Below are 72,089 nucleotides of genomic sequence, written 5' to 3'. Positions count from 1 at the left end.
TCGGCTTTTCGGCTTGTGCCGATCTAGTCTATAAGAGGGTGTTAGTTACACACATGTTTGCGACGATATGCTGACGAGATCCACACACGAACCGCCTACAATTGGATTACTAACACGTTAATCTAACTATTCAAATACAAACTACGTATTAACCCCATACAATATTCGGCCAACCACACCTACAGATCATAGTAAGCTTATAAGAAATCAATAAACAACTCATTAACAATTTTTTTTGTCAATGTTTACCACATAATCAAAATTTCACTGTAAGCTATCTTCCTGAGCAAAAGTCACTAAATCATTTATAACTGGAGCTACGAAACTCCAAATCAAGTGCCGTTAGTTTTCCCTGAAAATAGACTCATATATATTCTATCCATAAAATTTTCAGAATTTTTGGTTTAGCCAATCATTACCAGATTTTTCTCAAAGTTTTCCTATGTTTCACTGTTTGGCTAATCTAACCACTCTTCATTATGAATCAAATTTCTCATTGTACAGAATTCAAAATATGTTCTCGTTTATTTCATTTGAAACTAGACTCATTAAGCTTTAATTACATAATTTATTCAGCTTCTAATTCATCTCCCACAATTTATGGTGATTTTCCAAAGTTACATTACTGCTGCTGTCCCAAGCAGATTTATTACCAAATTCACTCTTTCACACATAACTTGCATGCATGTTATTTAAACATGTATATCACCTATCAATCATCATATATCTATGAGTTTACTTAAGTATAATCTCCATTTCATCATTTTAAAGCACAACATGTTAGCCGATTCTTTTCCCTTAGCATCTAAGGCACATGCATGCTCATTTGTTTGGCTCAACTTCACCTATCTTCCATTTTTCATCAAAAAAACATGAAACAACAACCATTTCCTTCATTTTAATTCATGACCAAAAATATGCTTCAAGAGTTAAGGTAGAATTAAGAAGAACTCATGAACATCAAGACAGAAGCAAACTACCATGAACTTACCTTCAATTTTCTTCCCCAAGTGACCGAACATTCAAGAGCTTGCTCCTCTCCTTTCTCTTCTCTAACTTTCGGCTATGATGAACAAAGATGGACAAAACTTTGTTCTTTTCACCCCTTTTTCTTTTAATAAAATTTCATATTTCATCCATTTAATTCTTTAATACAAAAGACATGAAATGCTCATCATGGAACATTTACCTAACCCATTATCAATTTGTATCAATTTGTACCATAAATTATGGATATCAAGTGCACATTTTGTCTACAACAATATGATGACCAGCCACTACATGTAAAATGGGAGGTTTAACATGCAAATCCTCCTATTTTGCACTCCTATTTATTTGGCCACTACAAATTAGCCTATAGCATTTTCTAACATTTTCGCATAGGTTCTATTTCATAATTTCACTCCCTTTTTCTTATAGAACAAAAATTAACTAAAATTACCGGGTTCTATCCTAAGCTTGGGCCTTCTAGAGGCCCACAAACATATTTAAACCTATGCCAACATTCACAGAATTCCTGAAAATTGGGGCGTTACAACTGCAAGTTGGGTCTGTACCCTTCTTTCGCATAAGAATCCTACGAGCTAGGTCTATAACTTTGCCTTCCGATCGAGTCTTGGGTCAGAGGTTTGAATCTTTTCTAGGGTTTGGTTTCAGGATATTGATGTATAACAATCTATTCATCCCTCATAATGGGCCTTAGAGTGTCATAAAGTGGCACTCCTTAGGTCAATCATATCAACACTAAATTAAGCTTACTAGGTACGTTTGCGAGTGGTTCTCACGCGTGCACATTTGGTCATTGAAAATTAAGCCATTTTCGTCCGTTTGTATTTAGACAATTGATTTTCTTTGGTCACACAAATCGTCTAAGATGTGGAAGGGGAAGTTCCTCTTTAAAAGGGTGTCTCCCTGAACCATAAATGCTTCATCTTTAGTATTTTCTACAATCATAAATAGGTAATTTTCTAGAAACCTTGCTTTTTCTTTTACAGTTTCTTCTTTCTTCTTTTACTTGAGTTATGGTGAAGATGAGGGATATTGAAAATCGGATAGTTCAACCCCTTTTTGTCCCGAGAACGATCATCTCTAGTTTTAGTGTTTGAAAAACTCTACCCTTGTACCACCAAGTTAGAGGATCTGCGACGAATGTTGGTTGTCCGAGGGATAAAGCTTTTCAATTTCGTATACAAGTTCTCCATTCCAGAAGGGTCGCATCAGTTGTGTGAGACCACTGAAGACAGTTGAAGCTAGGTTCCACTTACTGCCCCTAGCTAGCTCTCGAGCTTCACCTGTTGGATAGTCTTGCAATATTTCATTGACTGCTCTTGGCGCAGCGAGGTTCCCCTGATCACAGTTTTTCAGCATCTATATTAGATGAAAAGCCATAATCGGGAGAACTCGTAGGGGTTCTACTATTTTTCTCATCGCAAGAGGGTGAAAACTATCATCGTGAACCACTACTCAAACCTTTATATAAATTGGAGGAAGTGTATTCCATTTCACAGCAAACTCGGTAATGACTTTAGGTTCCCAATAAGGTCGTCTTTGCTGAGTCAAGATATGTGATCGTTCCAACAGAGTCTCCCTTCATACGAAGTCGTGGCTCAGTTTCAAAGACTTCATATTGGGCCCTTCCTGGTCTTGGAGGATCTGATCACGATGAGGAATATCTTCTAATACTGTTTGGAGGGTTATAGCCCTAACGGGTGGAGACCTGGTGGCAGCGAGGAAGTTGTCCTTTTTGTTGGTGCATTTTTTGAGCAACGCACGTGGCCTCACTACTCCTATCATATGTTAGGCCTAATATTGACAGGTCAAGCAGAGTAAGTGGTAAATTTTTTCTATCGTTATTGTGATAAGAGGTTGCACTCGTTCGCTCTTTTGGAGTCTTCGCGTGTGGAAGGTGGTAGTTAATAGTTTAATTTTTTAGTTGCTCCTACTGATCATAAGGTTATTGTTGGTGTAGGGGTTGGTCAAATCTCTAAGGATACTTTAAGTAGGACGGATAGCAGTTTTCTCGAGCTTAACAAGGCTATGAATGTTGATTCACTAGTTATCGGAGCACACAAAAAGTGCAAGGCCACTGCGGAGGCTGTGTGCATTAGCTCTTCGAGTAAAGAACAGAGGGGTAGCAAAGGGTTAGAGCGGTGAAGTAAAAGAAGGTCAGATCCTGTTGGCACTATTTCCATCATCCCTAGGACTTCAAATCCTCGCAATTCTCCACAAGTGAACTCATCATCTATTCCTCTTATTAGCTCATCGATCACTGTTGACGAAGATACCCCACTAACTGTCTCTTAAGGCCCTCATTTTGTACCTGTTACTGTTGAAGCACCCATTGGTTTGATTGGTGTTCATATACTTAGCGATGAATCTTTTCTCATATTTACAATTATTACTGTCTGTAGCCAACATAGTTGGATTGAAGCATGGAGAAGCTCGTTAGAAGAAGCTCGCTGAGATTAAAGTGGAGTTGGCAAGGGCTATTGAGCAACGCGATAAAATGGTGGAGGAGAATAAGATTATTAATAAACAAAACGTGGATCTCAAGGAGTGTTTGTCCATCATAGAGGTTCAAGCTAAGGGGTTGAAGTAGGAGTTGATAGCTGAAAGGGAGATCAATGAAGCTTTCTAGGCTGAGCTGCATGGGGCTATAGAAAAGTACGCAGCCGAAAAGGAAAAGATTATACGGAAGTGCCTTGACGAACTGGACAGTACGCTTAGAGAACAGTGTTGGGTCCAGAAAGATTTAAGAAGAAGACAATTGAGAATGTTGTAAGTTCTATTTCTAAGTTTTAGGTGAGAGTGTTAAGTCCAATGTGCTAGTGGGGAAGACAATGTATTATAAATGTGTTGTAATTTGTTTCTCCTCTTTGTATTTTCTTTAACGAAATGAAATTTTACTTTGAAGAAATCTATCTTTTGCGAGCTTGTAAGACTAGTCACATAATTATATAATTATATGGGATTAAGGTAAAATCTTCAAAAATCATGAGCTGTGAATGTGAATCCGTGAGCTATTTTATACTTGGAAAAATTTTCTAAAGTAATATGCTGGGAATGTGACTCTACAAACTTTTTTTTTTTTGTATTGGGAAAATTTTAGAGGATTGTAGGCTGTAAGATTTTAACTTTGGGTAATTGTGCTTAGGGTCGCGGTTTTTCACCTTCTAGCTTTAATATGGTAGTCAGGAGCTTTGTTCTTGCTAACTACGTTGGAGGCTGTGGCTCTTCGTCTGCGAGATTTAGTGTGATAGTTGGAAGCTTTGCTATCGCTAAATATGTTAGAAGCTGTGACTCTTCGCCTCCGAGCCTTAGTGTAACTACTAGGAGCTTTGATCCCGCTAACTATGTTAGAGGCTGTGACTTTTCGCCTGCGAGCCTCAGTATGACAGTTGGGAGCTTTGCTCTCACTAACTATGTTGGAGGCTGTGGCTCTTTAAATGCGAGCCTTACTATGACAGCTTGAAGCTTTGCTCTCACTAATTGTGTTGGAGGCTGCGGTTCTTCACCTACGAGCCCTAGTGGAATAGTTGTGAGCTTTGCTTTCGCTAACTGTGTTGGAGGCTACAGCTCTTCGCCTGCAATCCTTAGTTTGACAGCTGGGAGCTTGGCTCTAACTAACTATGTTGGAGGCTGTGACTCTTCGCCTGCGAACCTTAGTGTGGCAGTTGGGAGCTTTGCTCTCCCTAATTGTGTTGAAGGCTGCGGCTCTTCACTTGCGAGCCATAGCATGATAGTTGGGAGCTTTGTTCTCGCTAACTGTGTTGGAGGCTACGGCTCTTAGCCTGCAAGCTTTAGTATGATAGCTGAGACCTTTACTCATGCTAACTGTGTTAGAGGCTGTGGCTCTTCACCTGCGAGCCTTAGTATGGCAAAAATGTTATTGGAAAAAAAATTATTCATAGGGTAAAGAGTAGTACATAGTATTTTGAGGTTTTGAACATTCTAAGTTTGTGGTACAATCGTGCCCTCCATTCTTGCTAGTTTATATCCTCCATAACCTATCTTTTTTAACACTTTATATGAACCTTCCCAATTTGGAGCCATTTTTCCTCGCTGGGAGGCAAGTAGGCTGGCTTCGGTGTTTCTTGAAACGAGGTCGCCCACTTGAAACTACTTGTTCCTAACTTTAGAGTTATAGTAGCGAGCTACTTTTTGGGTGCGTAGTGTGTTTCTAATTTCAGTTGTCTCTTTGAGTTCATCTATTAGATCGAGGTTGAGCCAGAGGGCTCCTTGATTAGCTTACTCCTTGAAGTGTTGTGCTCTGTGTGACCTCAAACCAATCTTTGAAGGGATTACAAATTCTCCGCCATAAACGAGAGAAAAAGCTGTTCCCCCCATCACTGAATGAGATGTAATTCGTAAGGCCCATAAAATTCTTGATATTTCTTTCAACCAAGCTCTTTAAGCTTTGCCCACTTTTTTCTTGAGGGCTATCAAGATTTTTTTATTTATAGCTTCTACTTGTCTATTGGTCTATAACGTTTTTACCCAACTTTGAGCTAGAGCTATTTGAAGTTCAGTGTATAACTGCTTGAATTTTCCTTAAAACTTTGTTTCGTTATCCGTAATAATTGTGCGAGGTATCCTAAGTCTGCAAACAATCAACTTCCATAGGAAAGACTCTACCTGCTTTTATATGATTGTTGCCAAAGCTTCAGCCTCGATCCACTTAGTGAAGTAATCTACTGCAACTACTATGAACATCTTTTGTGTTGTAACTATAAGGAACGGACCAAGGATATCGACTTCCCAAGTTGCAAATGGCCAAAGACCAGATATAATCTCGAGAGGCTCCGCTGGTTACTGCTAGATTTTGGCGTTCCCTTGGCAAGACTCGCATTTGCAAACTAAGCAATGGACATTTTCCTGCATGGTAAGCAAGTAGAATCCTTGTTTAAGGATTTTCTGTGCGAGTAGTCTACCTCCTAAGTCTTCTCCACAAATTCCTTCATAGATATTTCTCATAATGTATTTGGCCTCAAGTGTCGATAGACACCGCAATAGTAGGTGTGGCAACCCTTTTTTATATAGTACACCATCAACTAGGGTGTATGTTGCAGCCTTACGTTGTAGCTTTGAGAGCTCTTTTCTTTCCAGGCTTTCTTGTTCCCCCTGTAGTGTGTGAATTATAGGTGTCATTCATATATCCTTTTGGGCCATATAGAGTATTTAGGGTGTATCATAACTCAGGGCTTTCCTATGTTCGAGCAAGATTTTTCCTCTTCGTTCAATAGTTATGAAGGATGCTAATTTTGACAAGGCGTATGCACATATGTTGGCATTTCTTTGAAGTTATTTAACCTCAGATTTACTAGTAACGATTTTCAAACAAAAGATGATTTGTAGTACAAAATATGTGACACATGATACTTCACCATAAAATTCAAGAGTTGCTATCAAGTTATGCCTCATCATAAAATATGTTTGATTGAATTTTTAACTTTTTTCGATGTTCATACATCACATAAAATTCAAGAGTTGCTAGTATGTTATGCCTCATCATAAATATGTCTTATTAAACTTCTAAATTTCATCAATGTTCATACATCACATAATCTTTTCAAGGTATTTTGTTATTAAATATATGGGGTTATAACCCGCGTTATCTGTTATGTCTTTGGCATTCTTAAACGAGCACTCCACTATGAAGTCTGCTAATAACTAAACTTTTATTGTTGTTCGTGGGGTAAAGTCTACCCTAAATTCTATGAGCTCGATACTCCACTTTGTTACTCTTCCTGAGGTATCTACTTTGGATGGCACTTCTTTCATAGGCTGGTCAGTAACTACGAGGACTAGCTGGGCTTGAAAGTGTAGTCGTAATTTGTAAACTTTAATAATGAAAGCATAGATAAAATTTTCCATTCTCGTGTACCTTAGCTCGTTGTTTTGGAGTACCTTGCTGACATAGTATGCGGGGAATTGACAAACATTCTTTGATTTAACCAATACCGCTGCGATTGTCTCTTCCGAGGTGGCCAAGTAGAGGTAGAGTGTTTTTCCTATTTGAGATGACTTCAATAATGGAGGGGAAGTGAGATACTATTTCAATTTCTTGAAGGCCACTTGGCACTCTTCAGTCCACAACCCTACCTATGTGGTGTTGGATTTCTTTTATGGTTCATGAGGGAGGTATTTCAATGATGGCTTGAACCTTTTCTAGATTCACCTCTATTCCTCTTTCTGAGATCGTAAAGCTTAGGAACCTACCAATTCGCACACTAAATACACACTTTTCTGGGTTTAACTTCATTCCGTGAGCTCTTAGTGCCGCGAATGCCTCTGATAGGCTTCGGACGTACTCCCCAATGGATTCACCTTTCACAAGCATGTCGTCCACATATACCTCTAGGCCACGACCTATTTGATTTTTGAATATCCTATTCACCAACCTTTAGTAGGTCACGCCTTTGTTCTTGAGACCAAACAACATGACCCAATAGAAAAAGAGTCCATCTTCAGTGATGAATGTTGTTTTTTCTTGGTTGTCCAGGTCCAACAGGATTCGATTGTATCCGAAAAAAGTTTCCATCAAACTCATGAATTGGTGGCCTGCGGAGGCATCAACTAGATGATTGATTTAGGGTGAGGAAAAGTTGTCCTTAAGGGACACCTTGTTGAGGTTTGTGAAGTTGATTCACATCCTCCATTTATCACACGCATTATTTACCACTACTACATTTGAGATCTAATCTGGATATTTCACCTCCCTGATAAACCCTGCCAACATCAACTTGGCGACCTCCTGCCTTACTGTCTCAACTAACTGCGGTGCAGATTTCTTTCTTTTTTACTTTACCGGCCTTGTTTCAGGGAGCACATTCAAGTTGTGCACGATTATTTGTGGTTCTACACTTGCATGTCCGCCCTGTACCAGGCGAAGACATACGAGTTTTTTCTTAGGCACTTGATAAATGTTTTTTCGTCCTCCTTTAATGCTCATGAGATATTGACCACTCTCTATTCATTGTCACAGAAGAGCTGCAAAGTTCCAGTATGCTCCACAGCTTTGGGCTTTTGGTTCCTGTGTTCGTCCTTCACATCTAAACTGTCTAAAACTTAGCTTGTTAACTCAGCCTCTTGCGAACTTAGTCCCCTAGTTGTGGGTTTCATTGCTTGCTTGACAAATAGCATATGGCATTGCCTCGCTCTATACTAATTAGATTGTAGGAAACCAACCCCGATTTTTATCGAGAACTTAATTTTCATGTAAAAGGTCACAACTACCATCCTGGCCATTTTCATTATTGGTCTCCCGAAGATAGTGTTGTATGCATCAAGTGGTCCACTACATAAAATTGGACATACACTGTGGTCGTTTGTCCCCTAAAATGACTAGTAGGGTGATTGAGCTCTTTACCTTGACTAGATCATTTGCAAAACTTTACAGTGGGCTAGCTTTGGATAACGATTTATCTTTTAGTCGCATTTTTCCGTATGCTTTCCAAGATAGGACCTCCACCGCGCTCCCGCTGTCAACTAGTATTCTTTTCGCCTCAAAGCCAGTGACCATTGTCGGGACTACCATCGAGTCGTTTCTGTCTTTATCACAGACTAAATCTTCATCGTCGCTACTAAATTCAACATTCCACCTTTCTTGTCATCACGACCTCTTTTGAGTACTAACTAACACCACACTTCTCATATGTTCCCGTCTCTTTGTGTTCGCCTGCTCAATCATCGTCAGTACCCACGATCACATAGATGGTGTCTTGTAACAGCCCGGTTTTAGCTAAATCAGAATAGTAGTTTCAGAACCACAAATTTGAGGTTAAAAAAAATTATTTTAATAATATTTTTAGTGTTTACAGCATGTGAATATATATGCGTGAAAATTTCGTGAGCTAATTTTATCATTTAATAGCTCAATTTGAGAAAAAAACACTAAATCGTGTAAAATTTAAAAGTTGCATTCTATATGATAAAGGTATCTATTTGTTATGACTTATTAAATGAGAAGTCCTTATGTTGTAAATAGACTATTGATAGTGGGAATGGACATAAATGGGCATATAATTAATGTTTAAAATGTTTATGAACGAAGGTTAAATAAGTAATTTGTGATTTAAATTTTAATTAAAATAAAACAAAGGCATTTTATACTACGATCTTTTTCCCTTGGCGATTGTAAACAAGAAAAATAAGGGTTTGGAAGCTTTGAAGGTTCGGCCATTGTTATTCAAGCTTGTAAGTTCGTTTTAGCTCGGTTTTTAATGATTTTTTTGTTTTTGTAATCGTTGCTTTGAGTACTAGCTAGCCCGTACCCTAATTTCTAAATTTGTTGATGAATTTGTGAGTTGCCATTGTTTAATGTTTGAGTTTTTGAATGTTTGATGATGAATAATGAAAGCTTGGTTCTTAATAAACATGTTTTGTAAAGTGATTTTTGACAAAAATATCAATTAGGGATTAATTTGAGAAAAAGTGTAAACTGAGGGGTTAAACTGTGAAATAAATGAAATTTTTAGGCTACTAGGGGTCCTTAAGAAATTCGGCTAGGCTTGGGTGTAATTAAATTTTGTGTAATTTGTGCTTTTATGAAATAGGAACTAAATTGAATAAACATGAAACTTTAAGGGTTAAAGTGTAAAAATGCCCAAATATGTATTTGTGGATTAAATTGAATAAATATGTGAAAATAAGTTAATTTTGAATACATTTAGATTAAGAAAGGAAGAATTCGAATCTAGATCGGGGGAAAACTAAAGTTATCGACTAAACAATTCAGCTCGCTGTTTTAGTATCCGAGGTAAGTTCGTACGTGATAAACATTGTTACAAATATGTTTTTAATGCTTTAATAATGCATAAATTGTGTATATATGACTACGATTGCGTACGATGACAAATCATCAATGTTTGGCACTTAGTGTGTGTTTCAAGATAGCTTTGGCTATAAATAGCACTTAGTCTACGAATTGGAATAACTTCTGCGATACTGAGATAGCTTCAGTTTAATGTGGTGGCACTAAGTGTGCGATATCGTTATAGATTTGGCTAATCGTTCTGGCACTAAGTGTGCGAGTTCCTTGAGTATTGAAAGATTTCCAGATTGATTAACGTATTGAACAAAGAAGTGAAAATGTAATAATTAAATACAGGTGAGTGCAGATACGTATAATACCTTTGTGGTAGTTAATACTAAGTGTATGAAGCTTGATGGAATTGTATGAATATGATAAATGGTCATGGGATAGAATTGAGTAATGATATGAGATTTATGAACTGTTTAATTTATTAGTACAAACTTACTAAGCTATGAAGCTTACTGTGTTTTATTTGCCTATGTTTTATAGATCATCGAAGCTAGCTTGGATTCGGGGAACGTCAGGAAGCATCATCACACTATCGATCATCTTGTTGGTACTTTTGTAGCTTGTATATATGGTACATGGCATGTATAGGCCAGTGTCATTTTGAGTATGTTTTGAATTGTGAATTTAGCCATGAGATGTGGCTTGTAACTGGTGTTGTTTATGAAGTTGAATTTGGCTTGATTTATATGTTATCAACTGATAAATATGTGATGTATATATGTTGGCTTATTTTGGTATGTTGGCATTATTTGTTGTTATAGTTTAATGATGTATTTTGTGTTATGGAATAGATGTTATGTGATGAATTTTGGCATAATAATTTGATAGGTTTTGAATGTGGAATTGAGTAGTTGAATTGGTTGATGATAGAAGGCATGACATGAGTATGAATTGACATATTTTATGTTCTTTATAAATGTCTTGAAAAGGTATCATTTAGGTTGATTTGTATGCATGAGAAAAGGGTGGCAAATTGGATTTACAAATGGCCTATTTTTGTCCACACGGGCAGAGGCACAGGCGTATGTCTCGGTCGTGTGCGACACACGGCTATGTTACACGGCCATGTGTCCCTTGGGGTAACCCTACGAATTAAAGTCAGAATACCTTGTAGTTTTGACACGACCTAAACACACAGGAGCATCTATTGGTCGTGTGTGGCACACGAGCTGGCACATGGGAGTGTGTTCGGCCGTATGACCCAAGTTAGTAATCCCCTTAGATTTCACACGGGCTGGCACACGAGCGTGTCATCGGCCGTCTGGTGCAAGTCAGTATGTATGCCCTATTTTTACACGGCCTGCAACTCGGGCGTGTCTGGTAGCCGTGTGAGGCACACGACCTGTTCACACGGGCGTGTGACCTTTAAATGTTGAAATTTTTTTTATGTCTTCTAAAGTTTGTAAATGCTATTGGATTAGTCCCGAATCATTTCTAAGCATGTTTTAAGGACTCGTATGACTTTAGAAGAGACAATATGATTGAGATGAATGTATTTTGTTATTGAAATGTATTAATATATGTGAATGATGTGCATTGATCGGTAATGTCTCATAACCCTATTCCAGTGTTGGATACGGGTCAGGGGTGTTACATTTACTGGTATCAGAGCTACGAGTCGATTCTAAGACTAACGTAGCGAGTGAAAGTCTAGCTATACATGCATATATATAAGCTGCGATAGTGTGATGATTCCTGAGAGTTAAAATATGTTTTTTCATATAGAAAATGGATCCCAATCGAGCCGTAGCTGATGATGTTGAAAGTAATACACTCGCTCCAAATCAAGGTGCAGTGTAGTCTGATTCTAGACTCATATCTAATAGCCAAGAGGGAGAGGCTAAGCAAGCCTTCTTCCAAAGGATGAGTGAGTGTTTCACGGAATTCGTTTGAATGAATTCGGCTGCTCAACAACCTCCACCCCCACCTGTTCCTTAACAAAACCCTGCTATTCCTCAAGCTATAGATTTGACAGGATTGAATAACCTGTCAGTGGATAAGATACGCAAACATGGGGCTAAAGAGTTCTGGGCTACAGTTGATGATGATGCTGAGAGAGTTGAGTTCTAGCTTGAGAACACAACCAGATTATTCAATGAATTATCTTGTACTCCAGAAGAATGTATTAAATGTATGGTGTCTTTACTCAGAGACAATGCATACCATTGGTGGAAAACTTTAACATCGGTGGTTCCTAGAGAACGGGTTACTTGGGAATTCTTTCAAAATGAGCTCTATAAAAAGTATATAAGCCAGTGATTTCTCGATCAAAAACATAAAGAATTTCTAGAGTTGAAGTAGGGCCGAATGACTATCACTGAGTACGAAAGAGAATTCGTACAACTAAGTAAGTATTCCCGGGAATATGTGTCTACTAAAGAGATCATGTGTAAACGATTTGTAAATAGATTAAATGAAGACATAAAACTTCTAGTCAGGATTCTGGAAATCAAAGAATTCGTTGTTCTAGTTGAGAGGGCTTGTAAAGCCGAGGATCTCAGTAAAGAAAAGAGAAAGGCTGATTCTGAGGCAAGAGATTCGAGGAAGAGATCGATGAGTAAATCTTATCATTCCTCGTCAAAGAAATCTATTTTAACCACTCGACAGCTTCAGAGGGATATTAGAATAGAGATCATAGAAAGCAATACAGCGACCCTAAAGCTCAAGCCATATCGGTATCGAGTGTTGGTAACGTAAAAGATGTTAAGCCCGAGTGTCAACAATATGGAAGACGACATTATGGAGATTATTGGGGGAAAATAATAATAGAACTTGTTACAGTTGTGGTTCACAAGATCACTTTATTAAAGATTGTCCAAGGTTAGCTGAAAAAGATAATGCTCAGAACACGAGGCCGAGTAACACTGCAGCTAGAGGTAGACCACCCAAAAACACAGGCAACGTGAGTGGTGGTAGAGGTGTGACAACAGAAACTGCTACGAGATCTGATGCTAGAGCACCTGCACGAGCCTACGCTATTCGCACTCACGAATAAGCATCATCTCCAAATTTTATTACCGGTACTTTTACTCTCTATGATACTAAAGTTATTGCATTGATAGATCCAGGATCAATTCATTTGTATATATATGTGAATTTAGTTTCCAGTAAGACTTTTCTTGTAGAGTCTACTGAATTTGTAATTAGTGTATCGAACCCTTTAGACAAGTGTGTCTTAGTTGATAAAGTGTGCAAGAACTGTCCATTGATGATTCGAGATAATTGCTTTTCGGCTGATTTGATGTTGTTGCCAATTGATGAATTTGATATAATCCTGGGTATGGATTGGTTAACGTTACATAATGCTATTGTGAATTGCGAACAAAAGACGATTGGTTTGACGTGTCAGAATAATGAGATTATCCGAATTGATTCAGATGATCTAAATAGCTTGGCAGCAGTGATTTCATCGATGTTAGCTCAGAAATATGTGAGAATAACTCAAAAATATGTGAGAAAGGGTTGCAAAGCTTATTTTGCTTACGTGCTTGATACGAAAGTGACTGAAAAGAAGATTGAATCAGTTTCAGTTGTATGTGAGTATCCAGATGTGTTTCTTGAAGAGTTACTGGGTTTACCACCAATCCGAGCGGTTGAATTTGGCATTAAATTAATGTTGGGTATAACGCCGACATTGATAGCTCCGTACAGAATGGCACCGATAGAGTTAAAAGAATTAAAGGCTCTGTTGCAAGAATTAACCGATAAAAGATTTCCACGACCGAGTTTCTCGCCCTGTGGTGCTTCGATTTTGTTTGTGAAAAAGAAAGACGAAACTATGAGAATGTGCATCGATTATCAACAACTTAACAAAGTGACGAACAAGAATAAATATCCTCTGCCCAGAATAGATGATTTGTTTGATCAGTTAAAAGGGGCTACAGTGTTTTCAAAGATAGATTTGAGATTGAGTTATTATCAGTTGCGAGTTAGAGACTCTGATGTGCCGAAGACTGCATTCAGAACGAGGTAAGGACACTATGAATTCTTAGTTATGCCTTTTGGACTAACGAATGCTCCTGCAGTCTTTATGGATTTAATGAACCGGATTTTTAGACTGTATCTTGATCGATTTGTTGTTGTGTTCATAGATGATATTTTGATCTATTCGAAAGATGAAACTGAGCATGCCGAGCATTTGAGAGTTGTATTGCAAACTCTACGTGATAAGCAGTTATTTGCAAAGAGCAGTAAATGTGAATTCTGGTTGAGTGAAGTTGTTTTTCTGGGGTATATTGTGTCAGCATCGGGTATCCGAGTCGAACAAAGCAAATTTTTGCAATAATGGATTATAAGCCTCTGAGAAATGTATCTGAAGTCCGCAATTTTCTGGGACTAGCTGGTTACTATAGACGAGTTGTGAAAGGCTTTTCAATGATTGCGAATCCGTTGACGAGATTACTTCAGAAAGATGTTAAGTTTGAGTGGTCAAACAAGTGCTAGAAAAGTTTTAATCAGTTGAAAGCTTTATTGACCAAAGCCCCAGTGTTAGTACAGCCAGAATCGGGTAGAGAATTTGTAATTTATAGTGATGCATAGTTGAACGGCCTGGGTTGTGTTTTGGTGCAGGAAGGCAAAGTTATAGCTTATACCTCGAGACAGTTGAACCTGCATGAATTACCTGACGCACGATTTAGAGTTAACCAAGATTGTGTTTGCATTAAAACTTTGGCATCATTAGTTGTTTGGTAAGAAATGCCATGTTTATTTAGATCATAAGAGTTTAAAATATTTGATGACTCAGAAAGATTTGAATTTGAGACAGCGGAAATGGTTAGAATTGTTAAAATATTATGAATTAGTGATTGACTATCATTGTAGCTCCCCTTACCCGTGTCCGATGCCTGAACAGGGTACAAGGCATTACCAGACTTAATCGTTCACAAATATGCAAAAGCCAGGCTACAAAATTTCTTTTAATTTAAAAATTTTCATACACCTGCATAATGTCCCATACACGGGCCTACGAAGCCCTAAACATACATCGGGATTGATTCGAGACTAAACCGAGAACTTTGAGAAGTTTCAGGAAAACTTAGAAAACTTTCCCATGGAACAGGGTCACACGCCTGTGTGGACATAGGGACACGCCTGTGTGCCTTTGGCACGCCCGTGTCCTCAAGCCGTGTAACTCTCTGTTTATGACATCAGCATGCAAATCGAACCACACGGCCAGGCCACACGCCCGTGTCTCCAGGTCGTGTCCCTCACACGGCTGAGATACACAACCGTGTCTCAGCCCATGTAGTGAACACTTAGGCTATTTTCCAAGCCTTTATGTTACCCATAAACCCTTACAACCTTATGCATATTAAAACCATAAATCATGGCATCATTTTAGTGATTAAACAACCTTTATTAAGACATTTTCATAATATTAACATGTCCTCTTGCAAGCTATGCATCCACTCATGCAACCAAGTCTAGATTCCTTAATCCACATTCATAAGACTTGTCATTTTGACGATCACTTTTACCATTATACTATGGTTACCAACTTATCCATCAGACACTCATGTTCAACTATTATCACGTTGTTTTTATAACGTGCAAATACTACATGGCTATGACCACCTCAATTGGTCATAGAGCATACATCCAACACACATGTCATATTACCAACCAAGCATGGCAAACAAACATAATCGCATCATAAACATTAAACATGACATGAATAGTTAGGTTCACAAGCCATAATCAATATGAGCCACACCTCATGGCCATATACATATAACTCAATATAAGCCAATACATTTGGCCAAAGCATAATAACACATGTTAATAAACTAGATCCCTATACATGCCACTCAATTGAAATTTCTAATATATGCTTCATTTCCAAAGGTAGAGACTTGATAGTGTGATGTTGCCTCCAACGATCTCCAACCCCGAGCTAACCTGGCAAGCTAAAAGAAATGCAAAAAAAAAAAGGAGTAAGCTTCACGCATAGTAAGTCCATATGAAAATAATAAACAATATGCCAACATGCCTCTCAAGGTAATACAACCATAATTACACTTTTACTTGATTTCTGGTCATGTTGTTTTCTCGAGTCATAGTTACCCATTTATTTATATTTGGAGCTACAGAACTCCAAATTAAGATCTGATAATTTTCTCTGAAACTATACTCACATATCTTCTTACCATTAAATTTTTAAAATTTTTGATCTAGCCAATAAGTACAGTTTATTCCTTAAATTTACAACTTTTTCGCTCTCTGACAGTTCCAACCCCTCTTCACTAAAAATTAATTACCTCATAATAAGGGACTCGGATGATGTTCTTGTCTATTTCTCCTGAAAATAGACTCATTAAGAATTCTAAGAATATTAATTATAACCCATAAATATTTTTGTAAAATTTTTAATAAACTTCTCAAATCTGAACAGGGGATTTCAAAATCATTCTGACTCTGTCACACAACAATTTAGATATTTCATAGTATGAAACTCCTTTATTTACACTGTTTCTTCTATGTAAAACTAAACTCATTAAGCTTTAATTTCATAATTTATTTAGCCTCTAAATTAATTTTTACAATTTTTGGTGAATTTTCAAAGTCAGACTACTGTTGCTATCTAAAACTGTTTTAGTGTAAATTAATAATACTAAGTTTATCACACCTTATTAATTCATTTTCACCACATTGGTAAAAATACATGTTTATACATCATAAGTATAGGCCTATAATCATAAGGTCATCACAAAATCATTCTCACAGGTATGACTTACCTATTTACATCCTCAATAATTGTGTATCATAAACCGAAACCATTTCTCATGAGTTTGGCATACATACCTGTGTTACTCAACACGCTCATATACTTACTCATATTCATTCCTTATCAATCATACAACATGAATTAGATTCACATCTCATCAATTCGATATAAACCATACATCTCCCGTTGAACCATTTAGAATACTATAGAATATTCAATAGCCCCAAACATGGGATGAGATGCCGACGCCATGTCCCAGACATGGTATTTCATTGGCTAGCACATCAAAGTTGATGTCATATCCCAGACAGGTCTTACCCTAAATTTCATATATCGAGGCCGATGCCATGTCCCAAACAGGTCTTACACTGGCTCTCATCTATTGGTGTCGATGCCATATCCCAGACGGGTCTTGCACGCCATGTCCTAGACAAGTCTTACACTAGCTTGTATATCTCGAGGCCGATGCATGTCCCAGACATTTCTTACGCTAGCTCTTGTCTCAATGCTAATGCATGGCCTAGACATGTCTTACACTTGCTCTCATAATGTGGCCGATGTATGTCCCAAACATGTCTTACACTAGCACACATATCACCCAATGTCATGGCATGAATATCCAAATCTATTCCTAATGTTCAACCGGGAGTCTTTATTACATTAATTTCTCATCATGTGTACTCATATTCACAATCAAAACAATTTATGCAATATCAATTCAATCACACATCATAACAATATGGTTGCATTATTAACATACAACTTGTTTCAATGGAATGTCATATTCCATCAACATATAATAAAATACTATCATAGCGAAATAGATTTCAAGTATATTAACAATAATATGGATAACATGCTTATTTAGTCACACGGACTTACCTCGAATGCAATTCCGGCAAAGTACTCCATTTTAGTCCATAACCTCGTACTTTTCGATTTAAGCTCAAATCTCAATTTTCTTGATCTAACATGTTGAAATTCACTCATTTAATCATTACATTAATTAAAACATTCTATAATTCACAATTTGGCAAAATGACTGTTTTGCCCTAAGACTTTACAAAAATTATGATTTTGCCCTTAGCTCGTAAATCAATTTTTATCAAATTTTCTCACTACCCAAGCCTAGATGAATCCTTTTTATATTAGGAGCAGCCCACAATTCTCATTATTACTCATATTTATCACTCATTTTGCCATCATTACAAAATGGTCTATATTATATGTTTTCATGAAAATCTTTTCACAAAAGTTGTTTATTACACAACCAAGACTCATTTTCTTCCATTAAAATTCAGCAAAAAACATAAATCCTTCCATGGAAAATCCCTAGACTATCAACCATTTCACAAAATAGCCCCCCCATTAGCTAGATTAAGCTTTAGGGGTTCCAAAAACACAAAAAATTATTAAGAAAGACCACAAAGAAGACTTACTTGCAAGAGTTTAAGGTTGCTGAAAACTTTAAGCTTCCATGGTTGTTTTCTTGAAGAGAAATTGGTGGAGAAAAAAGGAGAGAGATGAGAAAATGACAGTTTTTCCTATTTGTTTTATTTTATTCAATTTTATCACCTAATTTCCACCAAATGTTGACTTTTCTATTTCTTTGTCTCCCATGGCCGGCCACCTCTCTCAAAAGGGTATATTTGCCCTTTAAAGACCTCCATAATATGATTCATAGTCAATTTACACCTTTAGCTAATAAAACAGGACTTCTGCATTTTATGCGATTTAGTCCTTTTTCACAATTAAGCTCACAAACGCTAAAATTAACTCACCAAACTTATCATGCACTCATATAATCATGCTATAACACATAAATTAACATTAAAAATAATTTCTATAGCCCCAGAATAGTGGTTTCGAAACCACTATTCTGACTATGTCCAAAATCGGGCTATTACAATCATTCGGGAAAGGCTAATATTGTGGCTGATGCTTTAAGTCTGAAATCTTTGTTTGTACTACGTGCGATGAATACTCAATTAACTCTTTCTAATGACAGCTCGATTGTAGCTGAGTTAAAAGCAAGACCAATGTTTTTACAACAGATTTGTAAAGCTCAAAAAGTTGATAATGAATTGTTAGCTAAAAGAGCTCAATGTGATTTGAATTCTGATTTAGAGTTTCAAGTTGATTCAGATGATTGTTTAAGATTCAAAGGCCAAATATGTCGAATGATTTTGAATGAAGAACATAGTAGTCATTTATCTGTTCATCCCAGAAGCACAAAAATGTATAGTGACTTGAAACAGCTCTATTGGTGGCATGGTATGAAACGTGACATTTCAGAATTTATTTCTAAATGTCTGATTTGTCAGCAAGTTAAAGCTGAGCATCAAGTGTCGTCTGGTTTATTGAAGCCGATTATAATCCTTGAGTGGAAATGGGATAGAGTGACTATTGAATGTGCTTTGGTTTTTCCATTATCTCCGAGTAAGAAAGATGCAATTTGGGTTGTTGTTGATCGATTGATGAAATCATCTCATTTCATTCCTGTACAAACAGACTATTCGCTTGACAAGCTTGCTGAGTTGTAAATTTCAGATGTCGTGAGATTACACAGAGTACCTATTTCTATTGTTTCGGATAGAGATCTGAGATTTACATCGAGATTTAGGAAGAAACTGCAAGATGCATGGTTGCGATTTTCGCGACAGGTAAGTTTTAAATATTTATAATTAATCGTTCTTGAAACTAGCTATTATCGTGATGCAGGCAAGTGTACCTATCGAACAGTAGTATAGTTTTAGCAAGACCAGGTTGTCTAACCCAAAGGAACTAAAAGTACTAGTAATGACTGTCTTTTTATTATCTAGCCCAAAAATAAGGTGGTTTGGTTTTAACTAACTAATTAACTAATCTAAGAATTCACAGAGAATGGAATTGGGGGATTACTTTTAGAAAATGATTGAATTAAGACAATACTTAAGAAAAAATTCACCTAGATTGTACTTGTCATTCTGGCTCCGAATCGAACTATTTATTCATTTAACTTGTTCCATAGAGATCCCTAAGTTATGTTATTATCCCTATTCAAGACTAATAATGTCTAATCCCTAGATTGAATAATTGAGACTTTTCTCTAATTAATACTCTAGGGTTGCATTAACTTGATCTATGGATCCCCCTATTAGGTTTCACCCTAATTCGGCAAAATCTTGTCACCCTATCTCTAGGCACACAATCAATTCTGCTTAATTATGACAAATGTACTCTTAGACAGGGTCTATTCCTCCTCTGAATAAGAGCTTATCTTGAATTAGTATCCTGGGATATCAAAACAAGAATTAAGAACACATAATTAAGAACAAGTTAAATATTTATCATATAATTCAGAAAATAATTATAAGATTCGTCTTAGGTTTCATTCCCCTTAGGTATTTAGGGGATTTAGTTCATAACTAAAAAGAAAAACATCTCAGAAGAGTAACGAATACAAAACATAAAGAAAACCCAAAACTCTTGAGGGAAGTTGAGGGGAGATCTTCAGTCTTGATGATGAAACCGGCTTCTGAGATGGATCAATCGGCTTCCTTCGAGTAATTCCTTCCTTCCTCTCCGTGCCTCCCTTTTTTCTCTTCCTTTAAGGCGTATTTATAGGCTTTAGAATGCCTAAAAACCCTCAAGATTAGCCTTTTCTGAATTGGACTCAACCTGGGCTAGGCAGGGACACGCCCGTGTGAATCGTGTTTCGAATCTGCCAAATTGACACGGCTTTGTGGTTGCCCGTGTGAGGAAGTCCAGGCCGTGTTGATTTTGTACTTTGGCCCATTTTCTTCGTTTTTGGCCCGTTTCTCGTTCCTTTCGCTCTACTATGCTCTCCTAAGTATAAAACATGAAATTAAGGCATTAGGAGCATTGAATTCACCAATTCTAAGGAAAAATCATCCATAAAATATGTTAAGCATAGGGTAAAAATATGTATAAATTACGCTTTATCAATGCACTGGGTACAAAGCTACATTTTAGTACTCATTTCATCCGTAGACGGATGGTCAATCCGAGTGAGTTTTTCAGATACTTGAGGATATGTTGAGATGTTGCATTCTTGAGTTTAAAGGTATGTGGGCAAAGTATCTGTCGTTGATTAAATTTGCCTATAACAATAGCTTTCAATCAAGTATTAAAATGGCACCGTACGAAGCTTTATACGATCGTAAATGTCGAACATCGTTATACTGGATGGAGTTAAGTGAGAATAAAATTCACGAGGTTGATTTAATTAGAGAAACTGAAGAGAAAGTAAAAGTAATTTCTTGATAGTCTGAAAGCAGCTTTGGATCATCAGAAATCTTATGCAGACTTGAAAAGAAAAGATATTAAGTTTCAGATCGGGGACAAAGCGTTTTTGAAAGCATCTCCATGGAAGAAAATACTTCGATTCGGTCGTAAAGGCAAATTGAGTCCGAGATTTATCAGACCATACGAGATTATCGAGCGAGTCGGACCAGTGGCTTATCTGCTAGCATTGTCGTCTGAGTTAGAAAAGATTCATAATGTTTTTCATGTATCGATGCTTCAATGATACAGATCTGATCCCTCGCATATTATTTCCCGAAAGAAGTTGAGATTCAACCAAATTTATAATGTAGTGAAGAATCATCCGAATTCTAGCTCGTGAGATCAAAGAGCTGAGAAATAAAATAATAATGTTAGTAAAAGTATTATGGCATCGAAACAGGGTAGAAGAAGCTACATGGGAACCCGAGAATGTTATGAGAAAGCAATATCCAAACCTATTCACTGGTAAGATTTTCAGAGACGAAAATCCCTCAGGGGGAGAGTTGTAACAGCCCGATTTTAGCTAAATCGAAACAGTGGTTTCGGAACCACAAATCTGAGGTCAAAAAAATTTATTTTAATAATATTTTTGGAGTTTACAACATGTGTATATATATGTGTGAAAATTTCGTGAGCTAATTTTATCATTTAATAGCTCAATCTGAGAAAAAGGACTAAATCGCGTAAAATTCAAAAGTTGCATTCTATATGATAAAGATATCTATTTGTCATGGCTTATTAAATGGGAGATCCTTATGTTGTAAATAGACCAATGATAGTGGGAATGGACATGAATGGGCATATAATTAATGTTTTAAATGTTTAGAAACAAAGGTTAAATAAGTAATTTGTGATTTAAATTTTAATTAAAATAAAAAAAGCCATTTCATGCTATCATCTTTTTCCCTAGGTTATTTTAAGAAATAAAAATAAGGGTTTTGAAGCTTTGAAGGTTCGACCATTGTTGTTCAAGCTTGTAAGTCTATTTTAGCTCGGTTTTTTATGATTTCCATGTTTTTGTAATCATTGCTTTGAGTACTAGCTAGCCCGTACCCTAATTTCTAAATTTTTTGATGAATTTGTGAGCTTTCATTGATGAATGTTTGAGTTTTTGAATGTTTGATGATGAATAATGAAAGCTTGGTGCTTGATATACATGTTTTGTAAAGTGATTTTTGACAAAAATGTCAATTAGGGATTAATTTAAGAAAGTGTAAATTAATGGGTTAAATTGTGAAATAAATGAAAGTTTTAGGCTGCTAGGGGTCATTAGGAAATTCGACTAGGCTTGGGTGTAATTAAATTTTGTGTAATTGGTGCTTTTATGAAATAGGGACTACATTGAATAAATGTGAAACTTTAAGGGTTAAAGTGAAAAAATACCCAAATATGTATTTGTGGATTAAATTGAATAAATATTTGATTGAATAAGTTAATTTTGAATACATTTAGATCAAGAAAGGTTCGGAACTAGATCGGGGAAAACTAAAGTTATCGACTAAACGATTCAACTCGCCGTTTTAGTATCCAAGGTAAGTTCGTACGTGATAGCATTGTTACAATTATGTTTTTAATGCTTTAATAATGCATAAATTGTATATATATGATTACAATTGCGTACGGCGACAAATCGACTATGTTTGGCACTTAGTGTGCGTTTCAAGATAGCTTCGGCTATAAATAGCACTTAGTGTGCATTTCAAGATAGCTTCGGCTATAAATAGCACTGGTTGGGGGGCCTAACTGTTGCGAGGTCATTTTTTTTGAGCTACCTATCTTTTCTTTGAAAGGTAGCTCACGACGCTCTTTTAATCTCCTCGGCGTCTGTAGACTTATGAGCCTGGTCGTATAGGTCTCCCAGACTTTGAGGTCTGTTATTTGTAAATGAGTACTGTACATGGTCATTTTTTACTCTCATGATAAAGACATCCATCACCCATTGGTCCTCTAAGTTCTTCGTGTCAAGGGTTGTTGCATGGAACCATTTTACATAGTCTTGAAAGTATTCGTCTTCCCATTATTTCACTGACATCAACCCCATAGGTATGTTAATGATCACTTGGTGGGCTTTGAACCTGCCCAAGAACATCTAACCCAATTGTGAGAAGTTGCGAACTAAACCTTGTGGGAGAGATAAGTACTAATATTTGGCATTCTTCTTCAACGTTATCAAGAAGGATTTGCACTTTCTGCACCCGATGACCACAACACATTCATATAATCATTATATTGCATCAAGTAAGCCCGTGGGACCTTCCTCCCCTCGAACATGTCCTTTGAGACCTTAAAATTATGTGGTAAACCTACTGTCGTAATTTTAGGGGCCAACGAGTTGTTGGATTAGAATAACCAATCCATGTCCTATGGCTCAGAATGTAACGTCCGTATGTCTCAGCGTAGTTCAATCATTTTGTTTTATAATTCTTTCAATTGTGTGCTCGGGGCTTCATATTATTTATTTACGTTATCCTAGGAACTAGAATTGTTCGCGTGCATTTTCCTTCGTAACTCTTCATTTTGTCTCATTAGTTCTTGTTGGAAGGCATGTTGTTCTACAAATCGCATTTCTTGAGCAGCCATTTGCTCTCTCATAAACTTCATTTCCACTTGATGGGCTAAAAATTATTGCGGTAGCGTTTCCTAGTTGAGAGAAAGTGGTACTCTCTGACTTGTGGATAGGTCCAGGTCCAAAGAAGAGGAATATCCCTAATGAACTGCATTGCTGAGGTTTTCTGGCTTGTTGGTGAACCATGCAGCAAATAAGTCTGTCTCCTCATGTTGGGCACTGAAGCCCAATACTCTGGCTTGTCCTGACAGGAGGGTTGAAAAGGGAAATTTTGATTGGGTGAGTCATTTGATTCGAATGTCGAAGAAAACTTTATCAAACCAAAAGGAATCTGATAATCGGAAGTAAGTTCTAAGCTCACCGTACCAATTGTTGAGTAATATTCTATTGCCTTCAGTATGACATTCTGTACAAACTCCAAGCTTGTTAGGCACGTGTCTATGGAGCATGCATTCCTTTCTACTCTTGGGGCTGGCGCTCTGGTGAGCTCCGTACCCGCTGGACACGTGTTTAGGTGGCTTGTGAAGCACATGGCACTTCCTACTAGTTCCTTGGGTATATACGAAATAAGACTGTGACCTTCCTTAGATCCCCGCGAGCTTGGTCTATACCCTTATCTCGCGAACTATTTTTGCGAGTTGTTCTTGCGTTCCTGCCTTATGAACTCATATGGGAATCTTGTGAGCTGGGTCTCGCAGCCTATAACTTTGCCTTACGATCAGGTCATAGGTTAGAGGTTTGGCTCTTTTCTAGGGTTCGGGTCTCAGGATATTGACGTATAACAGATTTTAAGAATCCATTTTCTTTTTATAAGGGCTAAAATCCTTCGCGCTCCCTAGATCCATTGAACCCAAAATCTTATAAAAACCAATGGTAGTTCTCTAAAAACAAGTCTCCATAGCAAGTGAGGAAAAAAGAGAATATTAGGTTGTAAAAGAAATTATGGTTCCATAGTTTCAAATATTTTCTTGTCTTCCATGTTCTGCTGTAATTAAATGTGTAAATGTCAACAAAAATTTTACACTTTTTCTTGTTAGCAAGGATTTAAATAGTGGTTAGGTAGCGGAATATCATCCGTTATATAGCGGTAGTGACGCTGTTTGAAGCCGATACTGTCGAAAATTGCAGTGTGAAGAGAAATCACACCAATAGCAGTGGATCGCAACTGCACTTTAATAGGTAACTACCAATTACGACAATAACGGGCCACTATTCTCATTATTCTTTCGTTATAATAAAATTTAAAAAAAATCCAAATCCTTTAAAAAATCAACAGAAATATAATAAAACAAAATTGGATATATTCTTCACCTGCAAAATCAGATAATTTTCAATAAATAAATAAAAAAGCAGTCCAAAAACAATAAAAAAATATGAATCAATTATTGACTTATCAGTATAAGAAATTTGTTCAAAAAATAGAAAAAATAGTTCAAACTCTAAACTTTCACTCTTAGATTTCATTGTCCAAACTCCAAATCAAACAAAATCACAACACAATCACAAAAATCTCTAAACAAAATCTTACTTGCACTTTTAGAAATTCATAATTTTCAAGTAAGTACCTAAATTTTTTTGTCTTGATTTTTGCTTCTTTTTGTTGTAACATGCAAAGATTGATGATGAGAATTTTTTTACAAAATCTTTGCAAATCATCTTTACATTTTTGGGTATTTTGGTAGGAATCAATAGTAGCCTAGGAAAAATTTAAAGAAATTGGAAAAAAAAATTGAGAAAGAAGGGACAGATCTTGCAAAGAACAGTGAACGAAACCTAAACCCCTAATTTTTTTTCCTCTTTCGTTTTTGGCTTTCGGCCTCACGATAGAAGAAGAAGAAGGGGGTTGGGGCCTGGAGGATTTAGGGAACTCTTTGTTTTAATTTTTATTTTTTTGGTTTTGGGTGACCAGATAATAATGGGTTATGGTGGGTTTCTATTGTTTTTTAAAAAATAATTTATGGATTATGCAATAAATTTAATTTTTCAATGTTAGTGATGTTTACTTTTTTTGTATTATATTGTTGATAATATAAGTAATGAATTGCTTATATTTCTAAATATAATTTTATGTTTCTTGTATATAGATAAAAATAAAGATGCCACCACGTGAAGAGTTCCCGACTAAAGGATTGAAGGGTGCACCACGTAATAATATAGGTTGACACTTTGGAACTCCTGTGCCAAATACAAAAAGAAATGTCGTATGTAAACTTTGTGGTAAAGTTGTGAAAAGAGGAATAACACAATTTAAAGAGCACATTGCTTATAAAACCGACAATGTTGCACCATGCCCTAATGTTACTAGTATGTGATACTTTATTATTATTTTTAAATGTTATTGTTAATTTATCAATAAAGGCTATACATAATTGATAATAATATAAAGTGTGAATTATTTTTATTTTATTAACAGGTATCATTGGAGAAAGTATGATGAATATACTGAAAGAAAGCAACATAAAAAAATAAACAAAAAGAGGAGAACAGATGAATTCTTATCCCAATTAAAAGGAGAAGGGGATCGAGGAATTCATTGTTGAGGTATCTGCTGCAAGGTAAGCAACTCGAGAAATTATCCAATCACAACAAGAGTGGCATAGAAGGCAAGAATTCAGACGAAGTACTAGTGGTTGGTGTAACATTTATGAAGAAGGGTGATATTCTCATAGATCAGCTGGAGAATATCATGGAAAAAAAAACAAGTAAATTCATCCCAAGTGATTTTGAGTTTACCTTAAGGGGAGTTATACTTGAATTGGCTCGAAGCAAAAGCTCAAAGCAACCAAAGATCAGTGGCTTTTTTTTAAAGACTTTATGCAGGAAGATCGATGAAACGATATCCAAAATTTTTAATATATGAACGACTTCCTTTTCAATTGGCAAACTCTCTATGGTTGTTTAACTTAATTCAAGTGTCAATATAAGTTGGACAAGGTGTAAAGCTCCCAAAACCTTATGAGGTTTCAGATGTGTATTTGGAGTTAGAGTATCAACGAGTTCGTGATTGGGTAAATGAACTAAAGACTCATTGAAAATTATTGGGTGTAACTCTAATGTATGATGGTTGGACCAACAAATTGAATCAAATGCACATCATTAGTTTCCTTGTTTATTGTAATAAAAGAACTGTTTTTTGGAAATTTGTGAATGACTCGAGTGTTCATAGTAGAGATATTGAATTCTATTACAGATTGTTAAATTCAATTGTAGAAGAAATTGGAGAAAGTTACATTGTCCAAATATTGACTGATATTGAGGCAACAATGAAAGCCGTTAAAAAAAATTAACGTTGAAAAGAAAGCATCTATAGTGGACCACATGTGCAGCTCATTGTTTAGATTTATGCCTTGAAGATATAGGGAAAAAGCCCTATAACAGCCCAATTTTCAGTGGTGTCGGAAATAATGGTTCAAGATCACTAAATTCGACAAGTGAGTTCATAAATTTTATTATTTAGTGTTTATGAGTCAATCGTGAATTTGGAAAAGCTATGAAATAGTGATTTGTGTTTAGAAATAATTATTAAATTATTTGAGTTCAAAAATAAGGTATCGAGACCTCAATTTTACAAACTGAGCCATAAATATTTTTATAAATATTTACGGAGTGTCATTGGTTTAGTATTAAAGTTTCGTTAGAAAATTTTGACGTTTTGATAGTTAATAAATTAAAAAGGACTAAATTGAAAAGGGTGCAAAATTTTTTAAAATGACTAAATAGCTTAAGTGATAAATAAAGAAGGACTTAAAGGGCAAATTAGCCCAAAATGGATGGCTGAAACTGTGTAAGCAAAAAAAAATTGGATGATTAAGGGGCAAAATGGGAAATAGAATAAAATTTAATTAGATAAAAATGGGACTTAAAAGAAATCTAGACATTTCTTCACACTTCTTCAGCTAAAAACACCATAGGAGGTCTCCAAGAAGCTGGTTTTTCATAGTTTTACTCTATATCAAGAACTCGAAGATAAACGTGGAAAAGAGAAATTAACAGATTAGTCCCTAAATTTCTACAACTTCTATAAACTACCCCAGGTAAGTTCATATGGTTCAACTTTCATGATTATTTTTTAATTTAGGAATGATATAATGTATTATCTCATATGTTTGTTATTGAATTATGATTATTGTAAAAATATGAAAATTGGATCGAAAGTTCAAATTAAGTGAAACGCAGGATTGAGTACGATCGTTCTGTGATATAAGATGAATTGACGGATAAGACCATGGTTGGACCATGGAAATATTTAAATGTAAGACCATAGCTGGGCTATGGCATTTTAGTGAAAAGACTATAACTAGGTTATGGCACCTTGAACGTAAGACCATGGTTGGACCATGGAAGTATATATATGTGTGTAAGACCATAGCAGGGCTATAGCATCCTGAAAATAAGGTCATAACTGGGTTATGGCACTACAAGTGTAAGACCATGACAGGGCCATGGCAATATATGTGTAAGACCATAGTTGGACTATGGCATCAAGAAAATGATGTGCTCAAATTCGTAAGTTGTTCTCTAATTTGACAAGTATTGGTAAGTGCCAAATGAAGTTAATATGGAAGAATTTTAGTAGTTATTGATATTGAGCTCAATCAAGTGAAGTCATCATTTGAAATTGTGAATGGTGGGAAATGTTAGTGAAAATGCTTATTTAATGAATTATTGTTATAGCATGTTCGGTAAGATTTATATTTAAGGCCTATGAACTTACTAAGCTTCATTAAGCTTACTTGTGTTATTGAATGTTCTTCGTAGATTTTCAAGAAGTTCGAAGGATCGGATCAACACATCAAGCCACACTATCCAGATTGTTCTGGTAGAATTTGTTATACATATTATGGTTTATATGGCATGTATAGGGTTTAATTAGAAAAGAGTTAAACTTGAAATATGGTTGTGGAATGATACATATATATATTTGTCTACATATATATTTACTAAAGTTTCTAGTAATCAATGAATGGAGTTATTATGGTAAGTTTATGCAAATGACTCTTGTGATGACATATTATGATTTAAACATGATTTTTGACTTGAATTGGTTACTTGATTGGGATATATTGGTATGAGAGAGTATGCAAGTTGATAGCATAAAGGGTGAGAAAAGTGGCCTTAAAATGGCCTATTTTCATCTACAAGAGCGTGTGTCTCAACCGTGTGTCACACACGGCTATTCATATGTGTAACAACCTGGTTTTAGCTAAATCAAAATAGTGGTTTCGAGACCACAAATCCAAGGTCATAAAATTATTTTAATATTATTTTTGGTGTTTACAGTATGTGCATTTATATGTGTGAAAATTTCGTGAGCTAATTTTATCGTTTAATAGCTCAATTTGATAAAAAGAACTAAATCGCAAAAAATGCAAAAGTTCACTCTATATGATAAAGGTGTCTATTTGTCATGGCTTATTAAATGGGAGGTCCTTATGTTGAAAATAGACCATTGATAGTGGAATTTGACATAAATGGCCTTGAATTATGTGATTTTTAATGTTTTAATTAAAGGTTAATAAAGTAAATTATATATTATGTGTAATAAAATAAAATAAAAATGTAAAACGGTTGTCATCTTCACTAGCTTCAACCGAATATTTAGAATAGAAACATCCATTGAAGTATTTTAGGGTTCGGCTCTTTAAATCTTTGATTAAGGTATGTATTTTAATCGATTTTTAATGATTTCTACGTTTTTGTGATCATTGTTTTGAGTTCTAGTTAGCCCATGCTTTAATTTTTGAAAGTGTTGATGATTTTCAAAGTTTCCATTGATGAATGCTTGAGCTTTGAGATGTTTGATAATGAAAAATGAAAGCTTGATGCTTGATATACATGTTTTATAGAGTGATTTTTGACAAAAATGTCAATTAGGGATTCATTTGAGAAAAGTGTAAATTGAGGGGTTAAATTGTGAAATAAATTAAAGTTTTGGGCTGCTAGAGGCCCCTAGGAAATTCGGCTAGGCTTGGGTGAAATTAAATTTTGTGTAAATTGTGTTTTTTGTGAAATAGGGACTAAATTGAATAAATGTGTAACTTTAGGGGGCTAAAATGTAAAAATGAAAAATATGTGTTTGTGGATTAAATTGAATGAATTGGTGATTAAATGGGTTAATTTTGAATACATATAGATCAAGAAAGAAAGAATTTGGATTTAGATCGAGGAAAATCGAATGTTATCGAGTAATCGATTCGATTTGTCCATTCTGAGTACAAGGTAAGTTCGTACGTGATAAATATTGTTACAATTATGTTTTTAATGATATGACAATGCATAAATTGTATATATTCGACTACGAATGCGTACGATGATAAATCGACTATGTTTGGCACTTAGTGTACGTTTCAAAATAACTTCGGCTATGAATAGCACTTAGTGTGCGAATTGGAATAGCTTTGGCTATATGAGGCACTAAGTGTGCAATACCGAGATAGCTTCGGTTTAATGTGATGGCACTAGTGCGAGATCGTTATAGCTTCGGCTAATCACTAATGCACTAAGTGTGCGAATTCTTAGAGCATTGAAAGAAGTGAGAATGAAATAAATAAATACAGGAAAGTTCAGGTATGTACAATACCTATGTGGTAGTTGATACTATGTGTATGAAGTTTGATGAATTTGTATATACATGTTAAATGGTGGTGGATTAGAATTGAATGATCATATAAGAACTACTAAGTGTTTAATAATTGATGTTTTGTATTATATAAACTGTTGAATATATTTGGTACGAACTTACTAAGCTATGAAGCTTACTGTGTGATATTTGTCTTTGTTTTATAGAGTATTGAAGCTAGCTCAGACATCGAGGATCATCGGGAACCATCATCACACTATCGAATCAACTTGTTGGTACTTTTGAAGCTTGTATGTATGGTATATGGTATGTATAGGCTAGTGCCATTTTGAATATGTTTTGAGTTGTGAATTTAGTCATGAGATATGGCTTGTAAATGTTGTTGTTTATGAAGTTGAATTTGGCTTGATTTATATGTTGTCAAGTGATAAGTATGTAAGGTATATAATGCCTTTTATGTTGGCTTATTCTGGCAAGTTGGCATTAGTTGTTGATATAGTTTAATTATGTGTTTTATGGAATAGATATTAATGTGATGAATTTTGGTATAATAATTTGATAGGTTTTGAATGTGGAATTAAGTAGTTGAATTGGTTGATGATAGATGGCATGACATGAGTATGAATTGGCATGTTTTTGATTGCTTAAAGATGTATTGAAATGGTGCTATTTTGGTTGCTTTGTGTACTTGAGAGTAGGGTGGCAAATTGGCTTTAATAATGGCCTATTTTTGTCCACACGGCAGAGACACGGGCGTGTGACTCAGTTATGTACAACACATGGTCATGTTAAATTGTCGTGTGTCCCCTGGGGTAGCCCTACAAATTTAAGTCAATTTCAAGCACGGCTTAGACACACGGGCGTGTCTGATGACCATGTGAGGCACACAGCCTTGGCATATGGGAGTGTGTGGCCATTTCGAAGGGCACATGGGCTAGACACACGGGTGTGTGGTTGGCCGTGTGACCCAAGTCAGTAACCCCTTCAGTTTTCCCACAGCCAAGGCACACAGGCGTGTCTCCGGCTGTGTGGTGCAAGTCAGTATGTATGCTCTGTTTTCACACAACATAGGACATGGGTGTGTCTAGTAGCCGTGTGTGGCATACGGCCTGCTTACACAGGCGTGTGACCTATGAATGTAAAATTTTTCTAAGTGTTCAGAAATTTTTATATGTGATCAGTTTAGTCCCGAACCACTCTTAAGCATGTTTGAAGGTCTCGTATAACTTTATAAGGGATAATGTGAATGTTTATGAATGGTTTTTGATAATGAATGTAAAAATGTATGTGAATGTGATGTATTATTCGGTAATGCCTCGTAACCTTATTCCAGCATTGGATATGGGTTAGGGGTGTTATAACATGGGCGTGTAATTTGGCCGTGTGTCTTATGCACCTTGAAATTTCAAAACAGAATGCCTAAGTTTTTGCAAATGGCCCAGCACATGGCCGTGTGACTTGGCCGTGTGACCCCTGCATTTTGCACTCGGCCTAACACACGTGCGTGTGGTTGGCCGTGTGTCACAAGTCAAAAAGTTACACGGGTAAGGACACGGGCTAAAACATGGTCATGTATCTCATATCGAGTGCCCACACAACTTAAGACACGGGTGTGTCTCCTCACACGACCGGCCATACGGGCGTGTGTTCCCTGCTCTCAAGAAAAATTTTGAGATTTTGGGAAAATTTTCTTTACTGTTCGATTTAGTCCCTATCCACTTCTAAAGTGTATACTAGACCTCGAAGGCCCATCTAAGGGAAAATATTAAAGTTTTATGATTGATTCTTAATTTGTATAATAAAGATAATGAAATATTTGCTAATCTGTAAAGTTCGGTAATACTCTATAACCTTGTTCTGGTGACGGATAAGGGTTAGGTATGTTACAAGTCTGGTGTAGCAAAAATGTTAGATGAGGCTAAGAAAGTGACTTACTCTATATACAATCACATTTGGACTGTTGATTTGATGAAGAAGCATACTCAAGGGAAGCAAATACTTCAACCCACTCTTACTCTATGTGCAACTCATTTCATTTAACTTGAAGAGATAACAAGGCAAAAGTAAGGTTTGAGAGAAATGTTTAATTCATATGTCTGTATTTTATAATTAGTTAATATAATTACTTAAATATAGTATTATTTAATGATTTTATTAGTTCCAAATAATTTAAATTATATTACTTTAAAAAAAATTATGAATATATAGGAATTTAAATAATCAAAATGGGGATTGCAAAAGTCAAGGCTTGCTTATGAAGCCAAAAAAATTATTTTGCGAAAAGATTTTTGGAAAAAATCCAATGACCTCATAAAAGTTTACGAGCCCCTAGTGAAAGTATTGAGACTTGTGGATGGTGATAAAAAAACCAACAATGAGTTTTATTTATGAGGCTGTTGATAGAGCTAAACGAGCAATTCAATAAGATTGGTGATATTTCATCGAGTACGAAAAGATTATTGACAATAAATGGAATTTTATGCATTTTGACCTGCATTTAGCTGGTAAGATAAAATGTTTTATTTAATTAAAAACTATTTTTTATATTTTATTATTTTCAGCTTTAGATTATTATTTGATGATATTCTTATAAATTATGCTTAGATTATTTTCTCAATCCTCAATTTCAATTTGGGGTGGAGCATTTTAAGAATGTACTAATAGAAACATTAGAAGGTACAAGATCAATAATTGAAAGATTAGAACCATCTTATGATACTCAAGTCAAAATGGTTAATAAGGTTAGATTCAGGTACTATTGTTTGTAACTTAGTTACATAATTTGGAATGGAATTATTTTTCCATTTTTACTGTATCTTTTATTTATGTAGCTGTTACTATTCAAAGATAAACACGAGATATTCGGTACTCCACAAGTACAAAAAGCTTGGAAGCAAATAAATCCGGGTAAATACTTTATTAAATTATTTAATTTAATTTAATTTAATTTATATTATTTAATTATATTATACATTTTAAAGTTATTTTGAAATTTAAATAATATTATGCAACTGAGTGGTGGATAATATATGGCACATGTGTTCCTAAGTTACAAAGATTAGCAATTAAAGTGTTTATTCAAACAACCTTTGCATTAAATTGCGAATGAAATTGGAGCACATTTAGTTATATTCACACCAAGGCAAGAAATAAGTTGAAGTATAAAAAACTTGAGAAACTAGTGTTTACCTACTATAATATGAGGCTTTAGATAAGGCATCAAAAAAGAATGAGCATTGATGATATAAACGCTAGTTTTAATCCTATCAACCTTGATCATATCTTTGAAGATGTTGATCCACTATCGAAATGGCTTTAAGAGAAAGAGAATCCATTGTTAAATGGTGAAAATGCCGGTGTGTTGCTTGTGGATACCTCTAATGATGAAATGAATGTTGATCAATCTCAACAACAAAATTGGTCTCATTCAAGTTCTAGTGCAACGCCAAGTCAAAGTGGCGATGGACCCAATAGTGGTGGTTTAAGTCCAATTGATGACAATGATGGACATAGTGGTGATAGAGGTGAAATTAGGTCTTCTATTCTGTATAGAGGAGAATATGAGGTTGGTACCACTAGTAAACGTTTCCGTGATAGATCAGAATTTGATGGAAATATGTTTCGTAAACCTAGGAGAGATAGAAGTGAACCTAGAGCTCCATCAAAAGGAAAAGGCAAAAAGCATACTTCTTTAGGTTCTTCATCTAGTAGGAGATCGAGTTCCAATAACCTTGGGTATAGTGATTCATCTACTAGCACTCAAGGTTTTTATCCACCGAATCAACCTTCATATTTTCAACCTGCACATGTTATCCATAACCATATGGTTATTATCCACCATTTTCTAATTATGGTGTGTCATATCAGCCTCAAATGCATCCTCCACCACCAATGTATCACCCACTTCTACCTCTCATGTATCCTTCTCCTCAAATATATCCTTCATATCAATTATATGAAAATCAAGGTGAAAATGTTACTTTTTTTGGATATTTTTTTGGACAAAGGCTACGAGAATCAAGTCAATAACGCTCTTAAAGTGAAAGTGAGTCAATAACGCTCTTAAAGTGAAAGTGAAGGTTCTGATCCTCCTCGTCATTCTAATAATTGGTGAAAACTAAATTGTACTATTATCATTGTTTGTAAGGTATGTTTTTTTTAAAGAAAACTTTTGTTAATATTTTTAATTTTAATGATATCGAAACATTTAAAATACATCTATAGACAAATGAATGGAGTATACTCTTATAAAAATAAAATTAAAAATTAAAGCATATTAAACTATATATAAAAGTAAAATGAGAGTGAGAATAAATGGTAAAAAATAAGAATAATTAATGAGAATTTATATATTTATCTATTCTTTTTTTCCCTTTTGTAGTATAGAATGCTTTGATATTTCCACTTTATCAAACTTATTAAATATGATGAATATTTAATATTTCATATTTTTTACTTTATTATTAATTAATATAATATTCTTAGATATTACTAATAAAGTAATAATATTTAGACATATGGATTAGCAAGTCAACAAAATTGATTAAAAATGTTAAGTACTATTATTTATTATTAATATTACATCATCAAATCTTAAAATCTATTTCGTCGACCAAAAGAAAAGAGGAGCAAGCAACCAGGTCACCCTTGTTTATTTAGTGCTTCTTCAAGAGCATGGATCTGAGCTCGGCCACGTCGATCTCATTGGGACAGTTCTCGGGTCTGTAGCATCCGGTAACAGGGTCGGGAACCCACGAAACCTTCTCTTTAGCTCCGCGAGACATCTCTTCCCCTGTTTTCTTGGCCACCGTAGCAGCGCTCCTTCCCGCTCCTCCTCTTATTCCACTCGACACAATTCCTTGTGATGCCGCCGCATATCCTCGTCTAAACAAAAATAAACATCATCAAATCTTTATTCGTTTGTCACTTCATTATATATACACGTAAAAAAAAAACAGAGCCATGGAAAGAAATAAAAAAGAACCTGGAGATAACGTTAGAGATTCCATCGACAACAAAAGTAGAGAAAAGCTTAGCGTTGGAGAGAGAGCGAGCCATTTCTCTTATCTTAATATTGATTTGTTCAATTCAAATTCAAACTCTGGATTGATAAAAACTTGAGCGCTGCTGTAGGAAAGCTTTTTTTATTTTTTTTATTGTTGAAGAGCAAATAAACTTTCTACAGGAGCGAAGAAGAAGAAGAAGAAGAAGAAGAAACTCTCGCTATCTCTCTAGAAAATGTTATGAAGAGGGGTTCTAACAGTGGCTCTGGTTGGGGTTTATATAGCCAAGAAAAAGTAAGAGGGAGACGCGTGAGAAGGCGCGAGGAAACAAAAACGAAAACAAAGACGCCGTCAACACGCAAGTAATGGTCCTCCTTTTTGCTGCCACCTGGCAATTCATTTTAATTCTATTTTGGCTTTACAATGATTGAGGGTTCATTTGGGTCAAATTTTATGGCGTGGGGATTTGCGGACATTTTCTTGAATCAAATGATATCATCCATTTGAGAAATTACCTTTGCCCATGCTGAAAGAACCAATGGGGATGCAACAGATAAATTGATATTTTACAACTTGTGCTGCATCATTCCCACTTGAAACAATTTGCAGCTGTCCAGTCATGAATCTCTCTTTGATCTCACTACCTACAGCTCTGTTGCCATTAGATGTGTATCGCTGGTAGGAAATTGTGAAATTTCTGGTTACTGATGTGGACCTTTTTTTGACTTTATATGGGTGATGATTCATGTTTGCCAAACTGAAAAGCACTTAGATTCTTTGAACAAATAAATGAGAAAACACGGCAGTTCAGATTCATTCTCAATTTAAGGACCTTTCAACTCCAAACCAAATTGAGTTCCTCAAAATCCCATACAAATCCAATTTACATCATTATTCTAAGAATAGTCATGCATCGGTTAGCACGTTATGTTTTGATCAGAAAAAGCTTAGATTAATATTATTAATGCTTAGATGGAGGCCAAAATTACAATTTCCCATTTACTTAAATAGTTGAGAGGGGTTACTAACTAATTAAATTTTCTTATTTGACACTCCATCCTAAATATTGTATAATCCGAAAATAACTATAATATATTTATTCTTATTTTATCCCGTTTTATTTCAATTTAAATTTTTACTAATCCTGTTGATCATAAGTTTGGTCTTCATCCACTTTCCCAAAAGAAACCCTCCATTTCAAACAAAATCTTCTTGAAATCCATCGGTCATTTGGACGTCCTATATTATTTATTTTCCCTAAATTATTGGCTAGTGCAACGCCACAAATAACTGGGGTTGCTTCGAGACATGACACCTTCTCAATGTCTTGGGAGTCGGACAGTTTCAGTGAATTCACCGCCTCTTTGCTTCCATCACTCTATTTTAAAAGCCTTTGAAGGCCCACCCAATATATAAAAGAATTTCAAGACACTTATAAAGCATCATCAATCAATCTCAACCACTAGATTTATGTAAGTTAATAATTAAACGGATCGTTTAAGAATTTTGTTCTTATTTTTTAATTATTTAACCGTTTAAAGTGTCATACTGTAATTAGCTAATTAGTATAATAAGCAGCCAGCCAAATTGCAACCTAATGTTGGGTTTAATGTTTCTTCACGCTTTGTGTTAACATGACAACCTCTGCTTTTGTTTATTGTATTAAAGTAAAATCTTCAAGTATTATTGATTTATTTGGACAAAATCAACCATTAATTAATTGGATTAGCAGCATTCTTTCCCACAAACGAATCTAAAACAGGATTTCATGTAAAAAGAGAAACCCTACTTTATAACAATTACATTCCACCGTCTTTCTTTTTAAGTAGTGTTTAAATATTCATTGAATCGCGAATTTTATACATTTTTTATTTTTATTTTTACTTTTTAATCATGGGTTACTTCCCATAATTTACTCATGCTCTACAAACGGATCACCTCGGCAAGTTGTGAAGCAAATTACGCTTTCATACTTTCAAACAATTGTCTTTCACTTTCTCTTCTAATATGTGTCCTTACTAATCAATGTTTCCATATAATCACGTTTAAACATAGCAACACCACAAATAATTATTAAGAAAATGCAAGTAAAAACAAGCATTTGATTAAGATCAATTGAAACTCCTAGTACAAATTCCTTGATTCGCATATGAGAAATCAAGCATTAAGTATTACACAAAGGACGGAGGAGCAAGCAAGCAGGTTAGCTTTGTTGAGCTAAAAATATAGAGACTAGTTTGTTTGTTTGTTTGTTTGTTTTTTTTTTTACTGCTTCTTCAAGAGGGTGGCTCTGAGCTCCGCCACGTCGATCTCGTTGGCACAGTTCTCGGGTCTGTAGCATCCGGTAACCGGGTCGGGAACCCATGAAACCTTCTCTTTAGCTCCACCAGACATCTCTTCCCCTGTTTTCTTGACTACAGCAGCAGCGCTCCTTCCTGCTCCTCCTCTTATTCCACTCGACACAATTCCTTGTGACGCCGCCGCATATCCTCGTCTAAACAATAAAACGATATATCATTAGACTTGAAGAAAGAAAAAAAAAACAGAGAAATGGAGATGAAAAGAAAAATAGAACTAATGGGTACCTGGAGATAACGTTAGAGATTCCATCGACAACGAAAGTAGAGAAAAGCTTAGCGTTTGCGAAAGAGAGAGCCATTTCTGTTTTCTCCTTTTTCTTTAAATTGAAATTTTGGATTGGTAAAAACTTGAACGCTACTGCAGAAAAAGCTTTTATTCTTTAGTAAAGAAAATAAACCTTCCGCAGCAGCTAATAAGAAACTCTCTCTTTCTCTCTAGAAAATGCTATGAAGATGGGTTCTAAGAGCGACTCTGCTTGAGTTTATATAGACGAGAAAAAGTGCCAGAGAGACCCTTGTGATGGCCGCGAGAAAACATAAACGAAGACGCCGTCCACAAGCCAACAATGGTCCTCTCTTTTCGTTAATACAAGTGCAAATACAAATATAAATGGATATTTTAGTAAACGTAACATTAAATAGTCAGTTTCAATGGTCATATAATAGAATTAAATTAGAATCATATATGATCGTCGGATGGTCAAAGATATTCATCGACTCAGGTGTGGTCTAAGTTCGAGTCGCGTTAATCGCGTTTGTTGTTCGAACTTTACATTATTATTGTAATTCATTAAAAAAAAACTTAAATGGCACGAATAAATTTAATTATTACTGTACAAAGAAACTTATATGATTTAATGCTATGTTTGGTAAAAGGTTCTGATTGTTTTTTTACACAAGTCTAAAACTACTCATAACTTCTCTCCAACTCATAAATAAAAGGATAATATATTTTAGCACACTTGAATCCACATCGATAACAATACCCATATCAATCTAATTAAAATTCAATTGGCTACCTCAATTATCTTCGACAAAAAAAAAATATTTTTGTTTATTTTTTAAGAAAATATTTTATAATAGAATTTTTATTCATCATTCTATTTTTAAATTTAAATTAATTATTATATATATCTAATTATCGTAATTATATTAAATAATAAATTTTTTTTGTATTATTATACTAATAATTAGAGGAGGGCGGAAATGTTTTGTAGTTACAATAATGGAGAAGTACGAGATTAGTTAGCCCTTCATTGACCCATATTTAGCCAAGGGTCAAAATTTATAGCGTGGAGGGGTTCATGATGCGACGGTTGAGCGTATGATATTTGAGTGCGGCGGACTTTTCTTCGATCAATATCAAAGCATGTGATGGGGGGGGGGGTTCAACGAGGAACATTCGACGTGGGTGCGATAGTCTTCTCTTGGTAGACGGATTTGTAGCCGTTGATAAGGGTTCTGTGATCAAATCAGAAATGTCCACGTTTAGAATAACCATAGTTGGAAAGAGGCGGCGGAGAGCATAAATTTCTTCTTGTTCTCGAAGTAATGTAACTGACCATCCACCCTCTCCAAGGGTCAATTCGCCAATCCGCTCCTTGGTCTTCAATGTTCCGATTCTCTACTGTTTTACCAAGTCTTATATTTTGTTATCTACCTAAAATAATAATGATGAGACCTAACTTCCATTGTTTATTAATGGTCTCCTAATCATCTTCATTCAACCTTACCTCCCACCCTATCAATTTCATAGTTAAGAGCTAAGGCCACCTGTGAGACTAAAACTCTCTTCCCTCTCAACCTCACCTGCTTATAATTTCGTGAGAATTACATGTTGCTTATACATCAAATTTATTTCTTATTTTAATATGAAGAAAGGATGTTGGTAAATCCACTAAATTCTCTAGAGTAAAAAATTAACATATAAACACAAAACATAAGAAAGATCGATAACACCTCTTTATAAAACATTTTTACTCTCAATTATCTTCTTCTTCTCTTTTCAAACTTTTATATTTAACTTAAATTCTGATACAACCACTTACAATTCTAAAATGAACTATCACAAATTCTTCTAACCTCACCTTTGTATCAACAAACCTTTAAACAATTTTTTAAAATTTTAATATTTAATTTAGTAAAGTAATATTATAGATTTAATGTTAGGATCGTCCCGATTAAGCAACGAACAAGCAAAAATAGTAGAAGAAATTGAGAAGATGAACACACAAATTTAACGTGGAAAAACCCCTCAAAAGAGGATAAAAAACCACGGGCAAAGATAAATTTACTATAATGGCAAAAGAATGAAGAGTACAAAAGATGGAGATAAAAACTAAACCCCGAAAACCCGAAAACAAAGAACCCTCAAACGTAAACACAAAATTCTCTGAATGTGTTATGAGTTCTAATCTAATGGGTGTCTCTTAATTCTAAGATTGTAAAGGAGCCTATTTATAGGCTAAATTAGTAAGTCAAATAAACTATACTAATAAATGCTAAATATATTATACTAATAAATACTAAATCTTCTAGAAAGAAAATATATTTTTGTTTAACTTGACTTGCAAACAATCTCTTAGAATTTGGGTCACATAATTCTAACATTTAACTTTGTCAGTGGTATTCTAAAATAATAATTAAGAAAAAAATAGTAGCGACTAGCATCCGCCTTAAGATAATGGTCACAGGCTGGAGTGTTTAGCTTTGGGCATACAAATATAGGGTGATGTTGAAAGAATCATATCTGCTTTCTCCCTTTCCAATCAATTTCCCGTGATGCCTCTCCTCTTTAGCTCTCTGCCTCTGTATTTCTCAATTTGTTGTTTTTAAATTGCAAGTGGTTACCTGCTCATCATTTATCTACTTTTTTTTTCCTCTTTCTCTATTTTCAGGATTTTTTTTCTAAATTAAGGTGCTAAATTAAAAAAAAAAGAAAAGAAAAGAAAGAGTTCTTCGAAATACTAAATAGCTTCTAATTAATGTTTCAAATCACAAAAAGGGGTAAGATTTTAAGTTTATTAATTTAAATAAAATATTCGGAGCAGCGGCGCTCGGTATAATAAATTAAAACGCAACATGTTAGGCTATGCATGAATATATGGCTTGGTGTCCCAACTCCCAAGCACAAACCTCACTTTTTTTTATATAAAATAGATAGAGTTCGATTTTTATGTTGATTAAATTATTAATAAATTTATATTTTGATCAATTATCTTTAAAAAATTATAAATAATTTATTAAATTATTTAAATTTTTTTATTTAAATTAGTAGACTATTAAGTTTTTTTTAAAGTTTTGTTAGCAAGTTTCAATTGGTAATTTGACATTCAGTATAGTGAATCAATACTCATCAATAAGTAGAATAACATATCTTGAATCTAAGTTAGTTTGACGTTTAGTGTTGAAGATTAGAAAAAAAACTGTTTGAATTTTAGTTCGTATATTCGTGATGTTTAAAATTATTTCATGAAAAAATTGAACCGCAAATGAAAAGAGTAAGAAGAGCTTTCGATTGGTACAAATAGTATGAATAGAAAAAACCATACAACATCTATTTTAACAGTCTAATAATTTGAATTAAAACTTTTAAATAATTCAATGATTTTTTCTAATTTTTTAAAATTAGTGACTAAAACGTAAATTTACTAATAATTTAATAATTTTAAATGTAATTTATCTAAAAAATTATTACTGAATATAATAATTGACTCGAAAAGTTAGAAATCTTGGCATACATTTTCTAGAATCATATATGGTGCCATTATATGCTATGGGTATGCCAAAATGTGTACAAGGCAATATGCAACATTTAAAAGAAAATAATAGTCAACTTATGTACTTTTCCTATCTTCTTCAAAATGTCAACATAAGTGCCCAAAGACTAATGAAACGAATAAAAGTATTTTAAATTATGAAAGTTGTTAGAGTAGTTTTTTGTTGTGCCTCAATTAAAGGAGGTAATCGGATATTTATATATATGGTTATTATTTATGAAATTGACGTTTTTAGTAGATTTTATGTATGTACGACGTGTATTGTTTTAGGCTGCCTATTGGACTTCGTGGCCCTCATATGTTAACTCTTTGAGTATATGTGAGCTGAGACAGCAAGCTCCCTTTACGAGCACCCCGTGACATGTACGAGTTGAGACTATGAGTTCTCCTTGCGAACTTTCGAGTTGTGAGTGAGCGACCTAAACCTTATCTGATTTTCAAATTAGTGATATAATTACATAGTCAAAGTTAAATTAAATTTAAAAACAAAGGGTATGATGTTGTTGGTGAGGGAAATTAGTTTCCTATGAACAAATGGCTAAAAAGCTACATAAACCATTAAAAAGGGGGCTCCTTTTGTCAAATAGGGTACTTTGCTTTGGCCCCCAAAAATTGTTGGGTAACGTAATCTTGTGATAACATTTTTTGTTTTATTTAAGGCCAATGAAACAGTGAGACCTCGTGTTGTTCGCAAGAGACGGGGTCGGCACTTAGTTGGGTTGGCTTTGAATTGAGTTTTATATACTTTTCTATTACACTCGTCAGCATAATATCTATCTAAATGATTGTGATTGTGATTACAGTTGTATTAAATAATAATTGACTTGTAAATTTATTCAAAAGATTTTTATATAAATTATATATTTGGAATATAAATATGTGTTTAAAAATATTTTATAATAGATAATAAAAAATATAATTTAGAATTAATTAATAATAACATATGAAATATATACATTATTAAAATTTTACAAATTAGATTAAATTGTGAGTAAAATAAAATTGAAATGCAAAAACACATCAAATTAATAATACTAAATGAATATAATTGTTTATCATTAATTTCTCATCAATCCTGAGCTAGCGTCATATTCATTTGTGACATTAACTCAATTAACGACATTATTCATATACAAAAATTTAAAACACATATCTACTTATTAAGGGTTTAGTACCAATAAAAGTTCATTTATGAAATTATTTAAGGAAATGGGCCGTTTCTAAAAGTAATAACGAGTATGGGCCAAAAACCCAAAAATGCGCTAACATAGACTCGTTTTCAGGGGATAATCCAGAAAAACGCTTCCACGCCAACGCTTTTTTCCTTGTGTTAGGCAAAAGCACTTTAACGTTGACGTGTTTTTAGCCCTGTTTCCCCCCAACGACCACCTACAACGACTTTTTAAAAATCAGACCATTGGGCCTCCAACGGTCAGGAAAAGAAAGTATAAACCCACAACTCATTTTTCGCACCAAATTCTATTATTCTTCCAATTTTCTCTCTAAATTTCTCAAAAAAGCTCTCAAAGCTTTTAAATTTTTAATTTTTGTCTGAATTGTTATTATTTTTATAATTTCTAAGAAATTTGATCGTGTTAGCAATGACCTAGTAATTAATTCGTCTCGATGATAAACATATCTCCGCTGACCAAATGAAAATGGTAAGGGTTAATTTTGTTTTTCAACCCCACTATTAGATTTTCCAGGAATCCCGGGATATTTTTTCAGAACCATCTTCTCAAAAATATTTTTTCAGAATCATAAGTACAAAAAAAGCGTCCAGCTGGAAGCTTTTTCTATACTATTACTAACCATTCATCCTACTTAAAGCATTTTTTCAAAAATAAAAACAAAATCCATCTTATTAAAATAATTTTTTCAAAACACATCACATCAAATTTATTTTTTCAGAACCCATCTTGTCAAAATTATTTTTTCTAGAACAATACTTAGCAATTAAAAAAGTTAAACCCTAAAACCCTAAACAATTAAAAACCTAATACTTTAATTTAAAAATTCCTAAACCCTAATCAAACTCAAGAACCTTAAACTTAGGCCCTAATTAGCAAATAACCCACTGAGGATTACATGGCCAAAAGCGCGTCCACGTCAAAGCGCTTGTGCTTGACACAAGGAAAAAAGCGCTGATGTGGAAGCGTTTTTCTGGGTTATCTCCTAAAAATGCGTCCATGTCAACGTATTTTTGTAGTTTTCGATCCATACCCGTTATTATTTTTAAAAATGGCCCATTTCTGTAAATAATTTAGGAAATAAGCCTTTATTGGTACTAAACACACTTATTAAAGTTTCAAATAAAAATTAAAAATTATCTCAGTTCAAATGGTAAATGAAAAAGTTTTATATGTATAGTGTCCATAGTTCAAATATCATTATGGATAATTTTTTATTGATTTATATAAAAAGACAAAAATACTCTCACAATCATATAATTTACTTTGGAAATAAGATAATTTTTTTAAATAATTCTCTAACTAAATTAAATTTTATTAATGAATAACACCAACTCAATAAAAAAAAATCATAGTGTTGCCAGCTACTCCACTTTGCCTTACCCAAATTTAATCCATTTTTATCAAAATCTCAAAACACTTGAATAGAGATTGCAATTGAATGACGTATTGATAATTGTCTTATCCACTTTAGTCCACTATTCTTACATGAATATCCAAATTTATCTTTATTTTTATTGATATCCACTACCTCTATAATCCTTTTACCATATTTAATTTTGTTTTGTAGTATTAATATATCAAATTAATTATTTTTCACATTGTTATATCATATTATAAGTTAAGCATGATCCAATATTTATTAGACCAAGGCATTCAACTTATTTAGCAGCTAATCAGAGAACACTTGACCTAACAACCACCTATCAATATTTGGTAATCTTGCCTAGAAGTATCCCCAACAATCAAGATTTTAGGGCCAACAAACTTACATATATAAACACGAGTTTGATTACGAAACTTCTCACCTTTTATCTTATTTCTAAATTTATATTTTATTGATATCAAATAGAATAATTACTTGTTAAAACATCAAAGTTAATTAGTTACTAATTTGAAAAAAAATATTACTTTACATTAATTACATATAATAAAATTATATTATACGTGACATTTATTTAAAATATTTTAATTATCATTTGAAAATTTTTCATCGTGATATTTGAATCAATAAATTAATGCATTTTAATTATACCCAAAAACGTTATTTTTAACGAATCATTGCAAATAATAGCATACTTTTTTTAAAAAATAATTAAATATTAGAATAAAAAATCATTTAGCTTGAAAGGAAAAAATAAAGCTTTTGATTTGATAATGAATTGATGTAAAATCTATGAAATTACTCAAAAAATTGACTTTCCAGACTTATTCCTACAGAGATTTGTGGATCCTAATTTGGGATGAGACTTGGACATGCTTATTATGTTGGTATCTTAATCTTAGAGATTAGTAGATGATTCTCGTATCTATCATTTTAATGGTTACTGTCAAAGCGAACCCTGCCCAAATACCCAAAGAGCATGGCCATTGGCCCTAATCGAGGAAAAGTGATCCATCTCAGCCCAATCTTATCTCAACCTTTCCGGATCTTCCCTGTCAACTCTTCTGCAACCGATTAGGGCAGTTTGACCCTAAAAAAAAAAAACCCAAGTTAAACCTCCGTTTTGCTCGTCTCACTCATTCATTGCTGCTTGATTGTGGTTAGAGCTTGAGCCAGGGGGAAACATGGCGGAGATTAGTCAGGATGAAGAAATTCCTCCCAATATGACATTATACATTAACAATCTCAACGAGAAGATCAAAATCGACCGTACTTATTTCAATTCTTTATTCAAATTAAAATGGATTTACATTGATTTTTTCTTCTTACTTTTTTTTTCCTTGAATGATGTTTGCAGAGTTGAAGAAATCGTTGCACGCTGTCTTTTCACAATTTGGGAAGATATTGGATGTGTTAGCATTTAAAACTCTGAAACATAAAGGTCAAGCTTGGGTTATTTTCGAGGATGTTACCTCCGCTACCAATGCTCTTGGGCGAATGCAGGGCTTTCCTTTTTACGACAAGGAAATGGTATACGCAGTATTTTTTTTTTCGAATTTTTTCTACCTCTGCATATTCGACAATTTTGTTTCTTCTGGGTTTTCAATTGATTTCTTTGTTCAGATTCTTCTTTTATATTTGACTATATTGGTTTGTTAGCCTTTTGTTGTTAGTGGAAAATGCATCAAATGACTGGGTTTCTTTTACTATGTCGAAAGTAAAAAAAAAATAAAAAATCAGAAGTATATGAAGTATTTATGGACACCAAAGTGGATTTTCTTTGTATTCCGGTGATTCATGTTAACTGTGTTCTCTGCTTCCATAAAGCATTAAAACCTTTGCTACTGTGAATAATGTATGTAACGTGCAATTATTTGCAGAGAATACAATATGCAAAGACTAAATCTGACATAATAGCAAAAGCAGATGGCTCTTTTGTCCCCCGAGAGAAGCGAAAGAGGCATGACGAAAAGGGTACTTTCCACTTTTTCTTTCACCTTTGGTTAGAAACGCTAACAATTGAGCAAGTAATATCGGTGTTGTTGCATGCCATTGTCTATGTATGTGCATGCAATTAGTATTGCTACAAATGTTGTTAATAATAGATTCTTTACTTCTACTTGGATTTATAGCCTTGAGTTTTTTAGACCTGCCTTCTAATTTTGCATGGCTTACTATTGAGATGTTGCTGATCAATTTGACATGCCCATTTAGATGCATTATAAATTGCCTTAATGTCAAAATAAATCTCCCTCCTTCAGCTCCTTCCTCTTCTGACTTTTATTTTCTTTTGCCCCACCAATTAAGTCATTAGTTTTGCCGGCATTGTTACCTTTGGTGCACATTAAGGTGTTGATGGGGAAGTAAAACTCAGCACTGAAATGTACTGTTTTTTCAGATTAAGCCTGTTTATAACCCCTATTTCTTTAACTTGTTGATAGCTCTGATCTGTGACATACAGTTTTAACTTTTTGTGTAGTGCTCTTTCTTTCACTTCTGTAGAGATTTGTATCTTGTCTAAATGTAGGAGGGAAAAAACGGAAAGAACAACTTGATCCTAATCAAGCTGCAGCAGGTTTGAATCCATCTTATGCGGGTGCTTACGGTGCAACACCTCCTGTAAGTTATATGAAATATAGTACCTTAGTATGTGATTTAAAATGTTTTTGCTCAATCTATGCTATCCAGTTGAAATTAAACTTGCTTAGTATTGCAACCATATCCTTGATATGTACTGCTCGGAAGGTTATATGTTTTAGCCTTTGCAACATTTATAACTTCAGAGCTGCTGAAATTCAGTTGTTGCAAACTTCCTGCTGGTCGAAAGGGTTGGAGAGAGTTGTTTTTATATGATCTACATGGTACTTTATTTTATGCTTTATGGTGTTGAAGTTGCATATTTGTTTGCTTTCATGGATATTGAATGCTAATTGAACCTGGCCATTCAGTATTATGAGACTCGTGGTGGCCAACTTGGATGTTTGAGATTGGATACTACAGAATTTTAATTGAATGAAAAATGGTCCTTTACTTGATGGCTTTCCTTGAACAATAATATTATTACATAATTCTCCTGAAGAAGTAGGTTGAACATTTATATGTTCCTCACCATTTGCTGCAGCTATCACAAATACCCTACCTGGGTGCTAGACCTATAGTTCCAGAAGCACCTGCACCACCAAATAACATTCTATTTGTTCAGAATCTTCCTCATGATGCAACCGCGATGATGCTGCAAATGCTCTTCAACCAGTACCCTGGTTTGAAGGACGTTCGAATGGTGGAAGCAAAACCAGGTATTGCCTTTGTGGAGTATGAAAACGAGATGCAATCAACGGTTGCAATGCAGGCACTACAAGGTTTCAAGATACAGCAAAACCAGATGCTGATTACTTATGCAAAGAAGTAGATTGAAAGACCAAAAGAGTTCTTTCCCGTTCCTACCCACACGGCAACTAGACCTTGTGTATGGGTGGTAGATTAGCTGAAATCAAATCTAATAGCTGTTTTGTGATATATTCTTTTTTAACTAGATCTTCAGAGCTGTGTTGTAGATTATAGTTCAAATGTTTATTGATGCTTATCTATTTATGATCTGTTAGTTCATCTTCAAAGATATGGTAGGTTTTTGGGTTGCTTCACTCTGGGATCCAGTGGTTAACCAGATATCCCCCCTTAGTGAAATTTGGACCCAAATGCGAACCCACGGTGCAATTGGGCCAACAAGGTGCCCAACCAACCGGAGTTCCAGTAAAATCTAAATGGGGTTTCTTTATCATAAGGTTTTGTGGGGGCTGAAGCTGGTGAGGTGATGTCTACTTTATATAATAGGGAAGCATAGCATTATCAACCTAGCGAGCCCCCCTTCTCTGTCTATGAAAGAAAGCAGTCTTTTCTCTTACTATTATCTATTTCATTAATATATGAAGAATTAATTGCATCCTCAAATTATAAATTTTGATTTTTAAAATTTAAAATATTTAAATTACATCTCCAAACTATTGAAGCTATATGTTTTTTGGTTTTTCAATGTGTCCACGGGAATGAGTCCAATGATTATTTTTTTATGTTCCTTAGGTTTATTAATAAAGTCTTTCCATTACTAAAATTGTTAATTTAATTGTTAAATGAGATGTTAAAATTTATGTGGCATAATTTAAAATGAAAATATTAAAGAAAACTTAGCATTGTAACAATGAATGTTGTCAATATCTTAGTTTTGAAGTTTTTGAATCTTTTATAAAAAATTTATTGTTCACTCTTTTTTTTTTGATTTTATTTTATTTTTGGTTTTAACTTTTAAAATGTTTTACTTTTCTTTAGAATTTTTATTTTAAATTATGTCACATAAAAATTGACATGTTATTTAATTGTTTTAATAATAAGACCTTATTGATATGACACACATAGTTTAAGAATCAACCAATTTTAAATGAAGGTTATAATTTGAAAATGTTTAGTTCAATTAACACTTAAACTATTTTTTTATATTCATGTAAAAAAGTGTCTATATTTATATGTTAATAAAAAAATCTTTATATATAAAAAAAAGTTAAAAAAATTAGGTTAACATATGCCATAAGCTTGTGTAACTGTTAAGTTCTTGAGGTTAAATTCAAGTAAATTATAATGTTATTTTTTTAATTACATGGCTACCAACTAACTAATTTTTTATATTTTAAAATGTTATACTAAAAAATTTAACAAAAAAAAAGTTAATAATGTTAATAGTTATACTTGATTTTTAGAATTAAAAGTACAGACTAAACTTTTAGAAATCAAAGTACATGGATTAAATTTCAAATTTTCCAAAAGTATAATTATCAATGGCAGAGTTTGACCAAAAATTACATAGTTAGGGCATCGAATATTAGTCACCCGAATCAAATTTCACCGTACTCAAAGGCTTGGACGTTTGCATCCAACACGGCAGCACGCAAAGCCTACGTGCTCTCCTGCATTGTTCCCTTGTGCTTTTCGCACCCAGAGGTTCTTCATCAAGGATAAAATCAACATTTGAAAGAAAAAATAAAAGGAAGGGGGTTGGTAAATGGTAATACCCCTAGGCCCAGAAAAAGAGGTGGATACGTGGTGGCGGGACGAGATTCTTGGTGGCAAAGCCAAAGGCTAGCAATGTTAGGGTAGTACTAGTATGGGTGGGAATGGGGATGGATAGGTGTTAGAGTACCTGTGCCTTGGATCCTGCAAAGTGATTGGGACTGGTAGTGGAGGAATGGCTAGCTTTATTTAAATAAGGTCGACAACACCCGCTTGATCTTCGCTACATACACATCTTTGCTTTGAAATTTCTTTGCTTTGCGTACGATTCCACCATGATTGCATGGCATATGGCATGGCTTTTTTCCCTTTCTTTTCTGACTACCTACATCTAGGTTTTGTTTTAATTTCCTCCACTACTCCCCCAACCAACACTCTTCAATTTCTCACTTTCACTCAATATTGCTATCACCTTATCTTCCCCAACCCATTGCCATTGCCATCATTTTCTCTCTCTGTTGCACTTATAAATGCTTCATAGTTTCCTCATTCATCTCATATTCATTGAAAACATTTTAGTAGATGAGTAGCTCCTTGTTGGAGAAGTAGGGCACGTGCAAAAGTGTAGTTTCTCCTTATCTTTCACTTTGCACGTGTTCCCCTTCTCCACCATGGGTTTCTCGTCCTTACTTCTTTTGTAATTTCGCTCGTTCACTTATAATAAGTTGTGGAATAACATCATTATTCTCTATTTCTTAGTATCACTTTGTTGATAAAAAAAATATATTTTAAAAAATATATTAATTGATTATAGTTTTATTTATGCATGATAGTAATTGATTATGATAGTAATTATTAGAATTATAACTTTTGAAGAAAATTAAATGCCTAAAAATATTGTTTAGTCTAGTTGCAACCCCAAAGATGAAGTCAATTTTTTTGTTAGAATTAAATTATATATGTTTTATAATAGTAAAAATGTAATAGCTATTAATAATATAAGGATTAACTCATATTTTATGAGTAAAATTAGTTATTTAAAATTTTATAAATTATAAAAGAATTAAATGGAAAATTTTCCATTTGGCCCCGCCTTCGCCACTGGTTGCAACAGTGAGGTGAACCGCGGCCGTTAAACTGTCCCCTGGCTTTCGTCCCGCGCTTTTTGGAGGCTAACTTATATAATTCGGCAAAGTGTAACAGTCATGGATTCTCATTGATTGTTTTCCCATTTTTTGCGAAAACGACTAAAGAGAAGGCGAAGATGCTGCACGAAATTTTATTAGCACTAGTTGGCTGTACCGGAGATCTCATAATCGGCGAGCGAAAACACCATAAATCTCTCGGCATTCCCTTATATCCCGATGCCCCCATCTCTGATCAATGCTGCTTCAAGCTTGCTTCCGATATCTCCTTTATTGACCGCAGCGAAAGGTGAAACCTTCCGTTTTCAATGTCTTAAATACTGAAACCTTTTTTTTAATACGACTGCTATTGTTTCAGGGATCTTATCGAGAGGTTAATTGCGTTAGGGTTCTACTATAGAGAGCTCGATCACTTTACAGCGAAATCCCGAAATTTAAGCTGGATAAGGTCCGGTGATGTTTCACCTTCGAATAGAGCGTCCGAGTTGTCGAATCATAAAACCGAGGAGCCAAGCATTTATCGCAGAGCCTTTGCTAATGGTCTGGTAGAGGTTCTCTCTGTTTATAGTTCTGTTGTTCTTCAAATCGAGGAGAAATTGTTGTCGGAGACCATGCCTATTTTAGCAATTGCCATTCAGGGCCTCAACAAGGTTCTTTCACTGGCATCCTTTATCTTCTCTTTGTCCTTTTCTCAGTTTACAAGCTTTTTTTTTTATTGGTCGCAGTTACTTTGTTTTTTTTCTGCCTTTATACGAGCTTGTTCTAGAGATTGAGCGTGATGATTTACGTGGGGGAAAGCTTCTTAACCTTTTACACAAACGCTTCCACTGTGGGGTGCCTGAATTACAGGCTTGCATTCAAAGGTATTCACTTTTCTTTTGTTTGATTGCTTCTTCTTTTTTATTTAGAAAAAGTTGGCCAATAATTAGTCTCCATTTTTTATATGAAAATGTCAATACTATCCTTTTTGTAATTTTATGCGTCTCTAGTGAAAATTTTTTAGGGTAATTAGAAGGTAGATTTATTACATTCTTCAATATACCGAGACAATTAATGGAGGCTGAAGCAATGAATATGGTCCACATTTTTTATGCTTACTTTTTCAGTGTTAATGAAAATGCATGTGAACGACTGGGAAATGTTTACGCTTGGTTTACAAGGGAGCTGGCTTGAAATGCGGTTATAGTATATTGATTGTTTAAAATATGTTAGGCTCCTTATAATCAACTTGCTAAACTAATTTCCTTAACCATAGGCTTCTTTGGAATGGTCATCAAGTGTTGTATAACCAACTTGCGTCATGGATGGTTTATGGTACTCTTCAAGACCATCATGGAGAATTTTTCATTAGAAGGTAAGACCAAAAGAGTTCCTTCGTCCCTTCATGGTTTAAAAAATATATATTTTTCTTTTTAGATATTACAAAAATTTGATGATTGTGTATGGTTCTTAAACGTCCTTTTTTAAAGTTAAAATGTCTTCTAATTCTTTAATCCTATGATCTTGCATAGACTTTCTCTTTGGTTTGTGTATCTTTACACTTTTGAAACTGGTTTGATAAACATAATGCTTTCAGGCAGGAAGCTCAAAATATGGAGCATGGCTCATCTATCCCGGATACATCTGAAAAGTTGGCACGCTTGTCAGCTGATGATACATCTTCAATGGATTGGCACTTGGGTTTTCATATATTCCTGGTATTTTGGAGTTGTCTCTTGCATTGTCTTTATTCTTTTTTGGGTCACATTTTTGCAAACTTTTCTTCCTTGTTTTAGCTAAATTGATTTTCTTTTATTCAGCTAAAATGAATTTTAAACTAGTTGGAAGGGGGAAAAATAATCCGAGGGTTTGTGGTCAATTAACAAACTTGCATCACTTATGTATCTGGAGTTAGAAAGTTGGAGAAGGCCATTTTCTTTATTAGAGAAACATGAATAATTGCAGAATGAGATCTGAAAGCCTGATACAACCCCATTTGAGCTTTTATTTATTGTTGGTAGGAGACTTTGCTCACTTTATTTGGATTTATTGCTGAAGGTGTTAGTTTCCGTAGATGAATAGGATGCCACTGGTTTTTTCCATAAGCAATTTATTAGGAAATAAGGATTTGCGGTTTGGTTTTCTTGTTAGCTTAAATATGCATGTCAGAAAACCAGTGACCTATTTTTTGTTGCTGCAAACCCATGGCTTAAATGGAAGGAAGCCTGGAAATCAATCTCTAGATAAAAGAATTTGATAGAGGCTTCTTTTGAAATCTTATTTTTGTTGCTGTTTTAAGCTATTTGTTCACTTAATGTTGTTCCGTAGGATATGCTCCCCGAGTATATCCATATGCATGCTGCAGAGTCTTTTCTTTTTGCTGGTAAAGCCATCAGGATTCTCCGGAATCCAAGCCCTGGCTTCAAGTTTCAAGATGCTCTAGTAAGCAGCAGACAGGAAAAGGCTCTCAAAATGTTCATGAATCTGCTGCGCATCATCCCTTCCACAAGAAGCCTATCAGTGGAAGATTAACTGGAGAAGAATTGCTTCCGCAATCTGAGGCTGATAAGATTGAAACTATGCTTCAAGATCTAAAGGTTTTCTTCCTCAATTACGTAGTATCCTATCTACTTTAGTGCCTTTAAATGGTAGAAAGCCATTTATCAGTTGTGGGTCGATTATATGTAGGAATCATTGGACTTTCACAAGAGATCATTTGAATGCTCAGTTGACTCCATCTGGGCTATTGCAGCTAGTCATCTTTGACAGGTGATATATGTCAATTTTCTTAAATGATATACTTGAAGCCTGTTTTTACTGAATTGCTTCCTACAGCTGGTGGTTGTACGTGCTGACTTGAATGGCCACCTGAAGGCTCTAAAAGACTATTTTCTTTTGGCGAAAGGAGACTTTTTCCAGGTAAATAATGTACTGTATCAACGGCCTTTGCCAGAAAACAAAAGGGGGCAGGGAGGAAGGAGAGGAAACTGGAAAACTTCCTTTAGTTTCTCTATTCTAGTATTTTTCACCTTTTCAACAAGATAAAATGATTTTATTTCTTTGCAATATATAACATGCATTTTATTCATTTTTGTTATCATTTTAGTGTTTTCTTGAGGAGAGCCAACAGTTAATGCGCTTACCACCTCATCAGTCAACTGCTGAAATTGATATTATGGTTCCATTTCAGATGGTATGAGATACTAATAACTTGTTTGAAACCAATATAGACATAATAATAAATACAATTATACTTTTTGTTTGTATGAATTCCTTGGCTTGCATTTCAGGCAGCCATAAAGACTATTAGTCAGGAAGACAAATACTTTTCTGGAGTATCTTTGCGGTAAAGAATCTGCTTGTTTTGCCGCCAGTTAGTGCCATTTCTAGAAATTGCAAGACATATGTTCCTAATTGTATTTTCCATCAAACAGGATGCCTTCATTTGGAATCACAGTGAAATCCTCCCAAGTAGATTTGTCCAAGACAAAAACAAATGCCGATGGAAGTTCAGAGACATCACTTGATGGTTGGGATGGTATTGCACTTGAATATTCTGTTGATTGGCCCTTACAGCTGTTCTTTACGAAAGAAGTTCTCTCCAAGTAAGATTCATCTGCTTCACAGATGCCTTGTGTCTGTCTGATTACTAAATTTCCTTAACGTAGGAAGCAGTCTTTTGAAATAAGAACTTATAAACATATAATTAATTGATGGGCTAAACTTGTATGGTTGAAAAAGCTACATATATTTGTTTATCCTAATTGTACACCAGGTACCGGACAATTTTCCAATACTTGCTAAGGCTCAAACGAACACAATTGGAATTGGAGAAATCATGGGCATCTGTTATGCACGAGGGTCACGCAGATTTTGCCAGACACCATAATGATCGAATGAACCACTCAACCTCTCAGCCACGACGGCAACATTTTAGACCAATGTGGCATGTTAGAGAGCACATGGCATTTTTAATCAGAAATCTTCAATTCTATATCCAGGTCCTTGATTCTATAAAGTTCAAATCATGTGTCTGCAAAACTCTTCCTGAGATTTTCTTTCAAAGAAAGAAATGGCTTTTGTTTATGTGCTAGGCATAGTTAATGAATTGTCCATTTTTGGGCTTTGATATGTGATACATCCTTCCTTTTTTTACGGTTGTTTTATCTCTTTGACTATGAGCTCAGCTACAGTTATATAGGTCGTTGATATAGTTGATTCTTTGATGTTAGTTTGTGATGTGTCCTTATTGTATTGGCCAATATTTTGGTGCTAGTTTCTGACAAATTTCAAATTGAAGAGTTGGGAATATCATCTGATATAGTCTTTGATGATGTCTTCTGTGTTGTATCGTAGGTGGAGCCTTAACCTTCACTCTCACAAATCACTTTAAACACCAGTATCATGGATCCTAGTGGAAAAAAGTTCACTGAGTGATTACGTGGCACGGGAAATCAATTATCACCACTTTGGAAAGAGTCTATATAGTTAGACCAGACAAAATTTGATCCTTTTGAGTGTTGTAAAAATGCTCGTGAATGAGATTTAGAGTTAAATACCTAATATTTAATATCAGTTTGGTTGTTCTCACTTGTTCAATGCAGATGTCTTCTTTTCTAATAATTTCACAACTCCTTAATAACAGAGAGTTTATCTTTTCTGTTTTAGGTAGATGTGATAGAATCTCAGTGGGATTTTTTGCAATCTCATATTCAAAATTCTAATGACTTCACTGAACTTGTGACCTTCCATCAAGAGTAAGTGGTATGAGTTCGTTATACTGGATTCCTTTTGCATATAAATTTTATCTGCTAAATTACATAGAATGACAAACAAACTAAATATCGAATCATTATTGCTAGTTACTATAGGTGAATTTCATAGAAATCTTGTCAAAGAATATTTTTGGCCCTTTAGGTCACCATAAAATGTTTCAGAGAAACCATTCCTTATTATCGCATAGATTTATTCTTGGTCTTCTTTTAATTCCCTTGGTTTGTTTTGTTGTACATTGATGATTTGCTGAAGGCTTAAATGTTCTTACATCATTACAGGTATTTATCAGCCTTAATTTCTCAATCTTTCTTGGACATTGGCTTTGTGTCAAGGTTATTAGGCAGCATCATGACGCTTTGCCTTCAGTTTTGCTGGACTATTGAGAACCAAGAAAGTAGTCAAAATACATGTGAACTAGAACGGATAACAGAGGTATCCAAACCTGGCAGTGTTTATTTTCATTTTGTAGGTAGCATTAGCAACACAAGAAAAAACATTATGAATGATTGAATATGATGGCGTGTGCCTTTAAAATTTAAACTTTAAGTCTGCAGATGACGGTTCACTATCGGAATGTAAGCTTTAGTTGGTCTCTGACAATTTTGCCTTGCATTTCAAGACTATACCTAGTATTGGTCAAATCTCCCTTTGGAAGACTATGTGAAGTGTAAAGAAGCAATTCGGTTGGTTTGCTGCCTGTTACTGATAACGGGGCCAGACCTCCATCTCTGTATACTGGAAAAGTTGTTTTACTCCTAATTTTCAGCGTTCAAATTTACTTCTATTCTCATAAGAATTCATGTAACTAGTTCATTGCAAGACATTGTTGTAACTTTTGGTTTTTCAGGAATTTAATAAGAAATCCAACTCCTTGTATACCATACTGCACAGTAGCAGGCTTGCTGGGAGTCAGCGAGCTCCGTTTCTAAGGCGTTTCCTTTTGCGTTTGAATTTTAATTCCTCTTTGAGGTAATTTCTGTGTTTGAGATGTTCAGAGTTTTAGCTCCTAGGCTAACACGTATTGTTACATTCTGCACAATCTTTTTGTATAAGCAGGCAACTGCAAGAAGGGTGTTGAATGTTGTTAGACCACGCCCATCGCAATAGCATTTGATCAGATGTTCATGTGGAAGGAGTTTAATGGTTCATGATTTCTACAGTACTTTGATCACTACTTGAATAGATTAATTATGTTACTCTACATTATCCTATGACTAAGCTAACTCCGTCTGCTTTCTACTGCCTTTTCCTCTTATGATTTCTTTTAGGGCATAACTAATTTATCAAATTAACATCATCAAGATTTAATAAATATAAATATATAAGGGTTAGTATGCTTTTCTAATAATTTAATTTATTATGGGTTAATATTTGATACACTGCTCTTTTTTATCCCACAAACAATCTTAAAAATTATCATGTCTCTCTTTTTAAAATATTTATTTATTTTAATATTTTACTAAATTTATATAAGATATTTGGAGTCTAAAAACTCCACTAGGATCTTCCTTTTTATTATATCCTAGAAAATACTTTTTATCACTCCAACCTTAAACTCTACTAACAATCTATCAAATATTTTTGTAATATATAAACTACAATTTATATTTACTTGATTAGCTAATACGCACTGTTTTCATATTTATGTTTACAGAATTGATATATATTTAACCTCTAATATTTTCCCCCTTAGTATACTTCACATTGAATCATTTTATTTTAAATTAAGGTAATGAATACTTATACCGCAGTACCGGTTTATTTTGATGCAATACTTTTGAAAATTATTAAATATATGTATAAAAATATATTTATAAATATCAAATGAATAAAATAAAAGAAATTTAAAATATACAATATTAATCAATCATATAAAATATTCTTCAATAAAACATTATAAATAAAAAAAATTATTATTCAACAAAACCAAGATCAACAAAGAAAAATGCAACATTATTCACAACAAATTCATCCATACTAAACGCATAAGAAAGTTTCATAAAAATATACATATAAGTTGTTTATATTTAATTTTAAAGTTGATAAATTTGAACCCTAAAACTTAAAATTTTTTAGTTTTTTATTATCTATTATATAAAAGGTTAGTAATTTTATTTTTAATATTATTCATGTATCTGTAAAACCCTAAAACCGCCCTAGACGTTATGGCTGAATTCAGAAGTGTCACAAGATAGGGTTTTGAAAACGAAGTAGTCTCGTTAGAACATTCATGTTTTTACTTGAAAGCACCATCTAATTAGTCCAATAGCCAAAACTTATTACAGCAGAAGCCTTAAAATAGTTATATTTTAAAAATGCAGTTGTGTTTTAGAAAAACCTTTGTTTGTATATCAATTGTCACTTTTAGAGAAAAGCGTTTTGCTTAAGCATGCAATATCAACGTATAAATCCAAAACCAACAGTTATAAAACCATAAAGTCCAGATTTACAAACTCTCAAATATAACCCAAAATCACAAATAAACCATAAATAATAAAGTTTTAATAGTTTACGGTCGAGTGGCCACCACTGAGTCTTTGCCGCACCGAATCAAGCAAAACGCTTGCATGCTTAAGCAAAACAGACATAAATTTACATTCCATCAATTTTGGGTAAGTTACCTAAACATATACACTTATTCAACAAGTTAGTCACATAATTACATATAAATAATAAGTAGACATAGATGAGCTCATCACATTACAAGCTTCCATTAATTTCACCTTTCCATACTTCAAGAGTCATTTTCGTTGAAATATTGAAATCTCGACGGATGTTCGAGTAATATACACATGTGCAAAAGTACCCATTAGGGTACATAAGAGAAAGACACACTCTTGAGTCGTACATTTTATAGTAGGATTACCAGTCCAGGCTAAATCCTACCCGTAGCATATGCTTTAGAGAGCTTAATATGGATTACCCGTCCGAGCTAAATCCAATTTACAATCTAAGCTCAAGAGGGCTTACATTAGAATTACCCGTCCGGGCTAAATTCTATCTGCAACATATGTACTATTATTCTTAACCCATCGAAATTCAACATTCAACCGGAACATGATAATTTGTCCATATTACACAACTTAAGACTATGTCATTATGTATATATCATCTCACACATATCAACACAATCATACAATTCAATTCAAGCATATTAACATACATTTTTAAGTTACATGAGTTTACCTTGAAAATGATTCGTATTTGAATGTCAACTAATCCAAAACCTTTTGCTTTCCTCGATCTAGTTCTATAGTTGGTCTTTCCGGATCTATATGAAAAAATTTAACTATTAATCTATCACTTTTCATTTGCATTTTCATTTTATTACATCCTAGGTAAAATTACCATTTTGTCCCTATCCTTTTCCAATCTTCTAATTTCATCCCTAGGCCCGAAAAATGAAATTCATGCAATTTACTCCCTATTCCAAGCCTAACCGAAATTTCAAGTTAAAATTTACAACACTTATTTTCTATAAATTTTAGAATTTTCATGGGTTTTACCACTTTTTCAATTTAGTCCCTAATTTAAGTTTTCATCAAAAAATGCTTTGTAAAAGTTGTTTATCTATGAATAACTTTTCATTTTCTACCATAAATTTCTAATTTTCAGAATATTCATCCATGATCCAAATTTCATGCCTTAATAACTTTTCAAATAAATCCCCTAAATACAATGATTAGGCTATCTCGATTCTAAAAATATAGAAATTACTAAAAACGGGACTTGATTTCATACCTTATGGAGCTCGAAAAGTTTTCTTCCTCTCTCCTAGGGTTTCCATAGAAAAATTGGGGAAGATGATATCAAATTAGATAATTTTTTTCTTTTTAATTAATTATCATCTAATAATTTTATTGATATCCAATTTAGTCCCTACCCTTTTCTAATTTTTCCATGGATGAGTCATTAAAATATCTACTAACTACTTTTGAATGGTTTAATTACCATATAAGGACCTTAAGTTTTGAATTCCATAGCTATTTGATACCTATAGCTACTAGAACTCAACTTTTGCATTTTATGCAATTTAGTCCTTTCATTAATTAAACACACAATCGGTAAAATTTTTGTACCAAAATTTTCATGTGACCTTCCTATCATAATGGCAACCATAAAATAAAATAAAATAAAATAAAATAAAATATTATTTTTGGCTCGGATTTGTGGTCCCGAAATTACTGTTCCGATCTCATTGAAAATGGGCTATTACAACTCTCCCCTTAGAAATTTTCGTCCTTGAAAATTCTTACTAGAAAAGAGGTTAGGATATTGTTTCCTTATGGCATCCTCAGGCTCCCAGGTAGCTTCCTCTAATTCATGACGTTGTCAGAGAACTTTTACCAATGCCACATTTTTATTTCTTAGCTCTTTCGTCTCATATGCCAGTATTTTAATCGGTTCCTCATTGTAAGTCATATCAGGCTGAATCTCAACTTCTGTTGGAGTAATAATGTGTGAAGGATTCGATTGATATTGTCATAGCATCGGCACATGAAACACATTATGAATTCTATTAAGCTCCGGTGATAATGTTAACCGATATGCAACATGCCCGATTCTTTCAATGATCTCATATGGCCTGATGAACCGTGGACTCAGTTTTCCTTTATGGCCAAATCAGAGAACTTTTTTCCATGATGACACTTTCAATAATATTTTATCACCAACCTGAAATTCTATCTCTTTCCGCTTTAAATCGACATAAGACTTTTGACGGTCTGCGGCCGCTTTCAAACTGTCTCTAATTATCTTCACCTTTTCTTCGATTTCTCGAATCAAGTCAATTCTGTGTATCTTTTTCTCACTTAACTCTATCCAATACAATGGAGTTCTACATTTACGACTATATAGAGCCTCATACGGCGCCATTCTAATACTGGACTGATAACTGTTATTGTAAGCAAATTCAATCAAAGACAAGTATTTTTCCCAGTTACCTCCAAATTCAAGTATACAACACCGAAGCATGTCTTCTAAAATCTACATCACACGTTCAGATTGTCCATCTGTTTGAGGATGGAATGCAGTACTAAAGTGTAAACGAGTGCCCAGAGCTTCCTGCAACTTACTCTAAAATCGAGATGTAAACCGGGGATCTCTATCTGAACAATGGAGATTGGCATTCCGTGTAGCCTTACAATCTTAGAGACATATAATTCAACCAATCTATCCAATGAAAAATCCATACTTACCGGGATAAAGCGTGTAGACTTCATTAAACAATCAAAAATTACCCAGATGACATCTTTCTTTTTCAGTGATAAAGGTAATCCCGTTACAAAGTCCATGGTAGCTCTTTCCCATCTCCATTCCGGTATTGTACTTGGCTGCAATAATCCCGAAGGTACTTGGTGTTTAGCCTTCACTTGTTGACATATCAAACACTTCGATACAAATTTAGAAATATCCCGTTTCATTCCCGGCCACCAGTACATCTTTTTCAGATCGCCATACATTTTATTACTACCAGGATGGATAGACATGTTACCATTATGAGCTTCATTCAAAATCTTCTGTACTAGTTCTAAGCTATCATTGAAAACCATTTGACAAATCTCTGATAATATCTTGCTAGTCTTAGAGAACTTCTGAATTCTAAAACATTTTTCGGTGGCTTCCAACTTACAATAGCTGAAATTTTGTTTGAATCCACCCAAATACCCTCTGCAGATGCAACATGTCCAAGGTAACTTGTAACACCCCTAACCCATATCCGTCGTCAAAATAGGGTTTTTGAGCATTACGAAACTTTCAAAACATTTTTCAGACAAATTATGTAAATTACTATTCATTTATCGAGATCATTCATAACATCCATTGATTGGGCCCTCGAGGCCCAATACGAGCATTAGAATCGAGTTTGGACTTAATCGGGAACATTAAGAATTTTTAGTGACTTTTCAAAATTTTTCCAAGGTGCAGGGCTCACACTCTCGTGTGGTCCAAGGGACACACCCGTGTGACCCTGGGACACGGCCATGTGACCCTGGGACACACCCGTACTAAAGGCTGTGTTCGACCTCGTGTAACTCTCTGACTTGCACACACGGCCATGCCACACGCTCGTGTGCTGGGCCTTGTGGTTAATTAATTCAATTCAAAATTAGGTGCAGGTTTCACACGGCCAAGACACTCGCCCATGTTCTAGGCCGTGTGACACACACGGCTGAGGCACATGCCCATGTCTTTATTTGTGTGCTCAATTCTGAGTATTCCATTTCTCAAAATTAAGGTGCAGGGGACACACGGCCTAACCATATGCCCATGTTACTAGGCCGTGTGTTATACACAGTCTAGACACTTGCCCGTGTATCTGCCCATATGGAAAAAATAAAGCCATTTCTATCTTCATTTCTCACCCAGAATTTCACCTAAGGCCTACACTTGAAACATACATCCATTACCAACCAATCCAAGCATTCAACTTGAGCAAATTTCATCATTTACAAGGCATATCACTACAAGCATACATGATCACAACATTGATCACATATTCTTAACATAACACATGTGTATATATATATCATAATGATCTACTTAGTCATACCAAAATGAACCATTACTAGCCATTCTAATGGCTAGGTTACAAAATAATATTTCAAGCCACTACTGGCGAAGTTATCCTATACATGCCATTATACCAAAATGATTTTTACTAAGTATTCCCAAAATGACTAGTTGATAGTGTGATGATGCTCCAGTGATCTCCAACCTTCACGAGCTTCTGAGCACTATAAAACAAGGGAAAATAAAATAGAGTAAGCATTACATGCTTAGTAAGTTTGTATAACGGAAACTAAACTTACCAATCCCGTTTATTAAATCTAAACATACAATAACAAGTTTTCCATCCATTTAGCTAAATTGCCTAAACACATACATTCAATCAATCATGTTAGTTACAAAGTTTACATATACATCAAGTAAAAATAGATGAGCTCATCATGCAATACGCTTTCAAGTCATTATCATTTCATCTCATAATTCTTATGCCATGTCTAGAGTTATATGTTCGTTGAATCATTGAATTCCGATGGATGCTTAAGTAGTACACTCAAAGTGTACGATTCAATAATCCGTCAATTTCTTATTCAAGGGTACCCATTAGGGCACTTAACCAAGAAACACTCTCTCAAGCCACATATCGTATAATAGGATTACCAGTCCAGGTTAAATCCTTTATATAATGTAAGCTCAAAAGAGCTCGATTAGGATTATTAGTCCACTCTAAACCCTGATCATAATGTATGCTCAAGGGGTATTATATCGGGATTACCTATCTAGACTAAATCCTTTCTATAACAAGGTCATTGGGATTACTCGTTCGAGCTAAATCCCGTCTGTAACAAATGTAGGACCCTATTAGTTTTGGGAAAGCGCATATAATCATCGAAATTCAATATTCAATCGGGACTTAACCCTTTATCACCATTTCAAGCATGTATCAAATTCTCCATCATAGCATACAAGTAAAGCACATCAACATAACTCACATTACATACAAACACAACATTCAATTAACATAATTTCATACTCGATTAAATTACATGAACTTACCTCAACACTTGTTCGCGTAAAAGTCTACTAATCTTAAACCTTTTCTTTTCCTCGATCTAACCTTGAATTAGTGTTTTCTGGATTTATATAAATGAATTTAACCATCATTTTAACACATTTCATATTTAAATGGACTCAATTTACGTCCTAGGCAAAATTACCATTTTGCCCATAACTTTTCCATAAATTTTAATGTTGTCCCTAGGCTCGGAAAATGAATCTTATGCAAATTACTCCCTATTCCAAGCCTAACCAAAGCTCCATTACAAATTTTATAGCACATGTATTCATAAAATTTTAGAATTTTTCATTAAATTTTACAAATTTTCATTTTAGTCCCTAAATCATATTTTTATTAAAATCACTTTGTAAAAGTTGTTTATCTATAAAAAATCTTTCATTTTCTATCATGAATTTCTAATTTCCAGCATATACATCCATGAACCATTTTCATACATTGATAACTTTCAAATTAATGCCTCAAATAGAGAGATTAAGCTATCCCGGTTTCAAAAATATCAAAATTACTAAAGACATGACAAGGAAACTTACCCAGTTAGGCCTTGAAAGTTTCTTTTCTCTCTCCTAGGGTTTCCATAGGATTTTAGGTTGAAGATGATGAAAAATAAGATAATATATTTTCTTTTCATCTTTTAATTAATTAAGTATTTTGCTATTTCCAATTTAGTCCTCCCCTTTTTCTATATTTCCATGGATGAGTCACCAAGAAAAATCTACATACTTTTCTTAATAGTCTAATTATCATATAAGGACCTCTAGTTTTGATTTCCATTGCTGTTTGATCCTTATAGCTACTAGAATTCAACTTTTGCATTTTATGCGATTTAGTCCTTCTCGTAATTAAATACTTAATCGATAAAATTTTCATATCAACATTTTAACACGACATGCCTATTATAATACGGACCAAATAATGAAATAAAAATAAATCATATTTTCAGATCGAATTTGTGGTCCCGAAACCACTGTTTCGATTTCACTGAAAAATGGACTGTTATAGAACTAACTTCTCGTAGCCAGAATTCACATTTACTGAATTTAGCATACAACTATTTCTTATGTAGAATTTGCAATACAATTCTCAGATGCTCAGCATGCTCATTCACATCCCGAGAATAAACCAATATCATCAATAAAAACAACCACGAACCTGTCTAGATATGGTCTGAAAATTCTGTTTATCAAATCCATAAATACCACCGAGGCATTAGTTAATCCGAATGGCATCACCAAAAACTCATAATGCCCATATCTGGTTCTAAAAGTTATCTTTGGCACATCCGAGTCCTTTACCCGTAGCTGATTAGTAATCAAATCGTAGATCAATTTTCGAAAATACAGTGACACTTTTTAATTGATCTAACAAGTCATCTATATGAGGCAATGAGTACTTATTCTTTATTGTGACTTTATTAAGCTGTTTGTAATCAATGCATAATCTCAATGATCCATCTTTCTTTTTTTAAAAACAATACCGGTGCACCCCATGGCAAAAAGCTGGGTCAGGCAAGCCTTTTATCAATCAACTCTTGCAACTGTACCTTCAGCTCTTTCAATTCTGTAAGAGCTATTCTATATGGTGCTATAGATATTGGCGTCATCCCTGGCACAACGTCTATAGAAAATTCCACCTCTCTAGTTAGAGGTAAACCAGGTAGTTCTTCTAAAAATACCTCAAGAAACTCACAAACAACTGACATCGACTGGATTTTCAACTCTGATACTTTGGTATCCAATACAATAGCAAGATAAGCTTCATACCCCTTTTTAATATATCTTTGTGTTGATATTGCTGAAATCACATTAGACAACCAATCTAGTTTCTCAGATTCAACTCGGAGTAACTCACCATTCTGACACTTCAATACAATGTATTTATGCTTACAATTTACCACTACATCATGTTGGGTTAACCAATCCATTCCCAATATTACATCAAATTCATCAAAAGGTAACAACATTAGCTGGAAAACAATAACCCTCTAACATCAATGAACAATTTTTACAAATTTTATCCACCATAAAATGCTAACCCAAGGGGTTTGAAACTTTAACCACAAATTCGGTGAATTCAACAATCATATTTTTGACAGACACAAATTTTGTGCATATATATGAGTGCGTGAAACCAGGATCAATTACAACAATAATATCAGTATCAAGTAGAGAGAATGTACCAGTGATAACATCTGGTGCCGAAGCATATTTCCTTACACGTATTGTATATGTTTTTGCCGGAGCTCGAGCCTCAGATTTAGCTGTTGAATCTTTTGCAGCACTACGAACCATCGACATTTTTGGAATACCGTGGTAGTCTACCCTTGAGTCAGGATTACTAGGCTTTAGGGTCTATTCAATGTCTTTCTCAACCCTTTTTGGGCAATCCTTAAGAAAATGGTCAAGAGAACCACATTTAAAGTAAACCCCACTTCTCATCTGACACTCTCTGAAATACAATTTATTATAGATATTGCATCGTGGTTTGGGGTTTCCAACACTCCCAACACTAGTTGTTAAGAGATATGAAGACCTCGGGTTAGTACGTTTAGAACTTCATTCCTTTCCCAAATACTCCCTTGATGTAGCAAAATGCTCATGAAAATTCTTGGTTTTCTTTAAAGTAGATGGTTGCGCCTTGTTCATAAATCTCTTGCTCGTAACCCAAGCTTCTCTTTCCGCTTGCCTATTTTCTTTACTTAATTCATCGACCTTGTGTACTCGTTCAGCCAACACCATGAATTCTCTTAATTACAGAATTCCAATTAACAACTTGATATCTTCGTTTAGCCCTTCTTCAAAACGTTTGCGCATTTTGACTTCAGTCTGAATCCATTCACTAGCATACTTGCTCAATCTAACAAATTCTAGTTTTTACTCAAACACTGTCATATTTCTCTGTTTGAACTCTAGAAATTCCTTCTTTTTCTGGTCCAGGAATCTCTAACTAATATACTTCTTTTTAAACTCTATTTTGAAAAATTCCCATGTAATATTTTCCCTTGGTACCACAGAAGATATGGTTTTCCACCAATTGTAGGCTGTATTTTTCAGCAAGGATACCACACATTTCAGACATTCAACTGGTGTACATGATAACTCATTTAGAACCCGAATAGTATTTTTTAGCCAGAACTTAGCCCTTTCTGGATCGTCATCGACCGTAGCCCTAAATTCTTCAGCCCCATATTTTCTAATTTTATCTACTGAAACCTTGCCAATTCTAACAAGTCTAATATCATGTGGCGTTTCATCATGTTGTGAAGCAGGTGGGGGAGGTTGTTGAATAGTAGGGTTTGTTCTCATATATTCACTAAACCATTCATCCATCAATTCAAAGAAGGCTACTTTTGTCGCCTTACTTCGGCCCTCAGATACGGGCCTTCTACTAGATGCAGCTCGTTGAACAGAAGCTTGAGCAGCACTCTCAACTTCTTCAGTCTTGGCTCTAGCTTGGTTGGAAGATATTACTATATGAAAATACATTTAAAAGTGGTAAGGAGATATCACACTATCATAATTTATATAATGGCATGTATAGCTAGACTCGTACTCGCTACGTTAGTCCGAGTATCGGTTAAACCGTCACTCTGATACCACTAAATGTAACACCTCTAACCCGAACCCGTTGTTGAAACAGGGTTTCGAAGTATTACCAAAACATTCAGAACATTTTACAGAAAATTCTTATAAATTACTATTCATTTACTGAGATCATTCAAAATGTCCCTTAATTAGACCCTCGAAGTTCCATACGAGCATTAGAATCAAGTCGAAACTTAATCAAAAACTCATAAAAGTTTTCGCGACATTTCAAAAATTTTCCAAGGTATAGGGCTCACACGCCTGTGTGGTCTAGGGACAGGCTCGTATGGTCAGGCCCTGTACTACACATGCCAGTGTTCCTAACCCGTGTAACTCTTTGACTTTTAAAACATGAAGAAATTGAAGTCACACGGAAAAATCATACGCCTGTGTGCTAGGCCGTGTGAAGAATTTTATTATTGAAATTTAGGTACAGTTTTCACACGACCGTGTAACACGCCCGTGTCCAAGACCGTGTCAACCACATGGTTGAGACACACGCCCGTGTGTCTGCCCGTGTGCCCAATTCTGAGCCTTATGTTTCTCATTTTTAAGATGCTGGGGACACATGACCAGACCACGTGCCCATGGAACAGGTCGTGTATCACACACGGCCAAGACACACTCCCGTGTGTCTACCTGTGTGGACAAAATAAAGCCATTTCCTAGCCTCATTTGTAACAACTCATTTTTGGGTCAAATTAGAACAATGGTTTCGGGACCACAAATCTGAAGTAAAAATATTTTTTTACTATTTCTTTAAGGTTTACAACATGATAGAATAATTGTGTGAAAATTTTGTTAAGAAATGTTATCGATTGTGTACTCAATTTGACTAGAAGGACTAAATTGCAATAGGTGCAAAATTGAGTTCTATAGGTTAAAGGTAGTAAATTGTTATGAAATTCTAAATTAGAGGTCCTTAAATGGTCATTAGACCATTATAATTTATGATGAATAAAAATGGACATGGAGTAGGTAAAATTTCAAAGTTTAAGTGAGGGGTAAATAGGTAATTTGGCAAATAAAGCCAAAATAACTAAATAAAAGATGTCATCTACTTCAATTTAGTCCTTTATAGCCAAAATCTTGGGGGAAACCATAGCTAGGGTTTTAGCCAAGTTTTCAAGCTTGATTGTAAGTCCGTTCTTGTCCTGTTTTAATGATTTTTATATTTGTAAGATCGTTGTAACTTGATTTAGCTATTTCAAGGTCTAATTTTAAGGAGTAAAGTCTAAAATTTTACCCATGTTAAATATCTTTGTATTTTGATGTTTGATGGTAGAAAATGCATGTTTGTTGTTAGTTAAACAATGTTTGTAAAGTGATTTTTAATAAAAATAATAAATAGGGACTTATTTGTAAAAGTCTATAAAATGTGTGGAAAAGAGTGAAAAATGAAAAATGTAGGTTGTTATGGGTACAAATCATATTCCGCTAGGCTTGGGTTGAGATAAAATTGAATGAAATTCATTTTACGAGTCTAGGGACTAAATTGTAAAATGTTGAAAAGTTAGGGGTAAAAATGTAAATATTGCCATAATGTGTTTTTGGGATGAATTGAATAATGGGATGATTAAATAAGTTAAATGTGGTATTATAAATTAAGAAAAATGAAGTTCGGGTCTAGATCAAGGGAAAAATAAAGTAATTGATGAATAGATTTGGCCGTTTTTGTAACCGAGGTAAGTTTGTATGTTAAATAAGATTTACTTTAAATGTATTTTAAATGCTTTAATTTATGCATGAATTGTGTAACCGACCTTACGGACACATTTGACAACAATTTGGCAAGCGAGAAATCCCAATCGAACCTTAGGAATAGATTAGGATACAAGTGACATGTCACTAGGGTTTTATGTTATGTGATCCGGGTGCTGGTCCTATACGTTCTACTAGTAGCTGAGTATACCGGCATATGTTGCGGTTACTTGACAGCTTGTGTGAGCAACACCGATTAGTTACGTCTTGACTGACAACTTATGTGAGCAGGCCCGTTGTTACTCGAGAGCGAGCATATATGTGATATGAGATAGAGGTAGCAATGGCTACATATATGGCACCTTGTGTTCAAGGTTTCCTGAGTATCTGAATTTATTATTCCGAGTGGTTTATTGGGTATGACAAGGATAAAAATGTGTATGAAATTATTTCGAGATGGTATAGGTATGTACTTAAAGCTTATGATTATTAATTCGTGATATGACGGTTTTAAGGTAAGTTTGTGATGGTAGTGATTTTTGATCATGAGATTATGGAAAATTACATTGCCTTATGTTATATTACTTGCATGTCAATGTATGGTAAGTTTTGCTTATTTCTTTCATATGAGCTTACTAAGCTATAGAGCTTACTCCATTTTATTTCCATCTTTTATAGTGTCACCAAGCTAGCTCAGGTTGGATATCGTCGGAGATCGTCGTAGATCGTATCACACTATCAAACTATTATTTTGGGTATTGATGATTTAAACATTTTGAGAATATGGCATTTATAGAGACTTGGTCATTTTGTTATATGTGTCATTATGAATTTGGCCAAATGTATTGGCTTGTAATTGTCAAAGGCTTGATGTGGTGTTTGGCCATGTAACTTGGTTTATTTTGGTTGAATTGGTTGTAAGCTTATATATATTTATATATGCATGCATGTGCAATGATCTCTTGTGTGATATGGTTTATAATTGCTTAATAAATGGTTGAATGTGGCTTAATGGGTTTGTTGTTGAATGATTAAGATTGACTCATTGGTATGCTAAGAAAACTAAGTAATATTGTGCATGTTATTGGTAGCCATTTTGAAACTTATAGAATGTGAGTTGGTATGATTTGATGTTGAAAATGTGTTGAATGAGGATAATGAAATGACATGATTTCGCCTTGTTTTGTGGATGTTTGGTTGCCTAAGTATATCATGATCTATGCCATTGAACTTGTGTGTGTGTAGGTAGAAATGAGGGTGACAAATGGCTTGGTAAATAGTCTTTATTTTTTCCACACAGGTAGACACACTATCTGCCCCATGGGAATGTGTTTCGACCGTGTATCCCCTACACCTTAATTTTGAGAAACAAAATGCTTAGAATTGAGCACACGAGCAGAGACACGGGCGTGTGTCTTAGCCGTGTGAAGGACACGGCCTCAGGCACGGGCGTGTATCCCGACCGTGTGAAGTCTACACCTATTTTATGAAAATTTAATTAACTATACGACCTAGTACACGGGCTTGTGACTTGGCTGTGTGACTTCAATTTGTTCATGCTTTGCAAAACAGAGAGTTACACAGGTTACGGACACGGGCGTGTGTGACCACACGGTCTGCCCACACGGGCGTGTGATGCCTGTTTATATTAAAATTTTTCTAATTTTCATAAAAATTTCCTATGTTATCGATTTAGTCCCGAACCACTTCCAAAGCATGTTTTGGGTTCATAAGCTAGCATTAGGGACTTTATGTTTGAATGCAAATGGTTTTAATTTGGTCAGAAATTTATGACTCGAAATTGTATGTTTGCTTATGATGTGAGTCTGGTAATGCCTCGTATCTTGCTCTGGCATTGAATACGGATAAGGGGTATTACATTTAGTGGTATCAGAGCTACGATTTAGTAAGTAATAGCCCAGTTTAGACCTTAGTCGGAACAGTGGTTTTAGGACCATAAATATGAGTCAGAAAAATATTTTAATATTTTTTTGTGTTTACAACATGATATGTGATATGTGTGAAAATTTCGTGTGAAAATTTTATCGTTTGTGTGCTCGATTTTATAAAAGGACTTAATCACGTAAAATAAAAAAGTTGCTTTCTATAAGTTAAAAGTGTCTATTTGCTATAATGCATTATTTGTGGGGTCCTTATATTGTGAATTGACCTTTAGCTTAATGGATGGACAAATATGTCCTTAGTTAGTGGATTTTTAATGTATGTTATTAAGGGTAAATTTGGTATTTGATTATTTAAGCTTAAATAATTAAAACAAAAGTTAAATTAAACTTCATTTTCATTCATCTTGGCCGAATTTGGTGGACAAAGAAAACATAAAATTCATTTTAGGGTTCGGAACTTCTCTAGCTTGATTGAGGTATGTTTTAAGCTCAGTTTTTTATGATTTCTATGTTTTTGTTATCGTTGTTTCGTGTTTTAGCTAGCCCATGCTTGAATTTTTGAAATGGTTGTGAATTTTGTGATTTGCCATTGCTGGTAGCTTGAGTTTTATGATGTTTGATGATGAAATATGAAAGCTTAATGATAGATATTAAAGTTTTGTAAAGTGAGGTTTTTTTGATGAAAATGTCTACATAGGATTAAATTGATAAAAGTGTAAATTGAGGGACTAAATTGTGAAATAAATGTGAAATATGGGCTGCTAGAGACCTATATGAAATTCGGCTAGGCATGGGTTTTATTTAATTTGTGAATTTTGTGTTTTTATGAAATAGGGACTAAATTGAGAAAATGTAAAATGTCGGGGGCTAAAGTGCAAATTGCTCTTTTATGTATTTTTGGATGAATTTGAGTAAATATGTGATTAAATAAGTTAATTTATATTAATTTAGATCAAGAAAAGAGGAAATCAGATTTGGATCGGGGGAAATTAAAAGTGGTCGAATAGCCGTTCCAGTCCGTTCTTCTTCGTACGAGGTAAGTTGATAAGTAAATAATTATTGTTAAATCCATATGAAAATGTATTTAATTGTAACGAATTGAATTTTAGTAACTATATATGTGCATGCCGAATTGATATAAGTATGGAAGAAGTAACTACAAGCTTGAAATGATCGAATTACAACGCCCAAAAGTCTCGTATGAACCATAAGAATAGTTACGATACATATGTCATAACACAGGATTCCGATATGTGATTTCGTGTAAGACCTCATCTGGAACGTTGGCATCGATATGAGATTTACGTGTAAGACTATGTCTAGGACATTGGCATCGTATATAATTTCGTGTAAGACCCTGTCTGAGACAGTGGCATCGATATTTGATTACATTTAAGACCTCGTCTAGGACGTTGGCATTGTATGAGCTTTTTGAGCTATCCGAGTATCCTTATTGATTCTGAATGGTTCAACGGGCAATGTTGAGTTAAGATCGAATATGAAATCGAGCTGAAGGATTCAGGTATGTGCGAAGTTAAATGTTTATGAAAACAAGGTAAGTATAGTACTTGAGATGATGATATGAACTATGCAGGTTAAAGGTGTAATCATTATGTACATGAGATTGTTCATATTCAGCCATGTTGAAATAATCTTGCTAATGTTCATTTAATAATTTATTTTCTTATGACTTACTAAGCTTTTAAAGCTTACTTTACGTGTTCTTTCCATGTTTTTAGATCATCGAAGCTAGCTCAGACTCTAGGATCGTCGAGAAACATCATTGCACTATCGATCATCTCATTGGTATTTTTGGAAGCTTTGTATATATGGTATATGGCATGTATAGCTAGTGTCATCTTCATATGTTTTGAGTTGTGATTTTAGCTATGTGGTTTGGCTTGTAAATGTTGATGTGAATTTGGCCATTTAATTTGGCTTAAGTTATGTGTTTGATAAGTTAAATATATGATGTATATAATGCCTTATATGTTAGCTTATTTGGTGTGATGATGTATTGGTTAGTTTGATTAGTTGTTAATTGATGTGCTTATGCTTGAAAGCTAGCATATTGTGGTTTGATTTGAGATGACCATATGGTATATGTTGAATTATAAAATAGGTAATAAGTTGATGGATAAATACATTTAGTAGTTATGTATGTTTGATGTTTTTGGCATAGTGAAATGGTATGTTTTGGTTGTGGAATTGAGTAATTGAAATGATTGATATTAGATGGTATAATATGTGATGAATTGGCATGTTTTGGCTGCATATATATGTTTAGAAATGGTAAAATTTGATGTGGTTTAGGTATGCTTGAGGAGGGTGAGAAATGTGACTTAAGCCAAGTCTATTTTCACTCCACAGGGCTGAGCACATGGGCGTGTGGCTCGACCGTGTGTGACACATGGCCTTGGTACACGACAGTGTGTCCCTTGGGGTACCCTACGATTTAAAGTCGATATACCCTACATTTTTGACACAGCCTAGACAGACAGGCGTATCTATTGGTTGTGTATGGCACACAGGCTCGCACATGGGCGTGTGGTCGGCCGTGTAACCCAAGTCAGTAACCTCCCTAATTTTCCCACGGCCGTGGCACACGGGCGTGTCCTTGACCGTGTGGTGCAAGTCAGTATGTATGCTCTGTTTTCACATGGCTTGCGACACGGGTGTGTCTAGTAGCCGTGTGAGGCACACGGCTTGTTACACGAGCGTGTG

At 34.6% G+C, this 72,089-nt stretch overlaps 3 protein-coding genes and 1 pseudogene across 3 annotated transcripts; 2 read left to right on the top strand and 2 right to left on the bottom strand.

Annotated features, from left to right (window-relative positions):
• Positions 1 to 34,519: 34,519 nt before the first annotated feature.
• LOC107926733 (protein SENESCENCE-ASSOCIATED GENE 21, mitochondrial) lies at positions 34,520 to 35,279 on the bottom strand. Its single transcript, XM_016857685.2, has 2 exons — positions 34,965 to 35,279; positions 34,520 to 34,864 (listed from the first exon to the last, which is right to left on the bottom strand). Exons 1-2 carry the CDS (start codon positions 35,036 to 35,038, stop codon positions 34,636 to 34,638), a joined length of 303 nt encoding a protein of 100 aa, XP_016713174.1. The 5' UTR covers positions 35,039 to 35,279; the 3' UTR covers positions 34,520 to 34,635.
• Positions 35,280 to 37,071: 1,792 nt separating this feature from the next.
• Positions 37,072 to 37,951, bottom strand: LOC107926816 (protein SENESCENCE-ASSOCIATED GENE 21, mitochondrial). The gene is made up of 2 exons (XM_016857779.2): positions 37,569 to 37,951; positions 37,072 to 37,477 (listed from the first exon to the last, which is right to left on the bottom strand). Exons 1-2 carry the CDS (start codon positions 37,640 to 37,642, stop codon positions 37,249 to 37,251), a joined length of 303 nt encoding a protein of 100 aa, XP_016713268.1. The 5' UTR covers positions 37,643 to 37,951; the 3' UTR covers positions 37,072 to 37,248.
• A 6,671-nt stretch (positions 37,952 to 44,622) lies between these two features.
• Positions 44,623 to 47,302, top strand: LOC107926893 (U1 small nuclear ribonucleoprotein A). Its single transcript, XM_016857870.2, has 5 exons — positions 44,623 to 44,965; positions 45,054 to 45,226; positions 45,577 to 45,670; positions 46,224 to 46,315; positions 46,818 to 47,302. The coding sequence occupies exons 1-5, from the start codon at positions 44,881 to 44,883 to the stop codon at positions 47,103 to 47,105; spliced, it is 732 nt and encodes a 243-aa protein (XP_016713359.1). The 5' UTR covers positions 44,623 to 44,880; the 3' UTR covers positions 47,106 to 47,302.
• Positions 47,303 to 49,777: 2,475 nt separating this feature from the next.
• Positions 49,778 to 55,833, top strand: LOC107926980 (gamma-tubulin complex component 4-like; annotated as a pseudogene).
• Positions 55,834 to 72,089: the final 16,256 nt, after the last annotated feature.

The sequence above is a fragment of the Gossypium hirsutum genome, chromosome A08 (assembly GCF_007990345.1).
Source record: "Gossypium hirsutum isolate 1008001.06 chromosome A08, Gossypium_hirsutum_v2.1, whole genome shotgun sequence".
Lineage (NCBI taxonomy): Eukaryota > Viridiplantae > Streptophyta > Magnoliopsida > Malvales > Malvaceae > Gossypium > Gossypium hirsutum.
The sequence above is the reverse complement of the archived record's forward strand: the minus strand, read 5'-3'. Positions and strand labels throughout refer to the sequence as shown.

Excerpts from the sequence above, each read along its gene's own strand:
- LOC107926733 (XM_016857685.2), bottom strand. The coding sequence starts at position 35,038 with ATGGCTCGCTCTCTCTCCAACGCTAAGCTTTTCTCTACTTTTGTTGTC. Across the intron at positions 34,865-34,964 it reads ATCTCTAACGTTATCTCCAG|ACGAGGATATGCGGCGGCAT; the intron begins GTTCTTTTTTAT and ends ATTTTTGTTTAG.
- LOC107926816 (XM_016857779.2), bottom strand. The coding sequence starts at position 37,642 with ATGGCTCTCTCTTTCGCAAACGCTAAGCTTTTCTCTACTTTCGTTGTC. Across the intron at positions 37,478-37,568 it reads ATCTCTAACGTTATCTCCAG|ACGAGGATATGCGGCGGCGT; the intron begins GTACCCATTAGT and ends TTTATTGTTTAG.
- LOC107926893 (XM_016857870.2), top strand. The coding sequence starts at position 44,881 with ATGGCGGAGATTAGTCAGGATGAAGAAATTCCTCCCAATATGACATTA. Across the intron at positions 44,966-45,053 it reads CGAGAAGATCAAAATCGACC|AGTTGAAGAAATCGTTGCAC; the intron begins GTACTTATTTCA and ends TGATGTTTGCAG. Across the intron at positions 45,227-45,576 it reads CTTTTTACGACAAGGAAATG|AGAATACAATATGCAAAGAC; the intron begins GTATACGCAGTA and ends AATTATTTGCAG.